Genomic DNA, 70,810 nt, shown 5'->3' on the forward strand with positions numbered 1-70,810 from the left:
AATGAGTTTCCGTATTGTTATTTTACACTGGGTCCCACAAATTATGTCACCAGTTCTGAGCACAGAATCCTGGTCCCCTGCCGTTTGATCTTGGGCTGCTCTTCTCTGGGCCTTAGTCTCTGCATTTGTGAAACAGGATCATGGGTGGGGAGAGGAGGGAGGACTTTGACTTTGATCTTTGCTTTTTCATGCTCTATGATGTAGAACCAACAGTCTGATTGGAGGTCTTTAGAATTGCATAACTTCCCTGATTTCTTTTCAACAGAAAAATAGATGGAATCCCAGTGTTTTTTCAGTTTCTCAGAGCACCCCTGCCCTCTCTGATGTATGGGATCTGCACAGCTGTCCAGCCACCGAAATAGGACACACAAAAATGACTCACCATTGGTCAGCTGAAGCCAGGTCTCATCTGTATGGTGACAATATTACCTGGGGCTGCGTGGTGAGGAGGAAGATGGTATTTGCCTACCAAGTCCAAGGAACCTGTGTCCAGTAAGGGGCAGCTGTATAGTTAGCAGAATGCAAGGAAATGCGTGGGAGCCTGCCTGTGCCATGGTGACAAACTGTGCCTCAGCTGTCTGCCTGTCCCCGAAACTCAGCTGACGTGTGCTGAAGGCCTATTCTATGTTCGGTACCCAGAGCGAAGATCTTTTGTGTTAGAGTATTGTCCTGCAACTCTACGGTCCAAAACCTTTGTGATGTTCTTCAGTCCCGAGTCATTTTTCAAAATAGGAGTCAAAGACTACCTGCTTCTGTGGTCTATTTCCTAGTTCTGTTTTCAGTGAAGCCGGGAACAAGCATTTACTTGTGCCGGGCACTGGGCTTGATTCTTTACAGACGTTGCTTCATTTACTCATACAATCCTGTGGAGGGAGATATTTCCATCCCCCTTCTCCAGGTTCAGAGAGGTCAAGTGATGTGGCCAAAGTCTCACAGCCGGTTCTTTATGGACCCAAGATTTTAATGAATGCTTTCCTGTGAACTCAAAAACGCGATCTTTGCACTCATCTCTATAATTCTGTAAGGTTCTAATGTCCTCATTCTCGGCCCCAGGACCCCAGGAGGGCAGCCTGTAACAGCATGAAGGCAGCGTGCCTAGTGGGATGAGCTGCTGGCCCTGCGAACTGCGCAAGTCTGCCTTGGCCTCCGGGTGCGGCCCCCGGAACCCGGAACTTCGGACAGGGTGTGTCTAGCCACATGCGGCCACATGGTGGCGCTGCGGGCTGGGAGCCTCTGGAGGGGCGCGTGGATGCTGGGTTCGGTAAGGGCAGCTGACCAGAGAGGCTTCTCCTCTCCCCCAGGGTTTGCAGGAGGCCAGCGCCGTGGAATGTGCGGGGTAATGCCCCACAGAAGGCACAGTATGACGGTCCCACCCTCACTCGTGGAGCTTCAGTCCCCCCGCTTTTGCAGATGTGACGCTGCAACCCAGGGCAGAGGTGACCTGCCCCAGAACTCAGGTATCTTCTGCAGGAGGCCTAGCCTCCCCACAGTGCCTTCAGCACTGCTTTGCACCTTTTATTTTTGTAATTTAGTACTTTTTGTCCCCATTTGAAAGATAACTACATTCCATGTGCCCCCTCCTCCCACCCTTCAAGGACTTAGGGAGGGCCAAGCCTCACTGGGTTAAAGTCCCTAGGATCCTTCCCCCTGCCCCTGCATTTGAAGGCTCTTTTGTCCCAGGGGATGAGGGAGGGATAGAGAACCAATCTGAGGACCATGAGTGTTGAGGTCTCACACAGATACCTACTCCCATATTGACTGATGGGTGCTAGCCTCCCACCTGGGGGTGGGGGAGGAGGGGTTAAGTGACATGATGGGCAAGCATCCCAGCCATACTTGTAGCCTGAATATTCTGGGTCCTGTGCCATTGTTCACCCATGACCCCCTCCTTGTGTCATCCCCCTCAGTCCAGGCTCACTTGTCCTCAGCTCTGTGGACCTGCCTCCTCCAGAAAGACTTCCTAGCCCCACCACAGGGCTCTTACAGCTCTCTATGCAGCTCTTATGGTCAGGTATCTTTTGTGTGTCCTTCCCACTCACACCCGAAGAACATGAGTCCCCGGGCACAGAGTAGGTAGCAGAAAAAAGCTTGTCATTGTCATTGATGATGGTGATGGATGTTCCCGCAGACCTTGGCCAGTTAGAAGGAACAACTTAGAGACAGCAGAGGCATTCTGATAAGCTGGAAGCAAGCTCCAGGGACTGGAAGTATGCAAACAGGAGTCAGGGTCCTGCAGCAGTCAAAATGCCAAGCAGAAACCAAGTACTGCTGGAGCTCAGGAAGGGGGAAGGGGGACCACAGGGAAAGCTCTGAGGAGGTGAGGGAGGAACCAAGTTTATTAGAGTGGGAAGGAGCTGAGCGGCGGGGATGACGGAAGGACAAGGCCCCAGAGGAAGAGCCTGAGCAAAGGCAAGAGGCGTGCCAGGGCCTGACACATCACGGAGCTGGGGCAGTGGGGAGAGGGGAGATGGCTAGACAGGGCAGCAGCCACAGTGAAAGGAACAGCCCATTCCTGACTGGCTCCCTCGTGTCAGCTCACTGTCCCAATCCTGCGAAGCTCCTGGGCTTTTCTGGGAGAACAGGCTGCCCAAGACCTGGCCGTGGATGCAGGTTGAAGGATGGAAAGAGGGACACTTTATAGTGTTTATTCAATCAAGGACCAGTTAGGTGCAGGATAGGGCTGGTGGGAGAGGACAGAGCTCTCATTGTTCTGTGGGCATCTCTGTGAGACCAGCCCCCCGAGGCCCAATGGGCCAATACTCTTGGCTACCACCAAACACCTCCTCCCTCAAAGCATCCCCAGGACACAGTATTACAAAAGTGAACAAATGCAGTGCTTTTCTTCTTTTTACAAATGACACATTTCCATCCCCTGCCGGCAGGGGTGGGGAGGTTGGGGGGTTGAAGTGACAGGCCATTACAAAGACAACAACTTTTATAAAATAAAGACTAAGGACAGAGCCCAGGGCTGGGGAGCTCAGACGCCACCTGGGGTGGACAGCATGAACTCTGATGGGGGTACCTGCCTCCTGATGGATGGGGGAAACAGGCCATGGGGCTCAGGGTCAGTGGGGGCTGAATCCGGGAGGCTCCTGGGGGTTTCCGGGACTGCATGGACTCCTTGCCGAGTCCATTAGAGGTGGTATGCGTCAGGGCTCAATGGATGAATTTCCAGTTGCTGCGGGACCCCATGCCAGAGTGGGACACTGGTAGGGTTGGGACTGGCATGTCTCATGTTTCCAGAGGCTCCGCGGAGAGCTGACTGAACCTGTGCCACATGGCTGGTTACAGGGCCCAGAGGCCCACTTCTGAGGCCCTTGCCTGTCCTGGGAATGACAGGGAAAGGGCACACATGGCTGGATGGCGGAGCCCAGGAAGGGGACAGAGGGCATGATTTAGAGAAGACAGAAAAGTGCAAAGGGCCTCGCTGGGAGGCAGGGCTCTGGGGCCAGCCATGCCTTTGTCGTAGTACCTCTGATTAGCCATGTTCCTTCTCCAGACCTCATCTGTCACCTTGAGGAGGTGCACTTGATTTTTTCTCTAGTCCCTTCCATGACTAAGGTTCTACCCAGGGTCCTAGAGGAAAAGAAAAGGATCAGATGGGCCTCATGTGCCCAGAGCGAAGAGGGGGGCTATCTCGTAAAAGCAGCCCATGCCCCTGAGTGACTGAACCGGGGGCCCCAGGGGATGCTCAGCCATGGGCCTGACCTCCACCCTGCAGAAGGAGCTCCCTTCCACCCTCCTCTTGTCACGGATCAGGTTGGCCCAGGCCTGAGGGAAGGCACTTTGGTGACAAGTGGGGAAGGACAGCAAGGGACTGCTGTCTGGTTTGGCATCGAAGACCTAGTTATGGTTTGGAGGACAACATGGAAAGAGTGACCAGACTTTGCTTCTGGGTGCTGGGCCCACTCCAAAGCCTCTCCCTCGGCCCACAGCTCTCTTCCGATGCTGCTGCCCCAGAGGCCGGCAGGGTCCCCCCACTCCCTGGCATTGGCACACAAAATTATAAGTTACCCAGGACCCTAGGGAGCCCAGAGCGGCAGTCTGTTATGTGTCCCCAGGCAACACCATTTGTCACAAAGCGTCGGGGCCCTTAGCAGCCGGTTCCTGGGTGTCTACGCAGTGCAGGGCCACCTTGGGGCTGGAGCCTGGCTGCCGGGGGTAGGCGCCCTCGCGCACCAGCCGCCGGCACCGCATGGCCTGGCCCACGCTGATGCTCTGCAGGGCGGGCAGGTGGAGTAGCAGTGGCTCCGGCAGAGGCACCAGGCCCGTGCCTGACAGGTCCAGCTCCTGCAGGGAGCCCAGGCCCGAGAAGACCTCAGCTCCCGCCCATGTGAGCTTCGGGTTGCCCGAAAGGTCCAAGACCTGCAAACTCTGCAGCTCCTGGAAGCCATAGGGTGCCAGCTGCGGGAGACCCTGTAGGCTGCCCAGTGACAGGTGCGTCAGGCCTGCCAGCCCCCGGAAGGCGCCTGGGCCAACAACAGCCAGTGGGTTCCCATCCAGGCTCAGGTAGCGGAGGGGCAGGTCCCGGAGGTCTGGAACGGAGTGGAGCCGGTTCCAGGCCAGGTTCAGGCTCTGGATGGTGGGCGCGGGAGGGCCGGCCCCTGCAGAGTGGGGTGTCAGGCGGTGGAGGAGGTTGTGCGAGAGGTCCACGTGCAGTGCCCGGCCCTGACTGTGGGTCGTGAAGGCGGACACCGAGACCTCCCGGAGCCGGTTGTGGCTGAGATTCACGTCGCTCAGGGGTGAGCTGGTGAAGCTCTCTGTCGGCAGGGCTGCCAAGCCATTGTGGCTGATGTCAAGCGATTCCAGGTAGCGAAGGCGGGAGAAGGCAGTGGGCGAGATGCTGGTGAGCAGGTTGTGGCTGAGGTCCAGACCTGCCAGAGTGGTGTAGCCTGGCCCGGCCAGCACCGACTCATTCACAGTTTCCAGTCGGTTGGAGGACAGGTCCAGGTGGGCTGTGTCCAGGGGGATGGGCACGGGCATGATGTGGGGGCCCAGGCCACTGCAATCCACGCGGGTCAGGCTGAAGCTGTCGAAGAGGCCAAAGGTCTCCACGTCGCATTGGCATCCAGGGAAGCACGGCCGGGTTGTTTGGGCCCCACTCACAGCTAGCAACAGCAGCAGGGGCCACGGCATGGTGGGGGCTGGAAAGAGAGCCACAGGTGAGGGATGGCGGCAGGCTTCCCATACCAGACGGTTCTCGCCCAACCACGGAAGCCATAAGCCAGTGTATCTAGGCATGGCTGACCACTGCCACCACCAGTTCTGTCCTCCCAGAACGCTTCCCCTGAACGCTCTTCCTCATACAGTTCCTGGTCCCCACTCCTCTTTGGCCTTGGTCTCTCCATCTGTACAGAGAAGGGGTTAGGCCAGATCGCTGAAGCAGTGGAACACTTTCTTTAAAAAAGATTGGCAGGTAAAAGCAGCCAAGCTCTGGTTGACATGAGGGTGGGGCCTTGGAACCTTCCAGGCCTGCTTACCACCCTGCTGGAAACCTCCTGAACTGGATGGGTCTTTGGCTGGCCTCTCCAGCTCTGATGGGCTAGGGTGCTCCATCCACCTCTGCTGAGCCAGTGCTGGGGGCCATGCTATCTGGTCCCCCTTAACCCTCACAGTGACACCAACTAAGATGTAGAAGGTTTGGAAAATCATGCTCGGCCACATGTATGGGGCGGGGGTGGGGGTGAGGGTGGGGAAGGACCTGGATGGAGTACAGAGGAAGCATGACTCACTGTCGTGGTTTGGCCATGTCTGAGCCATGTCTGAGACCCACACTCCATCCCCCGAGACTGAAGTCTTTCCCTGCAAGGGGACCTGCAATATCCATCCCCACCCTACCCCTTTTGTGGGTACAATAGCCGAGTCCCTAGTCCCGAGTCCCCTCCTTGGCCTGTCCTCCAGAGGCAGAATCCTTGTTCCCACTTGGGACCCTGTGTCTCAACTTCAGATGGGCTCTGGGGACACCCGTCCCAAGCCCCTTCCCCCTTGCCCTATCCCTCCCCACATCTAATACAGCTTGCCCTTCCTTTAACCCAGGGAGGGCAGCTGGGCTGGTTCCTTCATTATCCAGATGAAGAACTAGAGGCTCAGAGAGGACCCGGGTTTTTTCCCAAACTAGTGAAAGCAGGGCAGGATTAGAACCCAGGCCTTCCCAGTTCTAGTTCCCTCTTTTCATCTGCTTCCCCCAGCAGGGCTGGTGAGGTGGCCAGCAGAGACATGCCCAAGAGGGGTTTTTTTCCCCTGACACATGCCGTGCCTCAGTTTCCCTCCCTGTACAATCATAACAGTAGCTGTCAGCCATGCCAGGCACTCCACGTAGGCTGTCACACTCATTCCTCACACCCACACACACCTGTGTGACCCGAGTCTGAGTTCACACCTACTGCAGCTCTGCGGACAGAGGTGCCGAGGGAGAGGCTTGCAGGGGACTAAGAGAGGGTTGAGTAGGGAAGGCCTCTCACTGCCCAGTCTGGTGTTACCCCCTCTTGCCACATAGTGGCCACTCTGCCTGGGGGGACAGAGGGCACCCAGGGTCACCCCAGCAGGTCTCTTCTCCTGGGGTGGCCCTGCCCTGCCCCACTGCCCAGTCTCCCCCACAAACCCTCCTACTGGCCCTCAAGGTGGGGTGGGTGGGGAGGAGCTGCGGGATAGCATTACCAGCCACACATGAAACTGAAGGGGGCAGCCATCCGATCCGGACTCTGGCTCGGGCAGAGGCGGTGAGAAGTGGGGCTCTTCTGTCTCCCCCTATGTGGGCCTCCTCTCTCCCCACCCCTTTCTTTTGTAGAGTCCAATTTGAGGATTAAACCCGGCCCAGGTGCATCCTGGGCTTGGTCCCAACTGAGGCGGGACAGAGTGTTCCAATGTCTGGGACCAAAAGGAAAATATTGAGTTGCTCTAGGCCCCCTTTGTTCTGCTGGGTTAGCTTCTCACCCCAGGGGTTCATTACCACTCAGAGCCCCACCTTCCCTGCCAAGCTGATCTGCCCATACGCACCCTTCCTGGGGTTTAAACAACCCCCCCACCCCCCACCACAGGCCCCTGCGGTTACCCTCTGGTTCCCAAAGGTGATTATACAATGTGCCTATTAAATGCCAGATGGCCCCTCGTGAGCTCCTGCTTATGTAACCCGCGGCCTGAACACAGCCCAAACCCTCTCCCCAGAGCAGGGGCCTCTCACCGCGCTCTCCAGGCCTCCGCCTCTCCTCCCCACCGCAAGGCGGTCATCCCCGCCCTGCCCTCTTCACACGAGGTGATTCAACTCAACTCCCACCGAAGTGCAATGCAAACTAGGAAGGGCTGGGCACAAAGGCAAGGTGGTCATTACCAGCCACTGGAGGCAGGACAGCTGACTAAAGGGAGCAAGAGCACAGACCAAGACCCACCTGTGTAACTGTACTTGTGGGTGCTCCCTCAGCACCCCAGACAAGGTCCTCCCCAGCCCTGCGCAGCGGCCGCCTCTGCCGGGGGCCCAGTTCTGTGCTAGGCCTGGACATTCCCAGTGGCAAGTGCTGACGGGGGCAGTCTGAGCCGGTCCCCAAGACGGGCCAGTGCTGGACTGGCATTTGCTCCCACATCTGCGGTCACAACAGAAGGTCAGCCATCTTGGATCCATTTTAGAGGACATGGAGGATGAGAACTGAACTCTGGCCTTGGTAATCTCCAAACTGGTTCGGTTTAAGTGGAACTCGCACTTCTGTACTTTGCTGGGAAAGGAGAAGGGCAGCGGCCAGAGTGCTCGGGCCAGGCTCCACGGTCTTTAATACTCAGTGGCCCTGGGCTTTCATGAGCTCACAGCAGAGCTCAGAGGCCTCTCTGGGGTGTCCCAGGCAGTGGAGAGAAAGGAGAAGCCCCCGAGATGCCTTTGCCTTAAGACTTTGGATGTGTGGGCTGGTGTCTAAGAGTCCATGACCCTGTCCTGCCCAGAGGAGATCCCCTCTGGGGTAACATAAGGAGGGGTGACTTTGCACACGAGTGTCTCAGAGATGCTAGGGCCCGGCACTGTGGCTCCAAGCCCTTAGCAAAAGCCTCAGGAGCCAAGGGGAAGGCAGAACTTTCTCAGAGGGGAGACTGAGGGAAAATAAGGAATATTCTGGCCAGGGGCGTGGGCTGTTTATAGTTTACAAAAGGCCTTTTTGCTCTTTAGATGCTGTGAGGGCCGCAGAATGGGGTGTGCCACCCTACCCTGGAGTGATAAGGAGCCTGTGACCTATCGTGCAGTGACTTGTCCACAGCACCCCCGTGAGGTGATGGTGGCCCATATTCAGCCTCCTGTCTTCTGATTCCAGGCTAGGGCTTCCCAGCCCACTCAGGATGGCTGGTGAAGTCTCCTAGGGATCTTACAGAGGCCACAGAAATCAAGCTCAAAAAAGTCTGTGGCTTCACAGAGGGGGCCGATGCCATAATGCTAGGTATCATAAGGATAGACTGCATGTCTAGGAAAATCTTAACTATGCACTAAAAACAAAAACAAAAACAAACACAACCAACCCAAATCCTAATTTTGGAAGTCCAGAAGAAAATATATCCATGCCACAGTAGTTTTTCATTAGGTGGTAGAACTTTAAGCAATTTCAACACTTCTTAGTCTCCTTTTCTCCCCCTATTTCCTCTCTTACAGGAGAAATATACATGAAACACACTGATAAACACACTAACAGAACCTCCTAAAAGACCATGGCCACCTCTGCATTCTCTGATCTTGGCTAGCCACAATCTCTGAGCCTTACTCTCCCCATCTGTAAAATGGACACGTGAATAGCCAGCTCACAGGACTGTGGAAGACATGAACTAGAAAGGTGGCAATGAGGCCCCTGGCAGGCTTCCTAGCACATGGGAAGACTGCAGTGTGGGCTACCCTGTCTTTCCCCACAAGACAGGGAGCAGGTGGGTGGGAGCCAGCAGGCGGGCCTGACCCATCTCTCTTCCTCCTTCCTTCAGCACATGCATGAAACATGTCCAAGCTCTTATCAGCACCCCCTGGAAGAGCAGTTCTTTTCTGGGAGGCATGCTGTTTCTCCACAGGGCTGCTGGATGGAAGAAGGGATGAATAATGTTGAGTTCATTGAGTTTCCTTGACAGAAACCACCAGCTTCCACTTTGTGGAGAGGAAAGGCCTTCACAGAGAGCCAGAAACCTTGGACACTGACTTGCAGTGTGAACCGGGCAAGTCACTTTACCTCTTCAGACGGGTTCCTTAGACTATGAATCTGGGATGGTAATGATGGTCCCATGGACCTCAGAGGGGGACAGGTGTGAAGATGAGACTGGGAAGCAGAATATTCCCATAGAGAAATGAGGGCCCAGGGGGTGGAGGCCACGTGATGGAAAGATGGCACCTTTCCAGCTGACCTACAGCCATATCCACTATGGAGGTCACCGCTCAATCCCAGCACTGCAGCCTGGGGGTACCTGCACAGGGCCCCAGAGCTTTTCCTGACATGGTGCTCTGGGAGGCCTCTACCTACTGGTGAGCATTGGCCCTCCAGATGAGAACTGTCATTCTGGGATCCATTCCTGGCTCTGAAGGAGCTACAAGCCTGGGAGCTGTTGATGTGCTAACCTGGGCGACCTGCGGAAGTGACTTCCACTCTCAGCCCATCTTCTCACCTAAAATGGAGACAACAACCCCTCCCTCAAGGGGTCACTGTGACTACCAGAGACCACAGTGCCAGGACATGACTGATGGGCAGATGACGAGTGCTTGTGCTTCCTCCCTCCGAGGGCCCTCCCCCATCCTCTTCACCTCTCTCTGGGGGCTGAAGGGGAGGCAACAGATGACCGTACATGGTGACAATACAGACCCTGGAGGACAGCCAGGAGCCCCGGCCTGGTCTGCTCACTCTTGTGGAGGAGTCCCCTCTCCTCCTTGAGCCTCAGTTCCTGTGGCTTCACAGTGAGAGGTACAGCCCAGCAGCCCCAGCATCTCGGGAGGTCATCATGTACCAGAGGCATTTACTAAATCTCTACTAAGTGCAGGACACTGAGCAAGACCATGAGAGGTGCATGCTGGGTGGAAGTCGGGGGAACCAGGTCCCTGTCCTCACAAGGCTTACAGACCAGCAGCGGAGACAGGAGAACAAGTCGGAACAAGATCGCTACCATCTGTCCTGCACCCAGGAAAACAGGATTCTCGTGCCCAGTGTGCTGCTAGCTGTGTGACCTTCATGGTTTTTTCTTTCTTTCTTTGAGTCTCAGTTTTCCCATCTGAGTAAAACAGTACAGACTCTGCCTCCCTCTGGGACCTGTGACTGACCCTGGGAAGAAAGGGAAAGGCAGACAGGTGGACCCCATTGAAAGCAATGGAGGGAAAGGATCTTTGGCCTGAGATGCATCACTTCTTTTCCAAACCCTGACCTGCAGATAAAAGACACTGGTCAGCCAGCCTACAGAACACAAGGGCTTAGAAACTACCCACCTTGGGCTGGGGGTACACAGCATAATGTCCTCTGGGCAAGGCCACTGTGCCTCTAAGGAAAGTTGGCCCATGGCCCTGTGAGGTCAGACGACAAAGCCGTGTGACTATTTACTAACAGACTCCAGGCAGCTCTCCCTACTGTGACAGCGAGGGCCTGCTCAGACAACCCCCAGGACAGGTGTGGCCACATCACTCCCCTTCCCCAAACCCTCCCAACCTCTCCTTTTGCCTACAGATATCAAGTTCACCCTGGCATGGAGGCACGCTGTCCCCACAGTCTCCCCTCCCCCAGCTGAGTCCCCATCTTGATCTGAACCTACAGTAAGGAGCTCTGAACCACTCTTGGCCCTTGCACAGCTCTTCCTCAAACTTGGATACTTCAGGGTGGGAAACTGGAAAGTCCCCCAGAGATCCTGGGTAACTGGTAATGATGACAAGGAAATGGCAAAGCAGGGCCCAGGACCCAGTGCCTGACTGCGGCCAGCGGCCCCCGCATCCACCTGGCCTGCTGTGGCCCTGCCTGCGGAACAAAGCCTGTTCTGTCTACTCGGGCCCCAGAGTCGTATCCCGCAGCTGGGGCCTCTCCCACCATCCGTGTGCCTCCCTAGGGTGCACACTACATTCTCTCCTGTGATTACCTGCCTGGCTCCTGACTTCAAGCATGGGTGGCTTGGGGCAGCAACTCACCTTCTTCACCTGTTCGTCCCTTCCCCCTCCTGGGGTCGGAGCCAGGCCTGGAGGCCACGGCAGACACTGTCGGGGGGAGGAACAGGCCAGCAATTCAGGCTCAATGGCTGGACTCAGACCCAGGTGTAAGGCCAGCCCCATGCCTGTGTGCCTTGGGCAAGTATCAACCTTGTTGGGTCTCAGTGTCTTCAATAGGAATGAAGACAGTTAGTCAAAGCATTATGGGAGAGTGTGGGAAACACTCAGTTCCACATCTGTCACATCCTAAGAGCTCCATGCTTGGTAGTCGATGATGGCGATAATTTATGAAGCTTCCAAAAGGCAATGACCATGTTACTCCATCCAAGGAGCCAGTGCAGCGCCAGGCACCCAGCAGGTCTGTGACTGCTTGTACTAACATTCTCTGGACAGTGTGCTGGCCCCGGCTGGCCAGGCTCCAAACTCCTTCCTCCTTCTCTGAAACTGATCCAGAGCTTAGGGTTCCGGCTTAGGCCTTCCTGGCTCCAGGTGCCTGCCTCTGGAGCCGCACTGCAGCATCTCTGGGCCAAAGATTTGCCAGCTCCTCACCACAACTCCAAGAGGGAGCCCCTGGCACAGGAATGGGGTGGGCGGAAGGCTAGCCTTGGCCTGGACAAGGGTCCCAGCACCCATCTGAGACAGGCTGCTCTCTGCCAGGAGCTCACTTGAGCTAATGTCAGTGAAATCCCCAGGTGGAAATTCCATGAACATCCTGTCCCCCTACCCCCACTTAGTCAGCTCTGGAAACGCAAGGCAGAAAGAATTTTAGGTCCTAGAGGGCTGACTCTCCCAACAGAATCGCTAATGCCACACATCTGTACAAACACATCAGTTTACCCTGCACCTTCTACATCACTGTCTTGACCATGGACCAAAGACCACAGTCCTTGACCATGAAGGTCACTGTCCCTATTTTGCAGACGAGGCTCTCATGCTTCAGCTGGGTAGTAGAGGAACCAGGTCTCTCACCCAGATATCTGAGCTCGAAATCCCTCCTTATGCCACTGAGACTCAACTTACAAAAGGGCCCGTGAAGGCAATGGCTAGAGCTGGTCATGCTGGACTGTAATTACATTTATCAGTCTGTCCTGTGAGCAGGGATGGAGTCAGATGGATTTTTATGTCCTGACAGAGCACTGGGGCTGGCACAGAGCACTGGACACTGTACTAGGCATTCAGAATACTACCACTGCACGAGAGGACACCTCTTGACCTTTCGGATTTCTCAACTATGATCCGTTTGGTCACCTTGCAAGCTCGGCAGGTTAGATGGCACGTGTCTCTCTTACAGTCACGTGAAGAGACCCAGAGAGGTTCAGTGATCTGTGTGGAGTCACACAGCCAGTGAGGATCAGGGCTGGACTCAGGATCCAAATACTCTCCCAGGCTCCTCTATGACATTATCCCTGGTACAGCTGGGCCCAGCAACCTTGCTGGAGGAGGATGATCTACAGGGGAATGGGCAAGGCTCCCAAGACTTTTTTCTGTCCAGCGTGTCTTCTTTCTGAAGCTTGCCAAGTCCCCTTTGGTGAGAGACAGCACGTGTAGACTCACAGGGAGGCAGTCTGGGGCAGAGGAATGGGTTTTCCAGCCTGGCAGACTGTGCTCCAACCCCACAGTGCCTCTCCTGTGAGGGGGCTCGCATGTGCCCTCACCCCTGAGTCAGAGGCTTCCTCGGTAACAAAACATGGTGAGAATTCTCATATTGCTCCCAGCAAGTCACTGGAAGGATTACACAAAGTAAAATGAAGAAGACTCAGTCCCAGGCCAGGCACGCACTGGTGCTCACAGTAGGTGGGTTTTTGCCCCCTAATGTTCCTGCTTTCAGGGGCCAGGAAAGAAAAAGGAGCTGCAACACCAGCAGATCTAAAGGTGAAGCAGGGGCAGAGTTTAAAGAATCCCATCCAGGGCCCAGCCTGGGCTACAAATGCTGACCAGACCTGTCAGGGACTTGGGAAGTGGGTTTGGAAAGGTTGCAGAGGCCGAAGCAGGCTGAAACAGGTGTGTCACCTGTGACAGAATGAGGACAGAACGAGAATTGGCGTCTATCCCTGGGTAGGTAGGTTCCCATCTTCCCCTCTCTCACCCCCAAGCCAGGCAGTGAGCTTGCCCTGCCCAGGTTCAGCTCAGGAGGCCTCCTGGCCTGGACTGCTACAATGGCCTTGTTCCTAGCCTCCTGCCTCCAATTGTCAGCCTTACTGGTCACTGGAGTACAATCCCAACAGAAGACTAGGACCTCACCATTGCTTCCACTTAAAAGCCAACACACAAAGATGGCTTGCCAGACCAGAAGCCTATTTTGCCTCTAGGGCCCCACACCTTTGCACAGGTTGTTTCCTCTGATGAAGATGATGAGATGACAGAGATGCCCTCCTTTTCTTTGTCTACCATGCACTGTCCCCCTAGGCTCCTATGGCCTCTGGGCTGCTTGCTTATAGCAAAGTATGATACACTTTGTGGTCTTGACTGTCTTCGGATCTGTGTCCTGCCCATCTCCTATGTGGGGCCTGGCCACGTGAAAGGGGATAAACCAGATGAATGAAATGTCCTGGACGAAAAGCTTCCCGCTGCTAGTGAGGACAAATCTGGCCCAAGCTTGCAGGAAACATCAGGCTTTGGCAGGTGGTGAAATCAGGTTTAGGACCACAGCTGAAGCTGTCTATGCCTTCCGTTGTCAGTGCAATGCCCCAGGGGAAGGCATACCACAAACCTCTTCTCATTTTGTTAGCACATGTCATTCCTCATCCTATCTGGCATTCACAACAGATCAGTTAGACAGGAATTACTACTACTCACATCTTAAGGATGAGGAGACTGAGAATCAGAGGTAAAGTTACTTGCCCAAGGTCACAGAGCCAGGAAGAAACAAAGCCAGGAAGAAATCTAAGTTCTTGACTCTAACTCTGCCTGCAGACTGGCCTGCCAGTCTCCAGCATTGCCCTCGAGCCAGAGGAATTTTTCTTGGAATTACCAAGCCCATCCTATTATGCCTGCTTAAACCCTCCAGCAGCTCTCCACCACCTGCAGGTACAAATCCCAGCTCCTAGGCCCAGCATTCAAGGCCCTCATATGGGGTCCCTCCCTTCCCTCCCAGCAGAATTCTGGTCCCCAGCCCACACCAACACATACCTCCAATCTGATAGTCTGCAATGCTGACCACCTCTCTGCTGTTTTCAGAATACACAGCCACAAAGTGCTGTTCCCTCAGTGGAAGACACTTCCTGCCTGCCAGGAACAGTCCCCTGGCCTCCCTCCGTTGCTGCATCCCAGCCTTCCCTTTCCCAGGCTGCAGGGGCTCCAGGCCCACCTCACTTCATCCCTCCCTAACTTCAAAGCCACCTTCCCTCCCCCCCATTCAATACAGCACTGCCTGGAGACAGAATGGAGGTGTGCACCAAAAAATCAAAGTGTTGGGGCCCCTGGGTGGCTCAGTGGGTTAAGCCTCTGCTTCAGCTCAGATCATGATCTCAGGGTCCAGGGATCCAGCTGGACATCAGGCTCTCTGCTCAGCCGGGAGCCTGTGTCCTCTCTCTCTCTCTGCCTCTCTGCCTACTTGTGATCTGTCTGCCAAATAAATTTAAAAAAAAATCTTAAAAAAAAAAAATCAAAGTGTTTCCAGTTTCTGGGGTCTCAACCAGTCAGCCACAACAGAAAGGGAGGGGAGTTGTCAACACCTTCCTTTCCAGAAGGGAAACTGAGACACGGAAAGGGGAAAAAAAGCGCCAGCAGTTGCCTCCTTCCTAGGTGAGTGGCTTGTGGCCCTCCTTCACATCTGCAGCATCCCCAAAACTCCGCGTTAAAGACGAGGGTAGGGGATGAGAGGACGGGGAGGGATAGTGTTAGAGCTATCTCTGCGACTCCACATCAAAGGCCCAGCAGGCTCCCACCGCTGAGGACTCCCTCTTGGTCAGACCTAGGCTCCACAAGTCTGGACTAATCTTAAGGGTAGAGCAGGCAGAAGGATCGGAGAAGTTCCTGAGTCACCTCCTCCTCCCGGCCAAGTGTGGGCGGCACGGCTCAGTCCGAATTCCGCAGCGCGGGTAATCCCGACTGCACGATCGGCGCCCAGAGGGGAGTTCTCTGGCTCCCACCGACGGCAGGGTGACTGCGACCCCGAGAGGCTGAGCAACTCGCCCAGAGCCGTATTGTGGGCTCATAGCTGTCCCACTGGGAACCAGTAGGTGCCGGGATCCCAGAGGCCGTCGCCTCCTCACCTACCAGATCCGAGGGCTGGTCCCCCCACCCGGCGGGGGCGGGACGCTGACGGAGAGCGGATCTCAAAGCGGAGCCGGGGGCTGGGGCCGGCCTCTCGCCAAACAGACACGTCTCTCTCGGTCACATACACTCTCTCCGAGAAGAGCGGGGCTGGCAACACCGCCTGCCATCTCCTCTTCCGTTTCCAGTACACACACACACACACACACACACACACCCGGCCGCCCCCGGCCGCCGGAGCCCAGGACTGACCGCTTACTTCTCTTCTCCCAGCTGGGTCGGCTGGGGTGTCCAGCGCGCTCCGCCCAGCCCCGGCCAGGGCGAGTCCCCTAGCGCGGCTGAACCCCCGCCCCGGCTGACCCCCCGCCCCATCTTATCCCACCCCCTCGCGGCTCTAAGGACCCCAGGAGGAGAAAGAGGGGATGGCTGCAACCCCCCCTGCCCCGGCTGCCGCGGGAGGAGGGCGGGGGCTGTTGCCGGAGGAACCAGTTGAAAAGTTTGAAGTCAAGTCGGGGGCCCGGGTGGACAGCAGGGGAGCAAGGAGTTGGGTGGTGTCTGGCTCTCGGCGCGCACACACTCCACGGACATCCAACCCAGACACGTCGACAGGCACAGACCACGTACGCGGACACACGACGATGAGCCCACCCACACCCACAACCAAACGCGGGCCCACAAAACGTGGACATAGGCACTAAACAGCCACACAAAGCCACGGACACACAAAGGCGCACGCAGATGCACATCCCCGGACCCAAATCTACAAAGACCCGCAAACGCGGGATGCACGTGTCCGCACAAAGACCCCAGAGGCGCCAGCCCCCGGCCCGCGCCCAGAGCCTTTGTCTCCTGGAAGCCCTCTCCCCTTGGTACGGGTTCCCTATCCCGGCCGAGCCCCGGGCGCCCCGCAGCCACTGCCGACGCCCTGGATCCAGGAAAAGTTGAGGGGCCCGGGGCCCGCCCCCAGAGTCCAGCGCCGCCTGCCCGCCGGATGGGGAGGCGAGGTTGGGGTCGGGGTTCCGGACCTTTGTCCGCAGCGCGCACTCCCGCTCCGCCGGGACCCACACCCACCTGGAAGCCTGCACCGCAGCCGCCTCGGCGCGCTCACCCAGGCGGCCCAGACGCGGGCCCTCCGGCCGGCGCTTTTCTCGGCTCGGCGCGGCCCGCCCCCCGGCCCCCGCCCGCCGAAGGGAGTCCCCCCACCCGCCCGGCGCCCAGTGGCGGCTCGGGCCCGCCGCCCGACGACCTAGGGAGTGTCGCCAAAGTGCTGGCTTTCCCGGCGCGCGCCCGCCCCGCCCCCCCGGCTGCCTGCGGAGCCCTAGCCGAGCCCGGGTTCCACCCTAGGGAGCGTCTCAAAAGTGCTCACGCAGCTCCCGCCCACTCCAGTCGGCCTGGCTCCCAGCTTCCTGCAAACGGGATCCCTGCCCCCTCCCCCGGAGCGCCTGAGCAACCTCAGCAGATGGCCGCACGGTCGGGAACATCTGGAGGTCGCAGGAGTGTGTGTGTGTGTGTGTGTGTGTGTGTGTGTGTGTGCACGCGTCCTCGCGCGCGAGTGAAAGAGAGAGGGTGGGGGGACGTTGGTAAGAAAGAGATTGGGTGGGTGAGGGTTCCCTCTTCTCCAGCTCATACCCTCGTTTTCTTTAAATGAGTGAAAGAGGTCCAGAGACATTAGTGAGAAGTAGACAAGGAATCTGAAACCGAGAAAGACTGGCTGAAAGACGAACCCGCAGAGGGGAGAGAGAGAGAGACAGGCTTAGGCAGAAAAACTAGCAGGAGAGGAGAGGGAAAGCAGCAGACTTATTTTCTCACCGTGGACTTGTGGTTGGATTTCTAAGAAGGGAAACTGCTTGTGTGACTAGGCACCATTTATTCCTCCCTCTGCAGCTCATCCTTTCTTCACTTCTCTCTGTTTATAAGGTCAGGAAGACAGCCAATAAATAAATAAATAAATAAATAAATAAAAACTTTTAAAAATGGGGATTGGGAGAGAAATAGCCTGGTGGATGCATTCCCAGTGTGGGGCTGGGGAGAGGGGTGAGTTTGGATTTTCCAGTCTACACACCTGGACAGGGGTCACGGGCGGGGGGGCGGGGGGGGAGTTGTCAGGCACCCAGAGGTGGCCCAGGGGTGGAGGGAGGCTTTGGTCTTGAGCCCTGGACCTCCCAGGAACCCCCCTGCTGTGGAGAGGGCCCCTGGGGGCAGAGATTGGACAATGTTCCCCCTTCAGTGGCCCAGTCTTGCACTCCCAGTCTTTTTGCTTCTTACTTCTGTTTTACTTTTCTTCTTTTTTAATGACAAAAGTTGCTTGGGCTTGTAGTGTCTATGTCTGCCCCTCTGCCTGGGAAAGGGGGGAGAGATGGGGAGAAGGAGTGGAGGCCTCTACCTCCGGCTCAGGGGAGTAAAATTGGATCTGCTACAAGGAGCACAAGTGTTCTGGCAAATCCTCCCCTGGGCTCAGTGACTGTGTAGGTCCTGTGGATGGGGCTTACCTGAGCTGAGACCCCGAGACCCTGAAGGTTAGGGAGGTGAGGGGAGAAGGCTAGAAGCCTGGTCTTATCAGTGTGGGAACCGGAAGAGCTCTCCTCTCTCCTCTGCCTCTGCCCATTGTCCTCCCCCAATTAGAAACCCAGCTGCCAGAACTGGGAGGCCAGAGGGCCAAGCAGCCAGACTTCTCATCAGTCTTTGAAAGAGTACCACAGACTTCTTGCATCCACTCACAGCCGAGATCATAATAAATGAGCCGCTGAGTTTCAACTCTGCACCCCCTAAACATTCTCTGTGCAGCCTGGTGCCCTCAGGAGGAAGTCGGGCCCTTCCCAGGCCTTTCACCCTGCCTGGGGGAGGAGACCCCAAAAAAAGCATTTGGTGCGGGCCCTGAGCTTGGCCGGAGTTTGGGTTCCAGGCCTGCCACTTCCCAGCTTTGGGTAATCTTAGGCAAGTCACCTATCCTCTCTGAGGTTCTGCCACCTCCAAAGAGACTGTCATGAGAAGTAAACACAGTAACTTAGCAAAGAGATAAAACTTCTCACAAGAAGCGCCACCCTGCAGTGTTCATTGCCATTATTATCCTTAGATCTCTCCCAGAAAGGATGATGTAGAGGCTGGAAAGCCCAGCAGGCTTGGGAGGGGAGGGGACCACGGGGAAGGGGAATGGCCATCTGACTCTCTGGCCCCCTTCCCTATGGGGGAGGGGGATTTCTTTCAGAGCAATCCCCCTGGGGCCTGGCCTGGAGACTTTCTTCCTCCCCTCCCTTGATGTGGATGGAGTTGCAGAGTGAGGATCCTGCTGGGTAGTGGAGAAATGGAGATAAATACTCAATCAACTCCCAGGGAACTCAGAGGGTGGGGGGGAATGGGGGGGCTGCTAACTTCCACTGCCCTTTGTATGGGGGGGGCGGTGTCTAGCCAGCTGGGCTGGAGGATCCAGGCTCCTCCAAAGGGCTTCTCAACTAACATAACACATATATAACATAAACATGAGGACCAGCCCTTTACACCCTGGTTGGGGGCTGCACACAATTTGCGGTTCCCGAGTCCTACTGCCTACATCATTTCTCTGATCTTCTCTAACTTGGGCTTTGGATAGCCCAGTGTCCTTCAGCCCTACTCACCTCCCTTGTCTGCTATCTACACTACAGCAAGAATAACCTTCCTAAACTGCAAATCTGCAAAACTGATCATGACACATGTCTACTTAAAGCCTTTCAGAGGCAAAAGCCAAACTCCTTGGCTTGGCATTCAAGGCCCATGGATATGTACACCCCCCCCCCCTTACCTCTACCTCTTCAGTCTCATTTCTGGCCACCCCCTCTTTACACATTCAAAGCTATAACCCTGTAGTCACCTGGAACTGGGGAAGGGAGATTGGAGGGGAACATCTCTACATTCTTCAAGTCTCTGTCCAGATTCCCCTCTGGCAGGAAGCCGTCCGCCTGTTGAAGTTGGTCCTTCATTCTATTATGTTACCACTCTCTTTGTACATAGGCACTATGACTTTCCCATTCTCTTCACCCTCCTGTGGTCATCTTGACCATTATCACATGCCAGGGACTGTGCTGGATACTTCAAATGTCATTACATCATTGAATCCCTGATTGATAGTGGTGAGGCTGAGAGAAGGCAAGAGATCTGTCCAATGTCACACAACCTGTTTTCTGCAGAGCTAGAACAATAGTTAGGGCACCAGTGCTCCTTGTACAATCCACCCAAAAGCAAAATGTGGTATCATAAGAGAGACCTCGGGACCAAAGTGTTGCAGATGCAAACCATTGCTCTATCCTCATCTGCCGATGGACTTTGGGCTAGTCCCTTCCTTCCCCTGAGGCTCAGTTTCCTTACTTGTAAAATGCGAATAAATAAGAAGCCCTACCTCACAGAGATGTGGCAAGGATCAAATGAATTAACAGAGATGCAAAAATGTTGTACCATATGCTGAAGGATGCTGTGTGCCTTTTTTTTTTTTTTTAAGATTTCATTTCTTTATTTGAGAGAGAGACAGTGAGAGAGAGCATGAGAGGGGAGGTCAGAGGGAGAAGCAGACTCCCCATGGAGCTGGGAGCCTGATGCAGTACTCCATCCCGAGACTCCAGGATCATGATCCCAGCCGAAGGCAGTTGCTTAACTGAGGCACCCAGGCGACCTGGTGATTTCCTCGACCAGTCCTACTACAACTGAGTTCTTTTTTCTCAGGACTTTCCAGACTGGAGGTCACAGACTGGAGGTCAAAGGCACCAGTTGTCCCCTTGGTTGCCTGCTCATTTCCTATGTTTTGGGAAAGCTAAAAGGTCTTTTTCTCTCCCTTATCACAGCTTTCAAGCCCTGACCAGAAAATCGCCAAATCCAGTGTATTTCCATGAACCTCCCGAATCTCTAACTATTTTTCTTGAGGCATTTTCTTCTTTCCAGCTGTCAGAAGCAGGTAGATCTAAAGTTAACGGAGCCTTGGGACCCCGTGAGGCAGTAATAGAAAAGAGGAGCTGGAAGGCAAAGACTGCCTGTCCAAGCCCCTTTCTGAGTCCACAGGGCTGAGCTGGCTTGTGCTCTGCTGTGTTTGTAAAAGCTCGCATGGTGATTCTGATGTCAGTACGGGGACTAGGGGACACGGCCGAACTCCTCAGGGTTTGCGAAGTCCTTCCACACGTGGTTTCTTTTTGGGCCTCTGAGCACACTTCTTAGGTCATCTCTTATCTCCATTTTACAGATGAAGGGACCCATCCAGCGGCACACAGCTAGGACTTACAACCGTCTCTTACAGAGCTCCAGCCTGTCCTCGGCAGGGCAGAATTCTGTGCCTGGCCTTTGCCGGTGTCTCAGCCGTCTCTGTGGGATGAACACTCTTCTCCTGCCAAATCAAATGCTTCCCTAAATATTTCTCTCCCACTCTCCCACCTCCGTGCTTTTTCCCCTGCCTGGAATGACTTTCTCAGTTCAGTCTGCCAGCTGCAGTCCTTGTGTCTTCCAAGCTGAGCTGCCTCCTCCACAAAGACATTTTCATTTCCCCCAGTTTCTCTTCCTTTGAGCCTGGAAGCCCTTGGTCCAGGCTTCGGTGCTGCCCCCTCTCCAGCCCCAACCCCTGCTGCCACTGCACGCCCCAGCATCCCTAGTGTCAGAGTTCCCTGCAGGTTCTGGCCATTCCTCACTGCCTCCCTGTCTCCGTTCCTGCTCTGCCCCCTACAGAAGTGCCCTTCACTCCATCCTATCTCCCACAGATTCAGAATCCAGCTGAGTCTCACCTTCTCCAGGAAGCCTCACCTGACTTTCCCAATCCTCGGCTTGTCCCTTGGAAGAGGCCCTCCTCGGTGCGTCATTTGGATAGCGAGGAGACCTCTGTCTTGAACAAGGATGTTCATTCATGCATTCGTTCATTCATTATGGCAAGGTGGAAAATTTTGGGGCGAACCATGGAGGTACGAACCCCAGTTTCAGAGTAGGGAAGTTCTAAAACTTCTCTCTCTGCCTTACGTTTCTTCTTTTCTTCAAAGAAGATTTTATTTTTAGGTAATCTCTACACCCAATGTGAGGCTCCGATCTACAAGCCCAAGATGGAGAGTTGAAGGCTTCATCGACTGAGTCACCGGAGAGCCCCCGCCTTCCATTTCTTTCTTTCTTTCTTTTTTATTTAAGATTTTTATTTATTTATTTGACAGACATATCACAAGTAGGCAGAGAGGCAGGCAGAGAGAGAGAGAGGAGGAAGCAGGCTCCCCACTGAGCAGAGAGCCCGATGCGGGGCTTGATCCCAGGACCCTGGAATCATGACTTGAGCCAAAGGCAGAGGCTTTAACCCACTGAGCCACCCAGGTGCCCCGCTGCCTTCCATTTCTTATCCGTAAAGTGAGGAAAATAGTCTCTCCCTCAAAGGTTATTGTAAGAATTAAATGAATTAATCCATGTAGACTGTGGAGAACAGTGTCTGGAATATAGCGAGCCCCTGATGAATGTTGGTGTCTAGTATTATGATTAATTCATTCATTCTATAGCAAACATTTGTAAAACTAGACAGGGAGACTGAAGCAGGAACCCGATTGTATGGCCGGGGAGAACACAGTGCGGAGTGTGGGAAGTTTGGCAGGCACAAAGATTTGTTTTCCTCCTGCAGAGAAAAGAAAGAAAAAAGGAAGGTGGCTTTGCCCTTGGGAGTGGGGAATGGACCCAGCAGAGATGGAGGCTCCCTTCCTCCGGTGGGCCGTCTCAGCAGGAGACCCTGGTTTGCACAGCAGCCCAAGACTGTTCATCCAATCTGCCAGGGCCTCAGCCTCTAGGGTCCCAGTCCGCTGTTGGTGGTAGGGGGTCAGGAACAAATTGTCTCCTGAGCAGCTGTCAGAGTTGTTCTTCTGCCAGGAGGCCCAGCCCACATCTCAAGTGCTGCCTTTCCCTACCATGGCTTCCAAGCTTCCTGTGACCCTAGAACCTATACTCCTGTCCCTGCTTGCAGGAGCTAAGCTGACCTGTATGTTCAGACAGAAAGTGATACACCTGTCACCACTGAGTCAGGATGGAAGCTGAAGGGCCCTTGGTGATCAGATATCATGCATTCTACCCTATTGCCTCCCTCATTTTACAGGTAGGAGACTGAGGTCCAAGGAAGGGGGATGACTTGTCTAAGATCACAGAGGGAATGAACAGGAAAGCTTCTAGACTCCCAGTCAGAATTCTTTTAATTTCTTTACATTGACGCTATAACTACGTAATTTTCCATTGCCCTTGCCATCTATCCATTGCTCTATCCTACTGTCTTTACTCTCTGTCCACCTGTCCATCCACTGTCCGTCTGTCCATCCATCCATCCATCCATTCAACAAGTGTTTACCTATCGAACTGACATGTCAGGTCTGGTACTGGGCTCTGGGAATCCACAGCTTGGGTGGGGGACACTGACATAGACATAGACATATCGTGGGTCCCAAAGAGTTTTGGATTGTCTGATAGAAATCTGTGCAGAACATTTACAGCAGAGGGGGCCAGATTCTAGCTGGAGCTATGAAGAAAGATGTCATCAGGGAGGAGATGGTTGAGAGAGCCCTGCTGGGCAAAAAAAGGTTGGGAATATGGGGTAAGGGAGGACGTTAAGGGCATTCCAGAAGAGCATGGCCAGAGGGGAGAGTGTGAAGCAACAGTGCTTCAGTGTGGCTGGGAACCAGGCATGAAGGGGTCTGGTCCGAAGTCTGGGAGAAAGCGAGCGAATCACAGAACATGGGACCCTATGTTCCGGCCCTGATGTCAGCCCTTGGTGCCTCATGCATGGGAACCTCAGATGCTCTACTCCTTTGTCAGGTGCTAACCTGAGAGAGACCCCATGAAGGGTGCTCAGGGAGGAGGGAAGGCTCAGGGGACTTTGTCCCCTTCCCGTTAGCCTATCCGTCTCCTCCCTAAGACCTGACAATTCTCTCTTGTCCTGCCCTGCCCCCCACACTCATTTCTGCCTCCTCTTCTACCCTCCTCTGTCCTTCTCTCTCTCCTTCTAGCTTATTAGTCCTTATCAGTGACCCGGACCCTCCCCCCTTTCCTCTCTGTCTTCCTGACAAGAAACATGTTGCATCCCACCATCACACTGAGCAGGCAGAGGGCCCCTGCCTGGAGGTCAGGACATGGGATTCCAGCCTTGGTTTTGTCATCATCCATCCTCGGCTAGAGCAGCTTCTTAATAACAACATATTTGCAGGGCCATTACCAGCTGACAGTCTGTCCCACCAGTGTCTCCTGGGCCCCTGGCTACAGCGCCCTCTATAGGGAAGATGTCTTATTCAGGACTGGGTCCTGTCCCTGAGGGCCAGTGAACTCTGGAGAACTTTGTTATCAGGCTTGGGTTACATGATTACATTATTGCGTGCAAAGGGTTGTGTGCACAGCTTATTACCTTCTGTCCCAGGACAAACAGAACTGCAGAATGCTACCCCCACAAGTTGACTCTCAGACAACATCAGAATCTTTCCTATCCATAAGCAAACAAGTTTTCTGTCAAAGGGTTTTTGTTTTGTTTTGTTTTTTAAATGAAAGCCTATCATAAGAAATGCATAGTATCACACCAGCAGGGACATGGGTACGTATATGTATATACAAAGCAGAAGCAAACGTTTGGCAGAACAATACTTACCCTTACCACATTTAATACACTCTGATATTTTCTTTTCTGTTTTGTTCTATTCCATTAGCTGTAACAATGGTGGTTACAACCCTGTAAATTGATTTCACATCCTACTAACAAGTTAAAATGGGAAGTCTGAGAACCTCTGTTTTAGTATCTCTGGTGTTTAAGCCAAAGAAGCCAAGAGAACAAAAGAACATCCCCCCAGCCTCGCTGCTCTGCACCCCTGCCCTCTTTTCCCTACTGATACATTCACTTGGGAATATTTGCTGAGCATTTACCGATGATCCTGCCTTGCATCCGTTAAATTTCTTGAATGATGGTCTTAGACTCATTGTTTCCACATTCTCGCTCCCATTCATCCCCTCTAGAAAACCATAACCCAGCCTTTGCCGCTGCTAAGCTGCCAACAGTGGCTCATCAACCCTCACCGAGTGACATCTAGTCATAGTGGACTCAGTCTTTCTCTTTGGCTTTCCCCTCTATGTTGTCCCATACCATGCCCCGCCCCCCCACACCTTGGTCCCCAGCCCTGTGGTTCCCCAGGCTCTGTTCTGCATCTTCTCTGCCTCTCGCTCTGCAGGATTCCTGGGGGTGGCTCACCCCTGCCCTGCCCCGTGCCTCCCGTTGTTGCCGGATGGTGAAGAATGTGTCGTCTGGTGGCGTCGCTCATGCCAGCCTCCCAGCCACCTGCATGCTCGTCGTCTCAATGAGGGAGTCCTAAATGCTTTATACTCCATTTCCTGGAGTCAAAGCTTTGGCTCCCACCCAAACCTGCCCCTCCCAAGTCCCCATCTTAGGGAAAGGTGTCACCACCCACCCAGATGTATAAACCTGGATCTTGGGATCCATCCCAGACTCCGCACTCTTCCTCATCCCCATGGCTGGTGCATCCCTGAGCTTCTCAAATCTGTCCCCTTCTCTCTGTTCTTCTCACCTGAGCCGAGGCCAGGTGACAGCATTTCTTGCCTAGATTGTGGAAATCACCTCCTTGAGGCCTTCTGCTTGCACGTACATCATCTCTGTCAGACCAAGTTCTTTGGAACTGTGAGAGGGTTTCTTTCATTTATTTATATATTTTAAATTAAAAAAAATTTTTTATTCAATTAATTAACATACGGTAGATTATTAGTTTCAGAGGTGGAGGTCAGTAATTCACCAGTGTTATATAATACCCAGTGCTCATTACGTCACATGGCCTCTTTAATGTCCCTCACCATCCCCCCGGCTACCCTCCCCTCCAGCAACTCTCAGTTTGTTTCCTCTGGTTAAGAGTCTCTTATGGGGATGCCTAGGTGGCTTAGTTTTTAGCATCTGCCTTTGGCTCAGGTCATGGGTCCTGGGATGCAGCCCCACCTTGGGCTCCCTGCTCAGCAGGGAGCCTGCTTCTCCCTCTCCCACTCCTCCTGCTTGTGTTCCTGCTCTCACTGTCTCTCCCTCTGTCAAATAAATAAATAAAATCTTAAAATCGTAAAAAAAAAATCTTAAAATCTTAAAAAAAAAAAAGAGTCTCTTATGGTTTGTCTTCCTCTCCAATTTCATCTTTATTTTTTCCTCTCTTCCCCTATGATCCTCTGTTTTGTTCCTTAAATTTCACACAAGTGAGATCCTATGATAATTGCCTTTCTCTGACTGACTTACTTCGTTTAGCATAATACAGGAGGTTTTCTTTTAAATTGCAGTAATGACCTTGCCTCTACTTGGTTTTAAAATCTTCCCACAACTGTTGCTTTTATGATGAAGTTGTAATTATTGACCATGACATAAAAACAGTGCATAATCTCACCCCAGCCTACCTCTTCTGCCTCACCTTTCACCTGTATCTCTGAGTTCTGGGACATACACAGCTATCTTCAGTTCCCTGGACAAGGTGCCCTCCCTGATCCCAGCCTCTGTCCCTCCTGTTCTCTCTAACTGGAATGTCCACCGAAGCCCATTGCTTCCTCCAGTCACTGCTTAGCGGACCACTGTTCAGGATGTCGCCTCTAGCCCACCACGTGTGTATCCTGTGTCCTGCCTCATGCTTCTGCAGTGCCTTCTGCTTCTTCTGTCGTGGTCTTTACCACATTTTGTCGTCATTGACTCACACTTGTTCTCTCTGCCTCCTGACTGTAAGCTCTGAGAATCTGGGGACGCCGTTGTGCCATTGTTCTCGCTGCAGTGTCCCAAGCCCTGAGCTCAGGACCTAGCACATTGTAGGCACTCAGTGAGTATCAGTAAAAAAGTGGGCTTTCAGGGGCGCTTGTATAGTCAGTTAGGTGTCTGCCTTTGGTTCGGGGTCATGATCCAAGGGTCCTGGGATTGAGTCCTGCATTGGGCTCCTTGCTCAGTGGGGAGCCTGCTTCTCCCTCTGTGTGCTGCTCCCCTTTCTTGTGTGTGTGCTCTCTCTCTCTGACAAATAAATAACTAACATCTTTAAAAAAAAAAAAAGAAGAAGAAGAAGAAGAATGGGCTTTTAGACTTAATGTTGGAAACAAAACAGAACCACCACGGTGGTAAGAAGGGACAGTAACCAGATGTTTGGAACATTGACTGTGACAATCAGAGTCACAGGCCATCAGAATCATGGAAATATACTGAATGGATTCACAGAATGTAGATGCATGGGACCAAAGACTATTTCAGTCCCACCGCTTGCCAGCTGTAATCTCAAGCAAGCTGACGAAGCCCTTTCTCTGACTTTCCATTTGATTTTTTTATAAAGTGTTGATAAGAGGCCTTTCCCACCCTGTCTGAGTGTGTGAGCAATGAGACTATGGAGTCTGACCGTGAACGCATACAACTTGCTCCCTCCGATGGAGGTGTTGGTGATGGTGATGGTGATTGACGTTGTGTTGTCTGATCTGTGTCTTTTTGTAACTAGACAGCTGTCCTGGGGTTCTGACTGGGAGACCTTGGTCGGGTTATTTTACCTAAACTGACCATGCTGTGGGGGCCTATATTTTCCTCAGGGCCCAGAGGACAGAGCTCCCATGCCCTGGCCTGACATACGTCCGTGCTCAGGATTAGGGCCTGGGAGAGAGGACAAGCACCCTTCAGGAAGAATTCCCTACTTTTAAGATAGGCTGAACTGTCTCAGAAACCTGGATTTTACAGATGGGGAAACTGAGGCTCAGAGAAGGTAGGGGCTTGTTCAGGGTCACAGAGCATGTCGGGGCAGAGCCACAGCTCAAATCCATCCACACCCTTGGGCTTTGATTCTTCAGGCTTCTTAAATCCCCAGCCTCAGATAGTCTACATCTATTTGATCTAGATCTATCTGAAGGTCTTTTTTGGTCTTGAACAACAGGAATGATACTTGGGATTTCTGAAGACGGTGATAGTCAAGGTCTTCAGATGGTGCCAGATTATATTTTGGGTCTAGCAGGCAAGAAGAAAGTTCTAGGTAATTCTTCCCAACATGCCCATGGCAAGGTCAGGTGCGCAATGCGGTTCTCACATCCCTCTGTGAGATGAAGAGAAGGAAAGAGGTATTCAGGTCTGGGTCTGGGCTGAGTGCTCCCATCCGTTACTTCATACGATCTTTGTTGTTTAGATGAAGAAACTGAGTCTTAGACAGGCAGAACAACTTGCCCCCAGTCACTCAGCTCACAAGTGGGAGAGCCTGGGCTCGAACCCGGGTCTCTGATTCTGAGGCCCACTCCGTTTCTGCCGCACAATATAGCTATCATTAGGCACTCACTGCTTCATGCCCTGGGAAGTGGACAGAGCAGGGAGGCTGCTGGGAAAACGGGCAGACCAAAAACTATGGTGGGACTAGCAACCAAAAGAGAGAGGTCCCAGCTTTTAGGAGCTGAGGATCCCTGGAGCGCCCGACCATGCCCCTCTGTGCTCACACCTACCCAGAGCTTCTCAGAACTGCTTCAGTTTTTGCTCACCCGCTGAGCGGTGCCTTGTGCCATGCTCCAGGCTTGACTGCCCGAGACCCTCAGAGGGGCCTCTTGTCCCAGGGAGCACAAGACCATCAGGGCTTTGCCCCGTTGCTTCTGCTACTCTGAACCTCTCAGTGTTCTGGAGGGACCATGGGGTGAGGTCCTCCTGCCCATCCAGCTCAGATCCTGCCACCCATCTGCCAGTCCCACACACAGTTGATGACCCCTGTACTAGGCCACAGACCCCTAGACACTTTGATGCTTTCCATCCTCTAAACCTTCGCTCTGGCTCTTTCTGTGATTCACCGTAACCATCCCAACCCCAAAGAGTGAAATCCAGAGTATCTCTAATTAAAGGTCTAGGAGCTGGGAGGTCAAGGTCTGTCCTTACAACCAGGGCCTGAGGGGAGGAAATAGGACAGTCTGAGTTTGGGGAGGTAGAGAGTAGAGAATAAGAGCTGAAGGAGAGGACGGAGGGGAAGGAGAGAGGGAGTAGAGAGTGAAAGAGCAGGGCAGGACCTAGGGTGCATTTCCATAAGGGTTTCTGTAAGTGTGAGGGCCCAAGGCCAATGTAGGATGGAACTCAGGTGCCCTGCCAGTCAGGTGAAAAAAGTTCATCAGCTCCCAGCTTGGTGTCATCAGAAGAGATAACCTGAAAATGATTACACAGAGGAGGGATGCTTCAGTCCACAGAGACTTCTGTGAGTCAAGTGTCAGTGACCTGCCGTGGCTGAGGCAGTGGCCTCCCTCTCACCCCAGCCAGCTCCAAGTCCTACCATTTCAAGCTGCAGGGCAGGCCCCATGCCACAAAGAGAGAGAGGACACTTGTCTGGCCACGTGCTTTCATTTTAATTTTCTGGTGGCAGTCATAGGAATTAAACACATGTAGAGGATCTTTCAGTGGTCATGCTGTGGCCACCTGGATGCTCCCAGCCCCATGACCCTGGGAGGCAGAGCTCGTGCCCCCATTTCACCAATGGAGGCTCCGAGATGGGAAGCCGTTGTCCAAGTTTGCACAGTGAGAAAGAGGCAGCAGTGGGACTGAAAGTTCATTTTTTGGGCTCTTGGCCCGTGAGAGGAGCTCCAGTAAATAAAACTTTAAGTGAACAACTTAGCTGAAGCTTACAATGGGCTTGGCTATGGCAGCCCTTAGCAAACTAATATTCTCATTATGAATCATCGAGCCTAGCCCCTTAACCTTTCTGTGCTTCAATAGTAGATTAAATGAGGTCATGCCTAAAAAAGACCCAGCAGCACCCAGTAGGTCCTTAGCAAATGCTGGTGTTGCATCCCCTCTTAGCCTGGGAACAGCAGCTGGCTCTCCTTGGGGTAGGGGAATTGGATGTTGCTGAGTCATCATGCCTCAGCATGAACCTGCACGACCTCTGACCCTTGACCCTGTACTCATCTCTCCCCACACCTACAATCCTACTTTCAGCCTCGCCCTTGGCTTTGACACAGGCTTTCTGTCTGCCAGGCTGTGAGGTCATAAGGGTTCACAGAGGCTTTCACCTTTGCCAAAGCTCGGCAGCAAACCTGTTGTGAGTTAGTGGCTAGCTTGGCTTAGGTCCCAACACCATGGTAGGGTTGGAATGCTAGAGAGGGTGGTTTGGGGGTGGGGGAGCCTTCGGGGTGGAGGGTTTGATTGCTGCCTTGTAGTGGTATTTCCTTAAATGCTTGCATACTGGAGCTCATCTGATGTGCACAGCAACCCTTTCAGGTGAGCTGGGCTAGTGGGCTCCTTTGAATATGAAGAGAAACTGAGTCCCAAAAGAGTTAAGAGGCTCCTCCTAACTCAACAACCCCAGGCTGAGACTAGGACCTTGGAATCCAGACTTTTCATCAGGGAGGCCACTTGCTTGGGGGGCTATGGGGTGTGGTGGTAAGTACACAGACCCAGGTGTCACCAGACGGAGTTCCAGATCCCAGCCAAGTCAGGGACTAGCGGTGTGACCCTGGACAGGTCCCCCCACCTCATCAGGCTGTTGAGAGGCTCTAGGAGAAAGGGAGGCCATCTCTGTCCCTGGAAGTTTCCAGGCTCACAACAAATGGCAGCTATTGTGACTGTTTCATAACTAACTGCTCAGTAACTGTTGCTGAATCGAATTCCTGGAGAGCCAGGAAGTGTGTCTGTGGGTGGGAGAGACGTCTGGCATTTCCAGGGGGCCCCCAAGGCTTCCTTCCTACATGCCTGCTTCCAGCAGCGCCTGTGAGAGGGAAGGTAGCCTCCAGGGACCTGCAGGTGAGCAGGTCTGGAATTCACCTCCCTCCAGCCCACTGTGCTGGAACCTGCCGTCCTTTCTGCAGCTCCTGGTTCAAGAAGCACTGTTTCACCTTCTTCATAGAGCCTGTCACCATCCAAACTTACTTGGACTATGACATTTTCACTGCTGTTTACCTCCCATCACCTCTCCCCCACCCCCACACCCCGAATGACGATCCTGCAGCAGGAATTTTGTCTGTTTCATTCCTGTTCTGTCCCCAGCACATGGAAACTTCCTGGCACATGGTCAGACTTTAGTCATTATTTGTGGAATGAGTGAATGAATGAGTTGATCCTTCGTGGTCAGATCTTTGCTGGATCTAAAGATGTTGCCTAAATCAGAGCCCAATCCTGTTTTCTAGAGGCTTCTGTTCCAGAACAGTCTGTTGGGGGTGGCAGAAACAGGCAGTGACCATGGTGTGACCAGCACTGTGACAGAGGGAAGAAGCCACAGGGGTTGGGAGGAGCTAGAGCAGGGGGCATCTGATCTGCTTCAGAGAGCTGGAGGGGCTGGGTGGAAGGGCCAGGGAAGCCTCAGCTGAAGGAGTAAAAGATGAGTGAGGCTTAGAGGGGCAAGGGAGGGAATAGCTTGCCAGGCAGGGAACAGCATGCAGAAAGCACGGAGTCATGAGAGATCATGTCGAGTTAGGGTTGTTTGATGCCGTAGAAACAGGGTAGGGCCAATGAATGCAGCAACTGGGAAGATGGGTGTTGGGGTCGGGAGGAGGTCCCTGAGGGGACAGTGGGGGTCAGCTGAGGGACGTGCAAATCTCAGCTATTTCCTCTCCCACCTGTTGAGAGGCAAGCCTGTCCCCCGCACCCCCATCTGACTTTCCCAGGTCAGCACAATCTCCCCTCTGTCTCTGCTTCTCTTCTGAGAGAGACCAGGCTTGGGCTTGAGGCCCACCTGGCCAGACTCCTGTGGTGGGTGGAGCAGCCAGTCTCCATTCTGAGCCCGTTTCCTCCTCAGACTCTCTGTGGATGGGTAATGAGTGCCTTGCAGGCCTCCCCTCCTGGAGTTTTGGTGTTTGGGCCAATGGAGTTAGGCTAAGAATATGCGGTGGCTTTTGTAACCAGAAGACACAGCCCCATGTCCCAGGAGCTATTTCTTATTCCAGTCTTGCTAAGGGTAGGGATCTGCCTTCTGGCTCCTTCTCCTCCAGTCAAAACCCTTTCAGCCCAGACAGCCATGGCAGAGCCCTGAAGCCAGAGAAATGGATGCGGTCTACCACACTCTCTCCTGGTAACCTCAGCAAATTTTTGCCCCTTTCTGGGCCTTACTCTCCTCTTTTGTAAAGCAGATGTAACCATTCCCACCCTCTCTATGAAGACCCAGGAGACCAGCTTCTCAGCCTGGATGTAGCATTGGCTCCCCTTGAGGACCTCAGTTTCTCCACCTGTATTTTGAGGAGGTTGGGCTCGAGGGCCTCTGAGTGGCCTTCCAATTCAGACATTCTCCCAGGCTCATAGATTCTATAGGTCTTCTTGGTCCTTAGTGATCATGCCACTGCCCAATACCCACCCAGGTTCTGCTTGAATGCTCCCAGGAAACTCACCACATCTGCAACTCCCTGCTGCATATGGAAAGTTCTAGCAGAAAGGCCATCTTCACATTGTATCTGCTTTCCTCCATCCCCCAATCACTGTTGTCAGTATCTCCTTGGAGGCTACAAAACTCCACTTCAATCAACCCTTGGCATTGGCATCATGGTAAGCTCTTGTGCTAGATTCCGAGGACACAGAAGAGCCAGAATGGTCATGGTCCTCTAGGGGATCACTGCCAAGTTGGGGAGATAGACCAGAAAGCAAATACGTACTTTCAGTAAAAGCTTATGATATCGCAGAAAATGCCAGAGCTGCTGGAGTAAAGCATGAGTGAGGAGAGGTGAAAAGGCAGGATAGGTGTTCTAGACACCAGGCCAAGAAGTTTCTGTGTTGTCTGTGTTGTTTAGCCAGGACTGGAGAAACGTGGACAAACTACTGGCTCTGTCCGACGCCAGATTCAGTTATAATCCAATGGCCACCTACGTCTCCTTCAGGGCACCAGGACTGTTGCCTCATCAAATGTCTTCAATAACTGTCTCATCGAATCCCCACAACAACCTTGCTGATAGGAATTCGAATTCCCATTTTGTAGACGAGAAGACTGAGGCCCACAGCAATCAGGCATCCTCCCAGAGTTCACATGGTCAGTACACTTGGAGCCTGATTAAAACCAGTCTGGCTAAAACCTCTCACTAGGTTGTTTTGCCTTTTGTTTGTCCATCTGTCTTTGTCCCGACCATGCCTGGGGTTTCCTCACCCCCAGAGCCTCCTCAGAGTCAGTCCCTGGGCTCTTGTGTATCTCTGGAGCTGAGGAAGCCTGGCAGAGGGCTTCCAGCTGGGGTGGAGACTTTGGGCCTGAGTCAAGGGTCAGGAGGGTCATCACCCTGGACAGATTCCAGGTATCTCAGAAGCCTGCGGAGGTAGGCCTTTGTGTGAGTAAGGAGGGGCTCTTCCCTATACCCTCAAATTCCTCCCCCACCCCCCCGCCTTTTTAAAGATTTTATTTATTTATTTATTTGACACAGAGAGAGAGAGAGAGAGCACAAGTAGATAGACCTGCTGGCAGAGGGAGAGGGAGAAGCCGACTCCCCGCCAAGCAGAGAGCCCGATGTGGGACTTGATCCCAGGACCCAGGGATCATGACCAGAGCCGAAGGCAGATGCTTAACCCACTGAGCCACCCAGAAGCCCCTCCTTAAGTTCCCCCTTAAAGGTGGTCTTTGTTGCTGTAGCCTGGCAGGGGGCAGGGCCCTGGTCTGGGACCCCAGAGTCTAGGCTGTAACCCTGGCTGGCTCCTGACTCACAGTGTGACCCTCAATGGGGCTCTTTCCCTTAGAGCTTCAGATTCCCTTTTCGCAGACAAGAGAAGGGGACCAGCTCTCCAAGCAGCCCTGGCAGCCGTAGCGAAAGCAAACACCATCTTGGTCTGATGGAGAAAGGCAGATGGGATTCTGAGTGTGCTCCCTCACCCTCTCCCAGGATCCCACCCCAGTCTCTTGGGGCTGCAGCTGGGCCCACCCTACATCTCCTTAGCGGGCTGTCTTCTCATTTAGGAAAGAAGTTCCCGCAGACGGTGACGGGGACAGGGATGGGAGGGGCAGGAAGGGATGAGATCAGTGTGGCCCAGCTGCCTGCTGGTGAAGTGAATAGTCCTGGAGCCAGACAGACCATTAACCAGCTGTTTGACCTCTCGCAGAGCTCTTAACCTTCCTGAACTTAATAATAGTACCTACTGTTGGGGGTTATTAATAGCGAGGATAAAATCGGGTTAAAGGGAGGGTGCCTGCAAAATACTTGGCCCAGAGCCTGGTATGTAGTAAGCACTCGACAGTGTGGCCTTGCTGACATCATGCTGATGGTGATGATGGCGGCTGGGGGAGGATGACCAGGACAGTCATGCTGGACAGTATGAGGTACCGTGAAGCCCTCCCCTCTGCGTGCCCCTGGTCTCTTCACTTTCTGTTTCTTCTCTCTGCCTGCGCTTCCTGAGACTCCCCTACTCTGGCTCCGTGGTATGTCTTGGGCTGCTGAGGGCCCTCAAGACCCCAGGGCCTGTGGATCTGAGCCTGGCTGAAGTTCTCAGTGCCCTTGGACATGGTGGAAGCAGCACATGTAGAGGAAGGAGTAGAAGGTTTCCCGAGAGGAGGTAGAGCTTGGCCAGAGTCTCACTGGAGGAGTGGGGAGGAGCTGGAAGGAGAGAGGAGGATTTCTTCTTCCATTTAAAGGCATTGCAGGCAGATGAAATAACGTGTGTGAAAGCAGAGGTGTGAAATGGCATGTGGGGCTTGGGAAACTGCGAGAAGCACAATATGGGAAGAGAGTGGAGAGCAAGTGGGGGGTGGGGGGTTGGGGGGGAGTTGAAAGCCGAATGGAGGGGATGTCTGGGGCAGATTTGAGGAGCTTCGTGTGCTGATTAAGACATTCAAAATTCATCTTGAAGGCAATGGAGGTTTATTCTTTTCATAATGCAACAAATGTTCCTGAGCATCTACTCCACCCAGAGCGCTGTTCGTGGGCACCGTGTGCGCTCCTGGGATGCCCGGGTCTCCCTCCTCAGACCGGAGCACCCACCCTTCTGGAGGCTGACAGCTCACAGCCCAAGACTCTCCTCTCTGCCGTTGCCTTAGGCTGAAAAGACCCTCCTCATCTAATGTCACTCCCCTTCCTGGGACTGGCCCGCCTCTACTGGGTCTGGTCCATAGTGGGGTCTACTGCCCAGCCCCCATGCCTCAATTTGGTCCCACTGTGAAAAATTTTTCCAACTGCACAGCTTCCAAGAGGGGAAGACCCCCCCCTCCCTGTGGTGGGGTCTGTCTCACAGCCCAACTTGTTCCTTTGCCCAGTCCTGCTTCTGTTATTCCCCCACAGATGTTGAGCTTGAGATGGATCCCCAATAAGCCTCCTGTCAGCCCATTTTCATCACAGAATCTCCTGCCCCAGGAGCCTGACCTGTGACAGTCATCACCAAGGGACGTCACTGTGTGAGAATGAAATGCCAGGAGAGGTCCGAGGGCAGAGACCAGTGAGGAGGTTGTTCTGATTGAGCCGAGGACCGAGGACCGCTGGAGGTGGGTGGGGGCGGGAAGAAGGGATGGACCTCGGGACTGAGGGGACACAGAATCGCAGACTGGCACAGACTGGGTACAGAAGCGATGCGGAGCAGCTGGGCTGAGGTAAAGCCAACTCCTGTGCTGAGTTTAGTGGGACGCGGTTCATTCTGGGAGTAAAGAGCACGCCACGCCCACGGGGCATCCAGATGGGGGTCCAGGAGGCAGGGCGGACTACGCATGATCGGGAAGCGTATCTAAAATGAAGGTGTAGATCTCAGAGTTACCCAGCGCCTCGCAGTTTATAAAGTTTTTCTCACACCCCTTAGTTTAATATGGGGACCAACCCATCAGAAGTGTTGCCAGGATCCTGGAGATCCTCTATGGAGCTGGAAGTTAACCCTTCCGTTGCTGAATCGTGGTGGGGTGCTGTGTTTTGGGTGGGAGGGAAACTCAGGGGACTCTAAGCACCCAGGGACTTACAAAGCAGTAAGTTAGAATCTTTGCATACCGGCTGGATATCTGGTTCCTCATATAATCCTCAGAGGAATCTGCTGAGGCAGATACTATAATCCCTTCTTAAAAAGAGGAAACCGGGGCTCAGCGAGAGGAATGACTTGCCAGAAATCTGGAGCGCGCTGAAGCAGCAGAGCCGGAGTTGAACCCGGAGCAATCCGCTCCTGAATCCTATGCCTGTAGTTGCTGGAGTGGGCATCAGAGCCTGAAGGTCTTGGCTCTTCAGTCAGGGATCTTTTCCCATTGTTCAGAGGGCCACTTCCGGTAGTGAATTCCAGAACTTCTGATCCTGAGCCAGTATCTCCTTCCAAGAAATGGTGCTGAGAACGTCCAGGCCTGTGGGGGAGGCGGGGTAGAATGGGAAAGCCTCCCAGCCAGACATGAGGGATTTTCCAGACCTGGGGATCCCCCAGCTCCTGGTTGGAAGCCCAGGCATGTGTGGGAAGGTTTGTGGTCTCTCCAGTGGATAGCGCCTCCCCGGGGGTGGAAGGAGCCTCCATGGCCAGCTCTGCCAGCTTCTGCCTGGGCCACCCCTTTCAACCTGTTCCCTTCAGGGAAATGGGCTACCTGGGAAGCAGTGATCCTCATTCCCAAAAATGTTCCTATAGAGCCTGGCTGTTCACTATTTGTTCATCCATGCATGTAATACTCCTCAGCTGTTTAGGGAGAGCTTGCCTTATGCTCTGTGTCACCTGGGTCCTGCCTCGCCCCAGGGTCTAGCCTTGACCTGTGTCCAGCTCGTAGCGAAGTTGTGTGCTTGACTAGTGACACAGACTGGGGAGTGGACAGAGGCTGTTCCATTGGTCCCTGTGTCCCCTGGGCCAACACATGGAGATGTGATCAGGGGCTTTTGATTGATGCATAAAGGAAGGAAGGGCTGAGGCTGGATCAAAGGGAGGCTTCCTGACTGCCATGAGGGAAAGCCCTCCAGGGATGAAAGTTTGGGTGGCATCTCCATCCTTGAAGGGGGCTGGCCTCTGCCCCTGGGGTCTTACAGTACGCACCCCCCCCCCCCCCAATTTAAAGGCAGGAGGCTGGACTCAGAGACAAGGGGCCTTCCCAGATCTGGAATCTACAATTCTGCTATGGCTCCAGGAGGCCGCCAGCGGCCCAAAGGACACTCTGGCAATTTGCTCAGCTATGATCCAGAACACACCACATTGACTGTCTTGCTAAATCCCGCTCAGGGAGGAGGCGGGAGTGGAGGCGGGAGTTTCTCTGCTCAGTGCTCTGGTCTCCTGCCCCTGACACCTGAAGTCCCAGGCATGGCTTGATGCGGTCGCGCCATGTCAGGTTTTTGAAAACATGACCTGGTAAGTTTTTTTCTTTTGAATTTTCACATTTCCCTGAGAATATAATTTTAGAAGCCAGTCCTTCCTTTTTCCCCTTCTTTAGTCACAGTCTCATCTTCACGGGGCTGTGGTACTCAGCAAGGAAGCAAAGGAGGTCCCACTGTGACCTCCCACAGAGGAAGTGACTGCCTGGGAGGGGAAGGTGCTGCGGAGACCAAGCTCCAGGGAGCACCTACTATGTGCCAGGTCCTCTGCAGTGTGCTTTGCACATCAGCACAATTACGCTAAGACTAATAAATATGGTAATTGTGAGGTGAAACCATCATTTGAAAAACTGATGGTCTCTTACGTTCAACGTTCTTCTTGGCATTGGCAACTCTCCGCAAGGAGGGGGGTCATTCTTCTGATTTCAAACCTGAGGGAATTGAGGTTAAGAGAGATCAGGTGACTTGCCAACATCTCCCAGGGAGCCAGCCGTGGGGCCAGGCCTTGAACTCAGGTTACGTTCTTCCCCACGGGAGGGGCCCGGGGGGTGGAGGGCTGGCCCCCTGGTGACAGGGCCATTCCTCCCTGCCCAGGCCTCTAAAGAGGAAGATTCTGGAGACTCCTCTCAGCTTCACTGGGGGGCTCATAGCCAGAAAGTCCTGTGGCTCTTGAACTTCATGGGGCCTCCTGGAAGGCAAAAGGTAGGAAGCTTGCTAGGGGGCTGCAGGGATTAGAGCTGAATTGCTACAGTCACGGATGTCCCGAGTTTTCAGCCATGCCCCCCACTCCCAATCTAGAGAAAGCAGAGCAAGACCATGGGCGTGCCTAGTAGGAGACAGAGCTGTCTGTGTGCCCATCTCAGATACCCGCCCACCCTGCTCAGGGAGAAGAGTGAGAACAACACCAGTGCTTTCCATAGCCAGTCTCAGGGGAGGGAGGGAAGTCTGGCAGCCCCCCTGGGAAAGAACACACAGATGTTTTACACACAACCTGGATTGACCTCATTCAGGTGGCTCAAGCTGGGGGAGGCAGTGTGGGCCTTCGTCTTCCCACCTGCTTGGCCAGCCATAGTCACAGAGGGGTGATCATTTATTGAGCACTTACTGCGTGCCAAGCAAGATGCTTAATTCCTTGCATTTATTATCACATTTGATCCTCACGACAGCTCTCTAAGTTACTATTTTTATTCCCATATTACAGCTGAGAAAACAAAATCTTAGAGACATTATATAACTTGTTCAAGTTCACACATCTAATAAGTAGTAGAGCTAGTATACAAATCCAGGCTGTGAGACTTGGGCTCTAACTTCTGCATTATGCTGCTTCTAGCCACACATCCTTCTGTCCACCCATCCATCCATCCATCCATCCACTTCTCCATCCATCCCTTAATCTGCCCATTCGTCTATCCATCCACCCATCTATCCCCCCCTTCCTACCTCCATCCATCCACTTATCCATCCCTCCATCTGCCCATCCATCCATCCATCCATCCATCCAATTACCCATTTGTAACAGACTGAGTCCCAGGAGAAAACAGATTTACACTTAAAGTAGGAAAGTTCAAGGTGGGTTTAATAAAAGGACTATTTATTAAGATGAGAAGGTGTGGTGTGATGGGAAGCCACACAGGACTCTTCAGTGTCCTAGAGTTAGGAACAGCGAGGTTGGTAGTACCTAGAACCTGAAGGAATGAGGAGAGGGAGACATTAATGGAACGTGGGGAGAAAGGACCTGACAGGAGCAGTTCCTTTTGTCAAGAGATATGTCAGTCTGAGACACCACACAGACAGGGGGGCCAGAGGAATAAGTACCTCACCTTCTTCCCTACTTCTCTCTTCCTTTCTGTCTCCTGCTGGGCTTCCCTTCAGCTGACCCAACCAGAAACCAAAGGGCATGGTGGCCAGTTGATGCAATCCTTCAGGTCAGCCTCCGGGGCAGAGTAGACGGGGGAAGGTGGTGAACAGAGCTGGTGGAACAAAGGGAAGACACACAGCACACCGTCTGTTTACCCACCAGACACATCTCTCCTGGCACTATGTCATGTCACATGTGTCCTGCTATTGGTATGAGATATTATTCCAGGCAAAACAGACATGGTTCATTAGTTCATTCATTCATTCATTTATTCATTCATCAGGTACCCTTGAGGCCTCTGTGAGAAGTTCTGTTCTGGGTGCTGCAGACCCAGGGAGGGGTGGGATTGAATCCTGAACTCAAATTGCTCACAAACCACTAACAGATCAAACTGAGACATGCTCTGGGCTGGCTGCTTCCTTGTGGGGGTCTGGAGAGTTGTGGTGGGGGAGTCAGATGAGATGGAAGCAGTCCAACCATCAGAAAATCTATCTGCTGAATTTGACCAATTATTGTTAAGACTGTGTCTGTCTTTTGGGGATAGGAGCTATAGTCAGGGGAGGAGAGCCCAGGCTAGGGACAAGGCTCGGGGCCTTAGTCTCATTAACATCATTATACTGTGGTGAAGAAACAAAGCCCTAGCCACGTGGTAGCAAGTCAAGAGCCTGGACCTTCCATGGCTCCTGCAGGGTAGAGAGGATAGTCTTCTTACCAAAAGACCTGGCTTCTACTCCAGCTTAACTCTGTGCTTTTGAAGGGATCCTGCCTCCACCCTGCATCCTCCTCCTCAGCTGTCCAGAGGCCGCCAGGATCCATAGTGCTGTGGTGTGGGGAGTCTGGGAGAAGCCCCCAGCTGTGGCCTTCCCTGTGCTATCCCCAGAGCTCTGACTGGGGAGATTCCAGATGAGTACCTCTGGGCTTCTGTTTTCCTTCCGGACCTTGCAGTTGCTGCCTCACTTTCCTGCACTCAATTCCCACCCCTCCTCCGGGCCCTGATTTAATTAATTACTGTGCCAAACCCGTTGGAGGGGTGCTCCGACGCGCTGTGAGGCTAATGGTGCCAGCCCTGTGGATCCAAGGCTGTCCAGGCCTGCTGGGGGCAGCCGAGAGTCCCCCTGGGTGTGAGGGGTGAGGGGTCCGTCTCTCCCATGCCCTCTTACCTCCTAACACCTCAGTGTGTCTGATGCAGGGACCCTTGGCGTTACACAGGGATGGATTCTCAGCCCAGCACCGATGGGGACAAGCTGTCTCTGACTTCCATCTCCGGTCTTCTTGTTTGCTCAGTCAGTTAATGGGCTTCCAAAATAATTTCTCACAAGACTAAATCCACATATCTGCATCTCTAGACCTGCATTTTCAGTCTTTGTGTTGCACACGATACTCTAGATAGAGTGTAGGCCCAGGTAGGGGCCTCTTTTGCCCAGATCTAAGATGGGTTTGCGCAGATGGGAATGTGTGCCCTTCAGCAGATGCCAGTGGGGATGGATGCTGGTGACCAGGGACACCAGTGGGTACTAGGGGACAGTAGAGGTGTCGTCATCATGGAATGTGGGGGACCCAGGATGGGTGGCCTTTGCCATTGCCCTAGCACTCTGCACCCTACCCACCTCCAGAACTCTAGCACGCCAGGGCCCTGAATCATCAGGGACACCCTTCACCTGACCAGAGTCAAGTCCAGCAGCAGGAGAAGTGAAGCATGGAGGTCACACCCCCGCATCCAGGAGCACGGCTGAGGCAGCCTGTCCCTCTCTCCAATCTGAGCCTTGTGTCACAGCTCTCCAAGGTGAGTGCCTCCTGTATTGTAAGGAGCATCAAAGCCCCTCTCACCTGAAAGCATCACTCCTTTTTTGGAGTGGGGGTGCTTACACAGAACCCGCTATGGGCAGATTCACTGAATTAAAGGAGTCAGAGAACACTGAATGAAGACTCATCAAGTGTTACTGGCTCATCAGCCTTTGAGTCAAGGTGTGCATTTCAAATGAGGACCCCAGAAGTTAGCCTGGTGGGTCTAGCCAGTGGCTCTGAGCCAACACTCCAGCCCACATTTTTGTTGTTGTTGTTTTTTTGGAAGGTCTGTCAGTGTCTTGGGCAAGGGACCCCTCAGGCAGAAAGGTTTTGGAGGTTGTTAATATCAGGGTCCATGGAGATATTCTGGGTCATCCAAAGCAAACATGAGCCCTTGTTCAGATCTCACAGCAAAGAACATCCCTGGAGCCATCCATACAAAGGATCAGGCCTCTGATGGGAAAGGGAGGAGGTAGGTCCAGACATGGAAACCAGAGGAAAGAGTGACCAGAACCCGATGGGCTGTTGACTCTTAGATGTCTGTACTCGGTCCTTGTACAACTCAAGTTTCTCCTCACCACCACCCTGGCAGGTTAGATTATTATCCCCACTTTAAAGAGAAAACAGATTTTCCAAGAGGCCAAATGACTTAACCAAGGTCATGCAGCCAGTAAAAACTCTACCCTATCGCGAGTGGTCCTTTTGTTGCCTAACATGAACAGAACTCCTACTTCAGGAAGTGGAGAGGAAAAGGGTAGGTCTAGGACTTTCCAGAGAAGATGGGGGCAGCCGTCAACATGACTCCGAAATTCAAAGAACCTGGGTAGAGAATGACTGGGTGGGGGTTAGGATACCCAGAGGCTTTGGAGTCAGTGTCTGCTGCCTCCTGGCCGGTATTCTTGGGCAGGTGATTTCACTTCCCTGGGTCTCAGTTTTCTTGCCTGTAAACTGGGGGTAATGATATGCTCCACTCTCTTCAGTAGATTCTTTTGAAATTGAAAGAGAGGCTGTGAGGGAAGCACTTAGCACCGTCTGGCTCAGGGCTCATTTGGGGCTGTCATCATTAGCGCTGGGAGGGAGGTCCCTTGGGGTTGGCACGAGTGCTGCACCTGGGGAAGGAAGGAGAGGACCTGAACAGGGACCCAGGTTGCTTTGTGTCAGGAACAATGCATGGGGAATTCTTTGTTCTCATTCTTATCTCAAGAAGTAATTTCCATTTCTACAGTCTCTGGTAACCTTAAAGCTTCAGATAAACAATGGAGCTGATGAGAGATTTACCTGGCCCTTCAGGCTTAACCCCTTGGCATCACCACCTTCTCCTCCTCAGTGTGGGTCCTGAGGACAGCTCCTACTGAAGCCCGTGAGGGTGCTGGGGAGAGGGGAGACAGAGGGAGGAGTAGACTGCACCTGTTCCTTGCAGGAGGGGGCACCCAGCCTCCAGGGAGGATGATTTCAGTAGGACAGATGTCGAGTTTTCAGCTGCAGTGCTGAGCCCTTTAAGCCTGTTGCCTATTTCTCCTGCTTTATTGTGTGGCCGCCTAGTGCACAGACTGGCATGCACACCAGCCCCGCTGACTGTGCTCTCCACCAGTCTCCCACACACTCTGGTCAAATTCAGTGGACACCTCTCGTTTGGTCACAAGCGGTGGCCCTCTTAGGGTCTCCTGGGCTCTAGACCTGCCCTCCTTCCTCAGACACTCCCCTTAGTCCCCCCTACCCTAGCTAGCTCTTCCCTCTTTCCTAGGTTGTGGCTTCTCAGCAGCCTGTAGACTCCTCTGTCTCCATGGCTCCCTCATGTCACAGTCCTTCTCGACATCACACATTCTCTGTCCTCCCTGCTGTGACCACTCCCTGACCCCCGCCTCTGGCCGAGGTGGCAATCTCCCCCAGCTTCACACCCACCATCCGTCAGCCTCAACGCAGCTCCCATGCCGTGTCCCTGCACCCCAAACACTCTGCCTTTTCAGAGGCCTGCTGCCTCACCCTGTCTTCTCTTTGCTTAAAACTTTTCACCTAAAAATACTTTAGAAAACTATTTGGCACCCCATATTAAAGCTGAGCCGGCAATTCCACTCTTTGAAATATTCTCCCAGATGTGTACATATAAGCTCTAAAAGATAAGCACAGGACTGCCTACAGCACTGCGCGGAAGCGCCCAGACCCGAGACTGCGCATGCGCCCATCGGCAGGGCCGTGAGCGCGCAGAGAGGGTAGCGTTCGCTCATGCTACTGCTCAGCGCGTTTCAACGACTGTCACAGATACCACAGAGTTCATATTGTGCAATTCTTCTTTCCTCAAGTTCAAAACCGGTGAGATGAAACTACGGTGCTGGAAGACAAGACGAGTGGAGGGGGTGCTGTACATAGTGACTGGAAGGGGCTTGGGGAGTACCTCTGGGTAGTGAAAAATGTTCTATATTTGGCTTGGGATGCCGGTTACCTGGGGGTACTTCCTGTAAAAATTCATTGACATGTATACTTACGATATGTGAATTTCTCTGTGTGTCAATAAAAATTCGAAATAAAGAAAGAAAATCCTCTGCGGGCTCTTGATTGCCATCAGGATAAAACCCACAAGCTCCTTTATCGCCTGGTAAATGCCAGGCCCTTCCTGACCTGGCCCCTGTCTTGCTTCTGTTCCCCAGAAGCACGATGCTGTCTCTGGCCTCAGGGCTTTTGCACAGCTGTTGGTCTGTGTGAATGCCCTTGACCACCTATTCCATATGGCTACAGCTGGAGGTCCTTTGAGACATTTCTCTCTGCCTCAGGCCATTAGTTAACCGCATTGCAGGCTCTCAAGGGCTTGGGTCAAACCTCTGTTCCAGCATTTATTTTCTGTAGGATATAGCTGTTGCCCACCTCCCTCCCTTGTGGCCATAAGCTTCATCTCGGTGAATTAATACACTGTCTCTGTGTTTGTATCCCTAGCTCTAGCTCGGGGCCTGGGACAGGGTTAAGTGTGAATAACCGACAAAAATCAAGCTGTAGGTAGTCACACACTTAATAATTTCACTGAAAAAAATAAACTGACATAAAGGGAGTACAAACTTTGCTTATGCAGATATCAATTAATATGGTATCTTAGTATTTAGATTAGGATGTCCCTGGAAAATCTGGCTGTCTGGTTGTCATAGTCTTTCTTGTCACATGGGGACCCAATAGTAATCTAATTCATCCTAAAGCATAAGGAGGGGAATATGTTTGCATTTAAAGAAAGCTCCCCGAAAAGACATTTTACACAAAGGAATGACATTGTGACATACACATGGTGACATTTCAGACACAGCGGCTGATGGTGCTACTCTGAATGTCTATAGGTACCTTAGTGGTCACCCAAGAATTCAGATGGGCAGGGGGCTCAGGAGAACTGTCCTGTAAGGAACAAAGTTATATTACCTTTAATGAGAGAAGCTCTAGGCAGAAAATGACCTTGGAATTCCTGAGTGTGGCCTTTTTTAGAATGTTGCTGCAGGGGAGGCCCCCAGATGTCCTACAAGAATGAGGAGTCCTCAGGGGGTGGGGGCAGTGGACTTTGAAAAGGGGAAAGGGGACCCCGAAAAGCTGTCCAGCATGGGCTCAGCCTGTCAGGGTGCGAGGGGCTACGAGGGAAGAAGGAGGCAGTTGCCAGATCATGTATATCTTCTGCCTGGCTCTGGGGAACGCAGCAACCCCTGGGTGGGGCCGGCAGTGTGGTAAGGGACAGGGAGTGTAACTAGAGTGTAATTAGAGTGTTTTGAGAGCTGAAAAGGAAAAGCTGCCAGATCCCAGAGGAGAAAAAGAGACCAAAGTCTTAGCCACAAGAAGATGGAGGTTAAACCCTGCCCCACAAGGACTGCTCATGGCCTTGGGCCAAGCAGGTAGACCTGCCAGGCAAAGAACCTGGGTGCTGTGCACCCTTATCTGAGCTTGGAGTGGAGACGGTGGGATGGCCCCTCCGAGGAACATGGGGCCTGGCAGAGGGCCCTGCTTTGGCTGTTGGATCAGCGGGGTGTCGGGTAGTGCCGGGTGGCAGGCAGGAGGGATGGTGGCACTGGCTGCTTGGGCACAGGGAGTTCTCTCGAAGAGAGAAAGTTGGACTAAATCCTTTGTGGGTCAGTCACAAAGTCCCTGTGTGGGAGACCATTCAGGAGACCTGAGCAACTTTTAACTTTAACTTAGAAAACATAAAATATAAAATAAAAGACAATAGCTCTGAAGGATAAGTTTGCTACATTTGACCGCTTATCAGATAGGAATTTCTTTATAAAAGGAAACAGCATGATGTCGAACTCGAATGCCAAATCAATAAATATTTGCGACATACAGAGAAAGAGATCAATGTCTGGAAAATAGGACTTCTAAAAATCAGCAAGAAAAGATAGGCAACCTGATAAGAAAAGATAGGCAAAGTGCTGGAACATAAAAGTCATAAGAGAAATAAAATGGATTTATGCCTGCAAAGATGCCTGCCTTGCTCCTCCTCATGGAAATGGAAGGTAAAGGGGAATATAGCTTAGGAAATTCATTTGCCAAGTAAGAAATTTTGAAAAGTTTCAAAAATTTGACAAATTTTGCTAAGTATTGATGATAAAGTTGATGAGCGGCAATGTAAGTTGGTGTAGACTTTTTGGAGGCCAACCCATAGACTCAGTTCAGAATTTAGAATACTCACACCTTGGTGTATTTGACCCAGTGATTCCCCTTGGTATTTACCTCAAAGAAACATTTGCATATGTGCACAAAGAGAAAGATTCAAAGACGTGTATTACGGGATTATTCCTGATAGGGGATGGTGCATTCATTCTCTGCCATATTATGTAGCAATGGGGGCATGCAGCCTGAAACTGTGGTAGGAGGGAGGGAACCCGGAGCGCTTGGTTTCCTGGGCTGTCCTGCATTCCAAGAAACCCAGAGGCTGAATTGAGAACAAGTAAGCAAATAGGCCCGTGAGGGTAAAGGATCTGGGCAGCAGAGGCTGAGGGGAGACCACTGGGCAGGGGGTCAGATGGAGAACAAGCAAGAGACTGTGGATTTGTAAGCACGGGCAGCCAAGGTACAGCTAGACCAGATAGAGCCACCGTGGGCCTGGGCGGGAGACCTGCTGTGAGGACCCCCTCATCACCCTGGAGAGGGAGACGGTAGGGATCCCATCCGCTCTCAGGGCAACCTGGCATCTGCCTAGTTGCTCACATTAGGGCCCCCTCCACACACTCCACACACACACACACCCGTGGGGAGGCAGGTGGAGATGGAAGCGACCTGAAGGATGGAAAATTTTCTTTTAAGACTGACTGAACATTACCTAAAGAGATCATTTTCAGCTGATCAGACCCAGCTTTAAAGCACATTAGATGACATTATGTCATATTTTCCGGCTAACCAAGGCGGGTGTGGTTTGGGAGGAAAGTCAGATTAGTAACAAACAAAATAACTGAGCTTCCCCGTGCATGGGGAGACGCAGTGAGCCAAATTTGTGACCCCGATGAAAGGCACGTCGTTCGTTCTGTTGCCTCTGCTGGGCACTCCCCCCCGCCACCTTCCCCCACCTTCCTATGTGGCTCCCACTCAACCTCTCAATCTACCCCTGTTATTCCTCCTTGGGCAGCCCTCCTTGAACCCCCAGACTGGTTCCCCACCGCAGAGCTCCCCTTCACAGCATTTAGCGTACTGCGTTGTCATGCTTGTCTCCCTCCGGGGAGGGGAAGCCGTTTACTACTCATCAGTGTCCCCCTAGTCCCTAGCAGAGTACTTAGCCCATGGCAGTGGCTCAGCCAGTGCTTGTGGCATAACTGAGTTAATCAGTGAATGAGTGATTGAGAGGGGCCGCGGTTCTAGAAAACCTGGAAACTGGGTGAGCTTGGGCTATTTCCTTCCTTGGGTCTCTGTTTTCCATCTGCAAAGGAGTGGTGTTGAGGGAGCCGGGCTTCCTTCTCAGACAACTTTGGCCCCCACCCCCACCACGAGTCCTTCTCCTGTGGAATCTGGGACTGCCCGGGGGCTCTGCCCCTTCTGCCCACTGCAAATTATCAGACCAGAGGACCCAGGTCGTCTGCCTAACCTCCCTGCCCAGAGCCAGTTCAGGCCTTTGCAAAATCCTGCCGTTTTCAGACGTGGCTCATGTCTGGCATCCTCCCCACGCCCTCCTCCTTGAGGGACCCTGACTGCTTCCAGATGGGTGTGGTCCCCGCCTCTTTCCTGGAGTCCAGCAGGCTGTGGCCGAACCCCAGCTGAGGAGCTGCCCGAGGCCTCTCCCTGTCCTGGAGGTGGGGAAAGTCCCTCTTCCCTTCTCTCAGACTCTGCCTCTCCTCTCTGTGTTTCTATCTTTTGGTTTCTGTGCTCTTTTTTTCTCTCTACTTACTCTTTGCATCTGGGTTTCCTTCTCTGCCCCTCTCTCTTTGTCTTCGTTTTTCTGAGTTCCCCTCTCCAGACCTCCTTCCCACCGTAGTGGCGCCCTTGATCTTCCCAGCCCAGTGGAGGAGTGGTTTTAGTTTCTCCCTAAAACGTTTCCTGGCTCCTGACTCAACCCAGCCTGGGCCTGCCAAGCTTGAATTCCCACCCCACCCCTCTGCCAGGCAGGTGCTCCGGGATGATGAAGGGTACCAGCACAGCCAGGGGGAGCCTGCTGGATCCATGACATCCTGGGGGAAGGAGGGAGTGGCTGTGACCTCTGGTCTGGATTGACTGGGCCTTTTCAGGCCTGCAGATACCCCACCCCTGTCCTGCGCAGAGCGAAGAGGCCTGGCCCCCTCCCTGTCCCTGACTGTTCCAGTGCCCTGGACACAGAGAGGTCCCCCAAATAAGGGCTGCACTCATGGGCCCCCCAAGAAGGCTGCTTCCCTCTGCTGCCTTCCTCCCACAGAGCCATTAGATATCAGGCCTGCTTGTGTTGACCCAGCCGGAGTGGCACGAGGGAACACAAGAGCAAGTGTGAGACTGGAATGTGAAACCTGAGGTGGGCATTGAGCACGTGGGGTCTGTTGGGTCCCGGGCTCTGCCCCCTACACATGGGGTAGTCTTAGGTCAGCCACTTCTTTCTGAGCCTCAGTTTTCCTGCCTGTAAAATGGGAGAGCAGATCCCCTCCTGGTGCACTGCTGCAAGAATTAAGTGTTAAGATATGGATCAAACACCCGACCCAGCAGGCTCCCAATGAATGTTACGTGAGACGGAGTGTGCGTTCAATCCCGCCTGTGCCCTCTCAGGCCCGCACGGGTTGAGCAAGGGAGTATGCTCAGAAAGCCTCCATGTGTAAGTAAAGGAAGGGAGAGGGAGGGGATGAATGCCTGAATCTCAGTCACTGACCCGCGGTGGCCTTCCGTAAACCGCAGGTCCTCGGTAAAATGGAGAGGTCATCTTTACTTTGCAAGGTTGTTATAAGGATGAAATTAGGGGCGCCTAGGCGGCTTAGTCGGTTAAGTGTCTGCCTTCAGCTCAGGTCAGGATCCCAGAGTCTTGCTGGTTCTGTTCAGGGGGGAGTCTGCTTCTCCCTCTCCCTGCCCCCCTCAACGAACCTGTGCATTCTCTCTCACTCTCTCTCTCTCAAACTAATAAATAAAATCTTTAAAAAAGAGAATGCAATTAAGTAGGGAATGCAAAAGTACAGTCAGTGTTCAATAACTCTCAATTCTTATAAATTATGACAATCATGGCACGAAGATTACAAGAAAGGATCTCGTATGTAAGGGTCAGTCCTTAGCCTCATGCACGGGCCCAGTTGCTCCCATTGGAAACACACTGCTAAGGAGTACGGGGAGGGGTCTGGTTTGCTTTTTAGTGTCCTTCTGGCTCACGGCAGACTGAGTGAAGGGGCCTGGGAGTTGTTCCTGTAGGCTGTTGACTGGGGCAGCTGGTGAGGACCCAGAGCTCTAAACCCAAGGAAGCTACAGGCTGGAGCAGACCCAAGTAGGCCAAGGTCAAGGGACCATTCCTGCCAGTGAAGGTGGAGGCCGGGGTGAGGCTATTTCTGTGACTGCAAGCTTCATCTGGTCTTGGTAGTGAGCCTGGTGGGCACACCCTGTCTCCAGGCTAGGCCCGACCCCTGCCCACTGAGTGGGGGCCACCATGGCAAGCCAGATAGACCTGCCCTTACCTGATTCTGGCTGCCCTTGAACACATCCCACATGCAATCGTATCTGTGCCTTGGGGCCTGCTGTCCTTGACACCTGGGATGTGCCATCCAGCCTTCTCTTTTTGTGACTCTCCCACTAACCCTTCAGCAGCCAGCTCTACTGCAACCATCCCAAGATCTCCTCGAGTCAGAAGGGGTCACTCTTTAACTTGACCTTGGGCAGTTTACCTGACTCAGTGAGTTTAGTTTACTCACTTGTAAGATGGGACTGTTCGTACCTACCTGTGGATATCATGAGCACTTAGTGAGAAAACTCACGAGAAAGTGGGAAATCCTCGAGGACAGGATTTTCCCATCCCCAGTGCCTAACACAGGACCCGACCCAATACAATGCTTGCGAAGGGGAAGAGGCCCCTGGCCCCCGACAGCCATGTTCTCCGAGCACTTACTCTGCTCCAGGCTAGGTGGGAGCCTTCTGTGAGCATCATTCAACCACCTAACAAACACCTGGTGAGCTTCTACTCTGTGTCAGGTCCGTCGGCAGCACTTACGTAATATTGGTGAACTAAGGGCACAAATCCTATCCTGGGAGAACTTGCCTTCTAGCAGGGGAGCAGACAACAAAGAGCAAACATGAGTGTTAGAAGGTGATAAATGCTATGAATAAAAATAGAGCAGTGCCGGGGGAGTGTGGGGGGAAGGGAGTGGGTTACAATCTTAAATAGGGTGGTTGGTGTATGACTCCTTTGAAGAGGAACTTGGAGCCAAAGCTTGAAGGGGGTGAGGGACTTGGACAGTCATACCTGTGGGGGCAGTGTGTGTGGGGGGGTGCTTGACCAGGGGAACAGCCAGAGCAAAGGCCTTAAGGTGGAGCTGACCTGGTTTGTTGGGGCGGAGAGAGGAACGGGAGAACATTAGAGCAAGAGGCCAGGGTGGTCACTGGGCTGGTTCACCCGTCCTTACAGGCTCTCAGAAGGATTTTGATTTTTGCCTTGAATGAGTTAAGGAGTCATGGGAGGTTTTGAATATAGAAATGACATGGTTTGATCTGATCTGATTTTTCTAATACTTATTTTTGTAGAGATATACTTGGCATATGATATTGTAGTTTTAGGTGTATAATCTCATAATTTGATACATTTGATACATTATGCCAGATGATTATCACAATAAATTTAATTAACATCCATTTACACACATAGTTACAAAAACTTTTTTTTTATGATGAGAACTGCTTTTTAAAAAAAAAAATTATTTATTTATTTGAGAGACAGAGATAGTGAGAGAGAGCCAGAGTGGGGAAAAGAGGGAGGAGCAGGCTCCCTGCTGAGTAGGGAGTTCAATGCTGGACTTGATCCCAGGACCCTAAGCCAAAGGCAGATGCTTAACCACCTGAGCCACCCAGGCACTCACTCTGTGATAAGAACTTTTAAGATCTACCCCCTTAGCGACTTTCAAATATACAACATAGTATTACCAGCTGTAGTCACCATGCTGTACACTACATCCCCAGGACTCGTTTATCTTATAATAAGAAGTTCATGACTTTTGACCCCCTTCACTCATGACCCACTCCACATGGCCGTTCTGTGGGTTCAAGGCCCAGCTCTGTCTCTTAGCTCTGTCACTGGGCAAGACATTTTACCACCCAGTTTCATTTTTCTGCTCTCTGTAAAAAAGCAGATTAAGAATACGCATCTAACAGAGCCTTGGCAGAAATTCCTGTCTGCTTTCTGGCCTAAGAATAGCAGCCCTTCTGAGCAGTTGGTCTGTTTCACTCCCATGAACTATGCCTGCTGGGAAGCTGGTCACAAAGCACGTGTCCAGCCAGAGCAAATGCATGGACTTTTAGGTCATCGCAGCCTTGTTTCTGTGCTTCCTCCTTTCCTACTTGCTTGAGAACTGTTTTCGAGTGTCAGTCCACTTCAATAATTTCTTTACAGTAACAATTTTTCCTTGATTACAAAAATAATACATGTTCATGCTATGGATTGGGAGAAATGGACACATAGATGGACAGGTGAGGAAAACATATGTGACTCAAGGGTAACTACTATTAGTCTTGTTTCTGGTAGAATTTCCATTTGATGATATGTATGTACATATATAGACGAAGTATATATAGACCTATGTATGTTACATATATGTGGCATATATGTAATATATGTGTAACATTGAGCTACTAAACGTTTATTTTCCTTCTCCCATAGTTCCTTTAATCCCTTGCCCTTTCCCTCACCCAGGCTCTCATGGGACTGAACCTTCATGCCACAGAGGAAAACAAATAATAAAGGAAGGAAATATTTGGCTTTTGAGGTTTGAGGATAAGCAAAACATTTGGAAGAATTAAGGGAGAGTCCAGACCAGACAGGAATACTCTAGCAGAGTTGGGGGACAGCGTTGGAGGGAAGGTGAGGGAGTATGGGTGCTGGAAAGGGCCTCTGTCTGTCTCCGACCTGGTCTGTCCCATCTGTGTCCCACCTCTGCTTTGTCCCTGGAAGTGGGGGTGTGGGGACTTGCCCCAGCGTGGCAGAAAGGTGCTGTAGGGCCCTGTGAGCAGGTAGGACCTGTGCCCTCCCCGTCAGCACACCCTGAGGAGGCCAGGGCACCTGCCCTGAGTTCCTGCATCCTGCTGAGGTGCTGGACAGCAGAGTAGAACAGAGGTGACTGGCAAGTCCAAGCAGGTGGGCCACAAGAATTCTGCAGAATGTTCCCCAGCCTAGGAGAGGCTAGGAGAGGGAGAGGGAAGTCTCAGGGCCTTGGGATGTTGTGGGGCATGATGGAGCTCTCCCGGGGTTCCCTTTGGCTCATACATTACCACACACTTGCTGGTTTAGAAAAACAGACATTTATTCTGTCACAGTTCTGGAAGTCAGAGGCCCAAAGTCATTTTACTGGACTGAAACCAAAGTGCTGGCAGGGCCACACTCCCTCTAGAGGTTCTGAGGGGAGAATCTTCTTGCCCCCTCCAGCCCCTGGTGGCTGTTGGCATTCGTTGGCTTGTGGCTACCCCTCTGTCCTGTTTTCATGACTGTCTAATCTCCCTCTGCCTCTCGCTTACAAGGCTACTTGTGACTGTAGTTAAAATCCATCTGGATAATCCAGGATAAGCTCCATCCCTCAAGAGTCTCATCCTAAACAGAAGGAAAAATAAGCAAGTGCAACTACATCAAAGTAAAAGCCTTCTGCACAGTGACGGAAACCACCAACAATGTGAAGAGGACACCTACTGAATGGGAGAAAACATTTGAAAGTCATATATAGGAGAAGGGGGTAATATCCAAAATACATTACACCTACAACAACGAAATATGTAACTCCCACAACTCAGTGACAAAACGAGAGAAAACAAAAAACAATCTGATTAAATAATGAGCGGAGGATCTGGACAGAAAGTTTCCAGAGAAGACCTGCAGATGGCCAACAGACACATGAGATGATATTCTATATCACTCACCATCAAGGACATGAAAATCCAAGCCTAGGATTAATGAAATATCACCTCACACCCGTCAGAATGACTATCATCAAAAAGACAAGAAATAACAAGTGTTGTGAGGATGTGGAGAAAGGAGTTTCCTTGTGCCCTCGTTGTGGGAATGCAAACTGGGACAGCCACTCTGGAAAATAGCATGGAGGCTCCTCAAAAAATTAAAAATAGAGCTATCCTATGACCCAACAATTCTACTTCTGGAGATTTAACAGATGAAAAGGAAACCACTAACTTTGAAAGATATATACATTCCCATGCTCGTTGCAGCTTTATTTTACAATAGCAAAAATATGGAAGCAACATGAATACCCTGATGGATGGATGGATGGATGGATGGATAAAGATGTGGTGGACCTAGAAAAACTGGCATATTTTTTGGCCATAAAAAAGAAGGAAATCTTGCCATCTGTGACAACATGGAGGGACTTTGAGGGCATTATGCTAAGTAAGTCAGACGTAGAAAGACAAATACTGCATGATCTCGTTTATATGTGAAATCGAAACCCTTTCCCCTAAACTGAACTCACAGATTCGGGGAACAGATCCATGGTTGCGAGCAGTGGGGGCAGAAGGTGGGTGGAATGGGTGGAGGTCCTCAAAAGATACAAAACTCCGTTTACAAAGTCCTGGAGATAATAATGTACAGCATGGTGACTACAGGTAGTAATACTGTATTGTATATTTGAAAGTTGCTAAGAGAGTAGATCTTAGAAGTTCTCATCACAAGAAAGAATTTTTGTAACTTGTATAAGACAAGGATGCTAATGACCTATTGTGGTGATCATTGCACAGTATATATAAATACCAAACCATTATGATATACACCCAAAACTAATACAATGTTATATGTCAACTATGTCCCAAGAAAAAAACTCACCTTATAAATAATAAGATAAAAATCCTTAAGGGGTGCCTGGATGGCTCAGTCTCTTAAGCATCTGCCTTCTGCTCAGGGTCTTGGGATTGAGCCCCTTGTTGGGGTGGGGTTGGAGGGGGCTCTGCCCATTGGGGATCCTATCTCTCCCTCTCTCCTTTTGCCTCTCCTCCCTCCTTGCTCTCCGCCCTCTCTCGGTCTCTCTTTCCCAAATTAGTAAGTAAAATCTAAAAAAATAACTAAACACAATTTTCAAAATAAGTAAAATCAGAATTGTAAACAAATACGTAATAATAAATTTAAAATAGGCAAATCATTAAAAGTCGGGACTAAGTAAAAATTTAAATACACCAGTAAATTTCTTTCCTAGTTGAGAATGAAACAAAAAATCGGTCTCGCGCGCTTCTCCATCTCTATCCACGTGCGCATGCGTGTGCATCATCCTTATGGGTCTCTCGCACAGGAACCAAAGAAGAGGTGCGTGAGGCGGGGCTCCAGCCGTTGCTATTCTTTTGGTTTGTCTTTGCGTCAGTGAAGGCACCCAAATGAATGCTTGAAATACACACAGAATAAAAGACAGAGAATGTTTTATTGGCCTCTGATGGGTCAGACGGGCACCTGTAGGGTTTTTGGATAAAAGAGACCAACGGACAAAGGTGAGGAAGATTCCTTTTCTGCATAGGACCTAAGCTCAGTAAGGGCTGGCGTCCATGAACCCCAGCTTCAGAACTTGTGGTATATAGGTTCTTAGTCAATGCAGAAATCATCAGTGAATTCAGTTTGCCCACTGGTGGCACTTGTCTACATGAGCATGCCACATTACATTTTATTCTGATGTGAAAAAGAGAAGGGGAAAAATCGGGAGCCTCTAGGGGTGATCTGCCCTTAGGGGAACACATTTCTTTGGACCTCAGTTTCCTTCTTGAAATTATGGGATGGGATTTTTTAAAAAAAGATCTTTATCTTAATCGCATATTTTTCCATTTATGGCAATATTCCTCTTTTGCCATATAAGGTAATATCCACAGGCCCTGGGGATTAGGAAGTGAATTTGTGGGTGGGAGGGTGCATTTTCTGCCAACACAGGGGCCAAGAAAGCTGCCTGGACTGAAGGGTCAGGTGGACAGGAACAGGCCTGACCCCACAACACCGCCTGTGAGAATGGACAGCCGGGCTCGGCCAGGCTCATGGGATGTTGTCTGAGGGGACATTCCACCATTGTGGGCAGATGGCACCTGAGAACAGGGAAAAGGAGGTGGAGTTGATTGTGTGTGGGGGGACCCAGAAATGACTGAGGTCAAGTTTCCATCTCACAGAGTGGGGGTTTGTAATACAAATCAAGTTTAGATTAAAAAATGCAGTTATCACTTTTTTGTGTATATCTGAATGGTCTGCATTTGGAACCCATTCCATACACCCATGTATATACTCCCCCAGGCAGGGCTCCTCTGTTCTCCTGTAGACTTATTTTTCTTAACTTAATAAAATGTTATAAAGAACTTTTCATGTCATTAAATATTCTTCTGTATCATCATTTTCATAACCACCTTTAACACGCCACTGATTGATACACAATTCTATATATACCTATCCTGTATTGTTACACAATCTTTGTAAGATTTTTTTATAAGCCACTTTAAATCCCTTTTTTGGACATTGTGAGAAATCAATATACTTATGAATGTCTCACAAGGTTGTTATGAGGATTATCTACAATATATGTAAAATTTGAAACTGTAATCCACTCAAACCCGGTCATATTTTTTTTGCCAAATTTATTTTACTCTTTCCTTAGTTTACTCCTTCCTTCCTTCCTTCCTTTCTTTTCTAAAAGATTTTATTTATTTATGTGAGAGAGGGGGGCATGGAGAGGAGGGACAGAGGGAGAGGAAGAAGCAGGCTCCCTGCTGAGCAGAAAGCCCAATGTGGGGCTCAATTCGAGAACCCTGGGATCATGACCAGAGCCCAAGGCAAACGCTTAACTGACTGAACCACCCAGGTGCTCTTCTTTCTTTCTTTAAAAAAGATTTTATTCATCTGTGTATCTGAGAGAGTACATGCACATATAATGCTGAGTGAGTGAGCGAGTGTGGGGGGAGGGGCAGAAGGGGAGGGAGGGAGACAAGCAGACCCTTTAGGCTGAGCTCAGAACCCCACTTGGCACTCCAGATCACAACCCTGAGACCACAACCTGAGCCAAAACCAAGAGTCAAACACGCAAAGAACTGAGACACCCAGGTGCCCTCTACTTTACTACTTCTTATGGCAGTAAAGGAGTTGCTCAAATTAGAAACCTGGGTGTCACTGTGCCCCCCCACATCCCTACATCTAGCCGGATCATGCCCTGTTCTACCTTTTAGTGGGATCAGCGGGCTCTTGGCATCCTCACAGCTCCCCTCTGCATCAGGCCCCATCACCCCTCCCAGCACTGCTGTATGAACCTCCTTCTTGGCTGTCTTAGTTCGGGTTCCCCCAAAAGCAGGCCCTGAGACAAGGTGGGAGCACATAGGTTATTTGGGGGAGGGGTCTCCATTCTGCCTCCAGAGGGGTCATCCAGAAACACGTGCCCCGGGCCGAACTATACGAGTGAGGGGTGGTGAGATAGATTGGCTGCCCCCGTGGGGCTCACTGAGGGGCTGACCTTTGTTCAGTCCCAGCTGAGCTAAGCTGAGCCATTCTGGACGGGACAGGTCACAGGTGTGGGTGAGCAAGCCTCAGGACTAAAAATTTATTTGGTTCAGAGGAAACTGGAAAGGTCGAGTCTTCTGCATCGGGTGAGATGAAGAGGTGACCCAGGAGGCCCAGGAAAGCCAGCTGGGAGTACACACGGGCCACAGACAAGCCACGTGCAGATAACGGAATGTTTGCCCTGGGCCGTTAGACCGTGGCACGAAAGGTATGAAGATGTATTTAAAGCAGCACTAATGACAATTAATATCCTTATATACATATATATTTCTCTGTAGATCTTAACCAGGAAACAAAAAAGTATGCCACCCTTGGAGTATTGCCACTATTGGAAAATAAATGAATAAATGAGACACTCATGTGTGTCATGGGATCAGCTGAGAAAGCAGCTGTCTGGAAGCCGGCGACCTTCCCCAGCAGCCCCGTGACTGGCCTCACTGACGGGAATCTCAAAGCAGCCGGGACTTGGTTCCCCATCTGACTGTTCTGTGGCCTGTTGCCAGAGCAGACCCTTCTGGGTCCTCTTAAATCAACAGCTTTCTTTATGTGCTAATTAAGTAATTAGTTCAGCAGCCTTTCCTGCCCTGGGTCTTGAGCCACAGAGGTGGTTCAGATCTGATTTCTGCTCTCAGAGGGCTCTCCGTGAGGAGCGGCTGAGACGGGAGACAGAGTTTAGTCCTGTGATGGAGGGAAGCACAGAGACCCCCAGGTGGCTGGATGAGTCAAGGGAGACTTACCACAGGTGAGGCATGAGATGGCTCTCGGCAAATGGGCAGAAGTTTCCTGGGTAGGAACAAAGTGGGGACAGTGTAAGAGAGCATTCCTTCAACTCCATGTACAGAACATCTGTTCCACGTATCAGACCCCCGTGCTAGGTATTAAATGTATGACAATGATGAACATAGGAACCCTGGTGTTAAGGAAGCTGAGACCCGGAGAGGCAAAGGGACATGCCCAGAGTCACACAGCATATGAGGGGCAGAGCAAGGACTGGGAACTCTCCAAGCCCCATCCTCTTCCCACCCTCACTGGGCATGACTCTGGTGGACAGCCCTTCCTGAACAGTGGGTGGGAACATGGCTCCTCATTCTCAGTGTACCCAGGCATACTTTCTCCAGGCCAGCCCTCTCTTCCCACCTCCTCAGCACTGATGGATATGCCTTTGATTTCTGTGCCTCTCTCCACCGCTTTGGTTGGAGACCGTGAAAATATATGTCCCAGGTAAGGCCAAGGCAGGTTTCCAGACCAGGAGGTCCTGGGGGAGGATCTTGTGGAGACAGCTGGAGGAGCCAAGCCCAAACCAGCATTAGCATATCAGATGTGGTGGAGACAGAGTTGGAGTGGAAAGCAGCTCTGTGTCCCCTGCAAAGTACAGATGGGGAGAGCGGGAGAAGGCCAGAAGCAGGGGAACAGAAGTTCACGGGGATGGCAGTTTTGTGACCTAGCCCCCGAAGTCAATGGCATCACTTTGGCTCTCCCTGTTTAGGCAGTTACAAGTGCCTGCCAGGTCCAGGGGAGAGGGTATAAACGCTACTCTTGATGGGGATTGGCAAGGTTCTAAAAGAGCATGTGGCATGGAAGAGACTATTGCAGGCTTCTGGGGAAAATAAAATCGGCCACACCCACTTTGAGGCTTGTGTTTTAACTTTATAGTATCTTTTGATGAACAGAAGTTCTAAAGTCTGTTAACAGTCAGCCTTGCTGCACTTTTTCCCTTTATGTTTGCATTTTTAAAAAAATTTTTTGTTCCATAAAGGAAATTAATAAAGGAATTTACCTCTGTTTTCTCCAAAAATCCACAGCAAAAAAGTTGGTTCTCGTATTTGAACTCTTAACCCATCTGGAACTGATCACTGCGTACGGTGTAAGGTGCAGATCGCATTTCATTTTTTGCAGAAGGATCGCCAGAAGTGTCAGTGCTATTCAGTGAATAGTCCTTTGTTCATCTGCCACGCAGCTGTCAGATATCAAGTTTCCCCAGAGCGGGGGCCTACTTCTAGGGTCCCTATTCTGTCCCATCGCTTTAGTTGTTTATCACCAGCGCCAACGCCAACTTTCTTAATTTCTATGGGTTTTTGATAAGTCTCAGTAGCTGGTAGGGCAGGACTTTCACCTTTTTTTTCTTTTTGGGGAGTATCTTGGCCTTTTTGCTTGTCAGTTAAAATTGGGGCACCTGGGTGGCTCAGTTGTTAAGTGTCTGCCTTTGGCTCAGGCCATGATTCCAGGGTCCTGGGATCGAGCCCCGCATCGGGCTTCCTGCTCATTGGGAAATCTGCTTCTCCCTCTCCCACTCCCCCTGCTTGTGTTCCCTCTCTTGCTGACTCTCTCTCTGTAAATTAATACATAAAATCTTTTTTTTTTTAAATGTTAAAATCAACTTGCAAAATTCTCCAAAGGATTGCTGAAATTTTTAGTGGGATGATATGGAATCTACAAATTGATTTGGAGATAGTTGACACTGATAATTGATCATTTTTTTATCCATGAATCTTACATATGTCCCCATTTTTTAAAGGTCTTCTTTAATGTTTTCAGTAGAGTTTGAAAACTTCCTCCATAAAAGGGCTTGTATGTCTTTGTTAAATTGATTTTAAGGTACATTTTAATTTTTTTTTGCTATTAAAGACACACTTTAAAAAAAAATTACATTTTTGAACTTTAGGTTGCCAGGATAAAAAAATGCTGCCTTTTAAAATGTATTTAATCTTATCTTCACCCATCTTGCTAAACTCTGTGATTTTAATTATTTGAGGGTTGTTTGTAGATTATACATAGATAATATCTGTAAACAATGAAAGTCTTATTTTTCCCTTTGCATCTTTGTACTCCTCATTTCTTTTCCTTATTTTATTGTGATGACTAGGGACTCCAGAACCCAATTCCACAGAAGCTGTGACAGCAGGGACCCTTATCTTGTTCCTGATTTTAAAGAGGATTAAAAACAACAACAACAACTCACTATTGAATATGGTTTGCCAGTGGAGGTTTTGTAGGTATTTGTGAGACTTAGGAAGTTTTTCCGCCCTCCAAGTCTAAGAGCTGTTGTGTTTGTGTAGTCATGAGTGAACATTGAATAGTACTGAATCCTTTGTTTTTCATCTGCAGGATGAAAATACAGCTTTTCTCCTTTAATCTGCTGTTGCTGAGTTTTAGGTAAGATAAGATTTGTCACTGAATGACAGAAAAGCCAAAATAATAGCAGCTTTAACATGAGAGGAGTTGATGTCTCCCAACATACAAGTCTGGAGTGGTTGTTTGGGTGTAGCTGGGCAACTGTACTCCAGGAAGGCCTCAATGCCCCACGCTCTCCCATTTTGCCCCCTGTCACCTGTCAACAAGGCTGACCCCCGTGACCCAAGATGGCGCCCCTGCTGCACAGGCTCCTGCTCAGCAGCCAGGGACGAGCCAATTGACTCCCAGGAGAGGCTCCTGGAGTATGGTGCCCTAGACTTTGCTTGTGTTTTGTTTGGGATTTTTAAAAAAGATTTATTTATTTATTTATTTGAGAGAAAGAGAGAGAATGCAGGGCAGGGGCAGAAAGAGAGGAAGAATCTTAAGCAGGTTCCACACCCAATGTGGAACCTGATGTGGGGCTCAATCTTAATGACCCTGAGATCATGACCTAAGCCTAAATCAGGAGTCTGACACTTAACTGACTCAGTTGCTGAGGCGCCCCCTATTGGGGATTTTTTACAAACGCGTTCATAGGTCTCATAGGCCTACAATTTTCCTTTACCACTGACTTGGATTTGGGTACAGAAATGTTGTATGAGGGTGCCTGGGTGGCTCAGTGGGTTAAGTCTCTGCCTTCAGCTCAGGTCATGATCTCAGGGTCCTGGGATTGAGGCCAACATCAGGCTCTCTGCTCAGCAGGGAACCTGTTCCACCTGCCCCCCACCCCCCGCCTCTCTGCCTACTTGTGATCTCTCTCTCTGTCAAATAAATAAAATCTTAAAAAAACAAAACAAAACCCAAGTGTTGTATGAATTCAGGCTATTAATTCCTTGAAGGTTTGGCATTGCTCATATGAAAAATTCTTTATCTTGAGTCTTTTTAAAATTTTTTATTAAAAAATTTAAAAAGATTTATTTGAGAGAGAAAGAGAGAGAATGAGCAGGGGAGCAGGGGAGAGAGAATCCCAAGCAGATTCCCTGATAAGTGCAGAGCCTGAAGCGGGGCTGGATCTCAGGACCCTTAACTGAGCCACCCAGGGGCCCCTTTATTAAAAATCTTTAAAACAGTTTTGCATTTACACATCACGTATTTTTTTACATAATATATTTTTTTCCCTGAGTGAATATTGTAGTCCATGTAAAGCATTTTTTTCCTGAGTGAATATTTTAGTGTTTCCTACAAACAAGGGCATCTTCTTACATAACCACACCAGGACCATCAAAGTCAGGAAATGAACGTGTGTACATTACCATAATCTACCCCTTCGGCCCCATTCGAGTTTCTCCAGTTGTCCCAGTCCTGTCCTTTATAGCTGAAGGATCCTGTTTTGTTTGTCTTTTAGTCTCCTTCAGACTGAAATAGTTTCCCAGTCCTTCCTTGACTTTCATGATCTTGATACTTTAGAAGATTATAAGCCAGTGATTCTTGCCTTGCCCTGGTAGAATGCCCTTCAATTTTGGTTTGTCTGATCTTCTCTCATGATTAGATTCAGGTTTCAAGTCTTTAGCAGGAATATCACAGAAGCGACGCTGTGTTCTCTGTGCACACTATCAGGCGGCCCATGATTTCAATTTGTCTCATTACTGGTGCTGTCTGATCACCTTGATTATGTTCACCAAGCTTCTGCGCAGGAACGTTACTCAGGAAATTATTCCTTTTCCATCTGCAGTAATAGAGTATTTTTATGGGGAGGTATTTTGAAATGATATAAATATCCTGTTCCCCATCAAATTCTCCCTTCCTCCTCCTTCCTTCCCTTCCTCCCTGTTTGGACTCATGATTTCTCCTTTTCTTCAATACACCATAATCTGTTACTATCCTTATTCATTTTGATGCTCAGAGTGTTCCAGGTCAGACACAGTGACTTCTGTGTCTCTTGGATATATCTCCATTTTTAAGTACTTCCTCACTTTCCAGAACAACAGGCTCATCTTATTCTTTCTGGGCCTCAGAAATAAGCTATTTCTACAATGAGCCCTGGATTCTTTTAGAAGCCAAGATCAAGGTATTTGAGGTGCTCATTGTTATTGGGGTGTTATGTCTTCCAGGTCTTTTCAGTGGAGAAAGCTAAAAGATATCTATCTGCAAAATTATTGAGATCACCCCACTCCCTCCAATGCCACTCCAACACCAAACAGCTCATTCTATATTTCTTTCCATATTTGTGACTTTCTTGTCCAATGATGAGCAACTTGGCTCCCATTATCCTGAATATATTTACGTATTTGATACATATTATCTCCAATATTCTGTCATGGCTCCTGTCCCCTTCTGTGTGTGGATGCCTTTTTCACCCTTTCTGTGCTCTCTTACCCCATGCTGGGCCAGTCCCCCACATGGTCAACATTTGTTGAATTGATCCCCTTAAAGCTCAGTCTTTCTTGAGTAACCTCACCAAGAAATTCAAGCTTTGTTCTACAAAAATCTCTTTTGTCAGTAAAAAGAGACCACTGGTTTTCATAACTGGGGAGATCATTTTTGTTTGTTTTTGTTTTTTCCTTTTTCTTTTAATTCCAGTAGAGTCAATATGCAGTTGTATTAGTTTCAGGTATACAATACAGTGATTCAACAATTCTATACATTATTCATTGCTCATCATGGTAAGTGTACTTTTGATCAACAGGGAGGAGAATTTTTAAAATAATACAAAATAAGGAAAATGCACAGTTAAAAATCTCATTAGAACTCTTATATCCTCAGGGTGGGGGGCGTGGGGGGCACAGTCTGTTAAGCATTCAACTCTTGCTTTCGGCTCGGGTCATGATCTCAGGGTTATGGAATTGAGCCCCGCATTGGGCTCCAAGTTCAGCATGGAGTCTGCTTTGGATTCTCTCTCTAAAAATAAATAAATAAAATCTTAAAAATAATAGATATTGTATCCTCAGAATACATTGCTGGACTCCTGGTTTGAGACCCTCTTCCTCACATGGGTACAATACTTCCACATCGCTCTTTGCTGAGGGGGGTTACCCATCCCTGATAGCCATGAATCACTGGGAATCACACTCCCTGTTACAGTTCTGATGCTCCTGCTCTGCATGGTCGCACCTCGAGAAACGTGGTAACTTCTGGCATCTGTTGCTTGGGATTATACCATCTCCTACTTGCCGTCAGCTGACATTACTTAGACCTGCCAGGGGCCCACCTCCACGTGCTCCCTTCCAATAAGTGTGTGAAAGTGGGTATCCTCATACTGGTGTTTCTTCAACCCAACCACACCCCCAGTTTCTCTGCATGTACCTGGGACCCAGGTCAGGCAGGAGGTCCTTGGCTCTGTGGGACCACTGCCAGAATGTCAACTGAGAGAGAGGTGGGTGTTCACTGTTGTGGGCACCCTGGGGGACCCTAACCCTGCCTTCCCATCTTTTCTTGTACTCTCCCCTTCGGGGCTTTCTTTCAGGCTCTCATCTTTCCTTCAGGTTTTCTCTTTTCACTGTCTTTGTCTCCTGTGTGCTAAGCTTGATTCTGCCACTGGTTTGTTGGGCCTCAGTTTTCTCATCCAGAAAATGGGGGGAGGGTTGAATGTAGACCCCTCCTGGCTCTGGCCTCTCCTCCCTCCCTTCTCTGCCACCTCTCTTCTTGCTTCCTGTCTACTTATCATATACTCGTTCCTCTCTGCCTCTGATTCTCTGGAAGTCTCTCTCTTTCCTGTTTCTGTGACTTCATTCTCTTCTCTAACTCTAAAATAGACTTTCTATCTTAATTTTTCTTTCTTGAATCTATTCTTTCTCCCTCTCCCATTCTGTGTTTCTATTGTTTCTGACTCTCTAGTCTCTGTGTCTCTCCGCCCTGCTCTCTGGCATTCTACCACGTCCCTGTCCACGACAACTTTGTTCTGAATTCTGTTTCTCCTTCTGATCACTGCCCTCCCTGTGCCCCCCAGCTCCTTGCCCCACATTGCTTTCTCAGCCTATTCCTGAACCAATGTTTCTGGGTCCCCACCTCTTCCTGGTCCCTGCCCAGAGTCCTCTTTCCCGTGCATGCCCTGGTCCAGGGCTAGGAGCTGGGGGGCCGCTGCCATGCAGCCCCTGCCAGAGCCAGGCTTCTCCCTGGAATGGAAGCAACAGCTGTAAGGCAGTCTCTGGTAGGCATGTTGGACCCTGCAGGCTGCTTCTGTCTCAGAGAAGCCTCAGGAAGTCACATGCAGCACTCAGAGAGGATGTGCAATCCTGTCACAGCCCAAACCCAGAGAGATGACCTTGGCTGCACAGCAATCCCAAACTCTGTATGTGTGTGTGTGTGTGTGTGTGTGTGTGTGTGTGTGTGTGTGTGTGTCTGCATGCACACACACACACAGGGCTGGGCATTAGCTCTGGCAGTCATTTCTCATCAGGAACTGCCGCTGGCACTCAGGTTCACGGAAACAGTTTTCTTCTCTTTGAAGTCTATTCTGTCCTTAACTGTAAGCTTCCAGCCTTTGGAATGTAAGCCACATAGACACGGATCAAGACTGAGTCAGGAGAGAGAACTGACCCATCCAAGGGTTAGGACTGGGCTTCATTCCCATCAGACCCACACGTTTTGCACCTTGCAGTCTGGACCCAGGCTTTCCAGAACCCAGGACTCACAGACATCTACTGGACATCTCCCAACCAGCACCAGGCATGCCTGTCACCCTCTGGAAGTCTCACAGCAGCCTTCGGAGGCCCGTGCAAATGTCCTCCATCTCACAGGTGAAGACGCTTAGGCTCCCCCAGTCACAGGCCCATCGGACAGAGTTCTCAGCCCCACAAAGTCTGACCTGGCTCTGTCCTCCTCTACCCCTCTGCCAAATGGGAAAGGCCAAGGAGGTGAATGTGGCAGTGGTGTGAGAAGCCAAGAGATCATGCCCCCAGCTCTGGGCAGTCCTACAAACACTGTGCCAGGCCTGCCCAGTCTGGGTACTGCCCTCCAGGGCACCAGCAGGGGCCCATGGGACAAGGGGGACTCACCTGCCCATCACGCTCTTGCTCTCAGTCTTCTCCCTTCTCCCATCTACTCCTCACCATCTGTTGTTCTTGCCTTCCGTTGCTTCTGCCCAGCTCAGTGTGCTGGAGATTGGGGCGAAGGAGCCATGGACAGGCTCCTTGACCTGTACACTCATGGGGGGAGGGGCGAGATTCACCAGACCGCAGGATTCCTTCCACAGCATCTTTTCCACCTCCTTCTGGGCTCTGCCCTCCACGGGTGCGACCTTCTGCATCCCTCGTGAGGTGAGATTTTCACAGGGGACTGGCTTTGTCACCCTGTCTCTTGATACCAAAGACAGAGCTGGCCCAGAGTAGGACATCGGAAAATGTTGGCGTCCCAGACAAATGAAGATGTGAAGCCCGACAGGCTGGATTCATGAATGGGATGCGCCCAGAGGAACTTTATCAAGAATGAACACAAAGATCCTGCTTGAGCTGGGGACAGGGAGTCCTGGGGCCAGGGAACAGACAGATGCTCCAGGTGGCGGAGGCGTGGGCTCATCCCTGCTGAGCAGAAGTGGGGGCTGCTGAAACCTGTGTTGGTCTGGTGGGGGTGGGGGGAGGCAGCAGGTTTAGACCAGGCTGGCCTAGATCCCACCCAACTCTACATTGTCCGCAGCACCTGACATGTTCTAGAGGAAAAAGGGCAAAACAAAGCATCATGGCTCCACTTTTGGGTCCTCTCCCAAAAGGGGGGAACGATCCTGTGCAAGCCACTTTCAGAAATAGGAGCATGGCAATATGGATGATATTCTTGCTCAGGGTCAGGGCCAAGATCCCGGCCGGGGGACCAGCTAAGCCCTGGGAGCCCGCTGGCTGTCTTGTTCTGGCCTGGACACTTTCTCAGCCTGGCAAGGCTGCTTGCTCCTCCAGGGAAACATGGCTGCAGGTTTCTGTTTATGCTTTTGAAGCCATCTAGAACAGGGCCTGGCCTTCTACAGGGGGCCGCTTGTCGTCAGTCTCACTCTGAGGCAGCTCAAGCCAGGACTGGTCCCTGCGGTAAATCCCTGGCACGGCTCAGGAGTGACAGCAACACGGAAAAATAAATGCCAACGGAAAAACTCCTGAAACACCCGCTAAGATGGCAAATTCACACCCCGCTGCCAGAGGACGTGTGAGTCAAGTTCCACGTTAAAATCGTAATTTCCCACACTAGCGAGATGCATCTGGAGCTCCTAGGCCGTGTGTGCGTCGTGTGTGCGTGGCAGGGAGCGGGGGTGGGTGTTGTTTGGTATCCAGTGCCCTGTGGGTGGGGGGGTGGGGAGGGGGACAGGATGGGAACTTTCTTAACTCACAGTCTCCAAGAAACTTCTCCAGCCTCTGAGCAGCTTTCCTCCCCCCAAACTGCCTCACTCACCTAGAGCTCACTTCATTCCCCAGAACCCCTTTTACCCCAATAAAACTCTATTCTCGTAGACATCGTCTTATAATCCTCGTGCTTGCTAGGTGGCCTCGGGTAGGTCGACACACCTCTCGGAGCGGAGAATGCGCACTCCCTGTATCTCATCTAATCCTCCTGATACTGAAAGGACACTTATTTTCCCCTTTTACAAAAGGGAACGGCGCTGGGTGTGAAGTACTCCCCAAGGTCCCCATTAGTGAAGGTGGACCCCCAGGGCTGTCTCTAGCCCTTTACCCCGTGGACTCTGGTGTGGTCCCCTACGTGTTCATTCCTTTTGTCTGCCAGAGCCCAGCACGCTATGGAGCAGGCCTCCTGAGGATTACAACGCCCTCCTGCCCGGCCAAGCAAAGCTCCTTTAGGCCAGTAATTGGAGTCTTGCTGCCCTCTGCTGGAGAAAGACTAAAATACTAGGCCGAGTCCACACTGCCACATTAATGTCTTCTTTAGAAGGACACTTATTTCTTCATCCATCCGTGTGTCCAGACTTCCATTCCCCCACCCACGTGCTCACCCGTCCATCCACCCATCCCAGATTTTCAAACGCCCTGTAGCATCACTCTCACTCTCTGGGGGCCCCCTGAAACCCCCAGGTCCTGCTCTACACCAGGGCTGCAGTGAGGAAGAGAAAGCAGCCAGAAAGCCCCACGGGTGTACCCCTTTCTTATTTGCAGAACACCTTCACACCCATTGTATCTTTTGTCCCCACCCCAACCCCGAGGAGGCTTAGAACCCCATTCCCATTCAACTGATGAGGAAACCGAGCCTCAGAGAGGCAGGGCAGCACGGTGCTGGAGAAAACAGTTTTTAGGGACAGAGACTGTTTCAAGACAGTGCTCAGTCACTTACTAATTCTGCCATCTCAGGCAAGCTTTTTTTTTTTTTTTAAAGATATTTATTTATGAGAGAGAGTGAGCAAGCAGTGACTGATGGAGGGGGGAGAGAGAGAAAATCTCTCTCTCTCTCTCTCTCTCTCTTTTTTTAAGATTTTATTCATCTGTCTGACAGGCAGAGATCACAAGTAGGCAGAGAGGCAGCCAGAGAGAGAGAGGGGGAAGCAGGCTCCCCACTGAGCAGAGAGCCCGATGTGGGGCTCAATTCCAGGACCCTGGGATCATGACCTGAGCCAAAGGCAGAGGCTTTAACCCACTGAGCCATCCAGGCGCCCCGGGAGAGAGAGAATCTCAAGCAACCTTCCTGCAGAGCACAGAGCCTGACTCGGAGCTCGATCTCACGACCCTGAGATCATGACCTGAGCTGGAACCAGGAGTTGGATGCTCAACCGACTGCCCCACCCAGGTGCCCCTGACCACCTCAGGCAAGGTTCTTAAGCTGTACGAACCTCAGTCCCTCATCTGTAAAATTCTCTCACGCAACTTCTATTTTTTTAGGCATATGCTACGTGCCAGGCATTGCTTTGGGGGAGACAGCCCTGAGCCCCTGTTCCTCTGAACCTCACTACACGAGGCTATAAAAAGGCTTCTAGGAGACGAGAACATATCACATGTCATCTAAGTGCCATCCATGTCACGTCATTGTCATTACCTCTATGAGGAAAGGATTTGGGGATGATTTGCTGGGAAGAGAAAAGGTGAGGGAATAGTTGACATGATTCACAAAAAAAAAAAAAAAGAAAAAAAAGACGGCACCCATGGGAATTGAGGGCACCCATGAAGTCTGAAGCTGGACCGCTAAACTGAAATCCCAGAATTGCCCTTAAAAGCTGTGTGACATGCTGTGAGTAATAACTTCTCTGGGCTTTGGTTTTCTCATCACCGAATACGGGTAATAATTCAACATACACTTATGATCTAGCTAGTAAGGGATGGACAGGGTCTTGGGGACCCAGAAATGAACAAGGCAGGGGATGTCTGTCCTCTCTCATAGGAGTATGACAATTAAATGAATATTGGATATGCCAAGCACGTAGAATAGCCCAAAATGTAATGGGCACTGTGTGTTTGCTATCATGATTATCCTGACTGGTGACTGTTTGGTGACGCTTCTTGACTACCTGGGGTTGACGAAGGTGACGGGGGGCAGGCTTGTTCTATTGGCAAAGTGTAGAACAGCACCTGAGTATTGAGGCCAGAGGGAGGCAGGACAGAAGCCCTAACAGCCCAGCAGCCCACAGCGGGGCAGCTGGCCAAGGGGGAGTGAGGGGTTCACAGTGGAGGTGTGCAAGCATGGGTAGAGATACTGCCTGAGAGGTGGCACAGGGGACATGTAAAACTTCTTCCTCAGCTATGGGTTTCCATTTCTCCACATGCCAGATGGCGTCTCAGGACTTGGGACACCAGTGGACACCTGACTGGCCCTCCCAGGACCCTCCTCCTGCTCCCAGACAGGCCTCCACCCTGGGACTTGCTTCGGGCAAGCCGCCCAGATGATGCTGTGTGACACAGAGACAAACTTTCCGTGCCAGCCTCTGCTTTAGTTTGCAGATCCATGGGCGAAAGAAATGGCTGTTTAATTTTGAGGCTGTTTCCTGGTATTAGACCACACTCTGCTGGTCTCCCCCAGAATTCAGAGACAATATGCTCCTAGAACGTATGCATGTGTCTTGCACAAGCCAAGTGACTTTGCACAAGTTACATATCTTCCCTGAGTGTCATTTTGTAAAATGGGGACAACAATAGAAACATCTTGAAAGTAAAAATGTATTTTCTTTAGGAAGGGCTTGAAAATGTAGTCTATGTGCCTCCCCTTGTACCTGCCTTTGTCTTCGGGATAAAATCTAAACTCCTGAGCCTGTACTTGAGGCCTTTTTTCATTTGGTCCCTCCAGGCTTGTTCCTTGCCTTGTCCCCAGCCACAGGAAGCCTACTGTTCTCCTTGCTCCCTTACTTCCAGACACGTGTCGCTGCTGGTCCCAACGCCTCACCTGCTTTCCTCTCCTTCCACGTGGAGAACTGCTTGCTACAGACACGTGGGGTCTGGTCGGGGGACACCTCCTCCCGGGGACTTCCCTGCCTCTGCCCAGGTAGGTTGCCCCCCCTCCCCTGGGCTCTGTGTGCACCTTGCACTTCCTTCTGTCAGGGCCGTGTTTGCCGCAGGACTTGCTCTCGGGAGGCAGACGCCAGGCTATGGCCCCATCGGGCAAGGAGGCCTTGTCTGATTGCAGCACCCGGTGTTTGGGGCAAATGGTTAAAAACTCAGTTGGTCAGATGAGCCCAGGTGAGATCAGGGCCGAAAGGCTGTGGATCTTGGGTGAGCAGAAGAGTCTCAGCCAGAGCCATCAGCTCTCGGCGGTCTCTGGATACCTAGTGCAGGAAGATGGACAGACTCCAGAATAGGGAGTCTTCCAAATGGTTGGAGACTAGGGTCCAGGTTTGAGTCCAGGCCTGCCCGTGAGTTGTGTGTCTTGCCCCCGACCCTCTTTCTAGATACACAGCCAACATCTGGATGTACCTGGCACTCTCTGGTCTCTGCATGTTGCTGGTGTTACCCCTTTCTTCCTAGGCGCCTTTCTGCAAGGTCTGGAAAGACCTCCCCTTCTACAAGGCCTGGATGGCTGGCCGGCCCCTGACTACCTCAGGGGGGAAAAAATGGCTATACCGCGGCCTCTTATTTGCCCACCCAGATCAACACTCTACCCTTCTCCATCCCTTCGAGTTGCTGGGGGCTGGCCTGTACGGATGACATCACCGGGCCTCTCACTCTGTGGATTCCTCCTTGCAGGGAGGCTGCAATCTAGCTGTGCCCTTCCGCCTTTCCCGACAGCCCGCTGTCTTCTGGGCTCCAGAAAACTCTTTCCTCTCATTTCTTTGGGCCTGGGAAAGCAGCCATTCTGCTACCACTAGCCTCAAGTTTTTGCAATATTTTTTATGGTACCCTCATCTCCTCCTTGATAAGAGACCCTTATGAAGGAGCCCTCCTAGATAATGAGTGTGCCTTTGGTTTCCTGCTGGGACCCTCACTGAGTACCGGGAGCTGCTTTAGGAGACAGACCCTTCCAACAGGACTTTGGAATTGGGTCGGTCTTGTTTTCGAGCAATGCGGGGATAATCTCCTCTCCGAGGCAAAGAGGGTGCAACTCACGGCGTCTGGTGGGATCGCCACGACTTCGGTGATCATTAGTGGTTGCACGGGAGGTTGTGCAACTGGAATGCCAGTCAGCTGGAACGGTGTATCAGGGGGCTGTGGCACATGCCCCTGTGGCAACAATACTCATTATAAAGAGTGGAGGCACCTGGCTTCTTCCTATAGCCCAAGAGAAAATGAAGAAATCAATGGGAAATTATGTCATAATTGAGAAGATGCATGAACTGTAGAAGGTTCCCCCCAAAGCTTGAAGGGTTCCTTTATGTCCTGGGCCTGAGGGCAAAGGGGTAGCAGGACCAAACCCAGGTTCTAATGGCAAAGTCTGCAGAGTCATGGCATCCCCAGCCCAGGTGCCTTACATTAAATGAGGGGTAGTAACAAGGAAAGAGGGGGCGTTGGGGAGACATAGTTTGGGGCTGAGAGCTGCTGCCTGCAAATTTCCCTGAACTTCCTTGGCCAGCAGAGGCAGCCCCTTCCTACCTGTCAGAATGCACCTCCTTTCTCTGCATAAAAGCTTTTCAGTGGTCTCACCAGCAGCAGTCCTTCCAGAAGCGAATCCCTACACTCCTCAGAACATACTCTCATCATTCTTCGCAGCCTCCAAGCCCACTACTGGAGCACGGAGGAGAAATATACAACCTCCACCACAACAAGATTGTCTACATGGTGAAATTCTTAGAAGACTTTGTTGGTCTATATTGGAAGGAGCCTGTGGGAGTGGATTTCAAGGATGTCAGAGAAAAGGGAAGAATTGTAAGACTCGACTGGACCAGATTCACTGGCAAATGCCCTAGCGTGGGATTTGGGGTTTAAATTTTTCATTTGACCACTTAAGAGTGGTTTTATTTATTTATTAAATTTATTTATTTATTTATTTATCAGAGAGCGAGAGAGCGCATGAGCGCCCAACAGGAGAGGGGCAGAAGCAGAGGGAGAAGCAGGCTGTCTGCTGAGCAGGAAGCCAGATGCTGGGCTCCATCCCAGGATTGATACGCTGGCCCCAGCCAGGAGTGGATGGCAGCTGTGTTACAACCCCCAGTGAAAGCTGGTTCTGAAACACAAAGGATGAAGGAAATAGTCCCAGGGAGCAGAACTTCAGGGGGTTCCCAATCATTGTCCACTTTGTGCAGTAGGAGAGATGGCCTGAGGGCCTAATTCGCCTTGACTCATGAGTGGTTGAAAATGGGTCATTGGGATGACCAAGGTCTTAGTATAAATGATAGGAAAATGGGAGCCGATGAGCTCTGTGGGTGGATCTCTCAGAACAGTCACAAGGTGTGCAGATCCCCACCGCACGTGAAGGCCCCACGAGAGAGCGTCTGCCGCAGAGGAAGCCCTCAACACTTCTGAGGACGAGATGAGCTGGGCTGTCCGTCATCTTCTTCTGTTATTCCTGGATTTACCACAGTGTCTTCCACAGCAGTGATCTGACTAGGGGAGCATCTGACCGCGAAGAAGCGGCAGCGTTGGGCTCCCTGGTTTAGCTTCATCTCACATCATCCCAAAGCATCTGGCTTGATGGGACCGTAGACCGGTCTGCTGGAGCTCAGTTATAGAATGAGCTGGAGACTCTAGCTCGTACTCACAAGATGCAATTTATGCTTGATACTAGTGCCCAAGTGTGCAGACAGAATGCACAGGCTGGAAACCAAAAAATGAAGAGCAGTGGCGTCTCTCACTCCTAACCCACAAACTCACTGGAAGAATGTTTGCTGCCACCTGTGTCTGATCTTGGACTTGGCAGTTTGGAGCACCTAGTTCCTAAGAGAGGAATAGTTTCACCAGAGGACACAGTAATTCATCTTAGGAACTGGAAGCTGAAACTGTCCCTTGACCATTTTGGGATCCTCATGACTTTGAATCAACAGGCAAAGAAGGGAAGCATGATTATATAAGCCAAAGGATGGGTCCTAATTGCTATGGGAGGTGTCATTGTTGCCTCACAATGGGGCAGGGAGGACTGTCACCCAGGACATTAACTGGGGAGCCTGCTGTTAACCTTCCTTTGTCACTGGGTCCTGGTTAATAGTTAATGGGGACCCCAGGAAAGAGCAGGCCACTGA

The 70,810-nt window shown here is 51.4% G+C and overlaps 1 protein-coding gene and 1 long non-coding RNA gene across 2 annotated transcripts; both read right to left on the reverse strand.

Annotated features, from left to right (window-relative positions):
* Positions 1 to 2,629: 2,629 nt before the first annotated feature.
* TSKU (tsukushi, small leucine rich proteoglycan) lies at positions 2,630 to 16,566 on the reverse strand. The gene is made up of 2 exons (XM_032359011.1): positions 16,409 to 16,566; positions 2,630 to 5,144 (listed from the first exon to the last, which is right to left on the reverse strand). The coding sequence occupies exon 2, from the start codon at positions 5,134 to 5,136 to the stop codon at positions 4,075 to 4,077; it is 1,062 nt and encodes a 353-aa protein (XP_032214902.1). The 5' UTR covers positions 5,137 to 5,144; positions 16,409 to 16,566; the 3' UTR covers positions 2,630 to 4,074.
* Positions 16,567 to 38,015: 21,449 nt separating this feature from the next.
* Positions 38,016 to 41,415, reverse strand: LOC116598126. The gene is made up of 3 exons (XR_004288961.1): positions 41,361 to 41,415; positions 38,260 to 38,409; positions 38,016 to 38,124 (listed from the first exon to the last, which is right to left on the reverse strand). It is a non-coding gene; the product is annotated as an uncharacterized LOC116598126 (long non-coding RNA).
* Positions 41,416 to 70,810: the final 29,395 nt, after the last annotated feature.

The sequence above is a fragment of the Mustela erminea genome, chromosome 9 (genome assembly GCF_009829155.1).
Source record: "Mustela erminea isolate mMusErm1 chromosome 9, mMusErm1.Pri, whole genome shotgun sequence".
Lineage (NCBI taxonomy): Eukaryota > Metazoa > Chordata > Mammalia > Carnivora > Mustelidae > Mustela > Mustela erminea.

Excerpts from the sequence above, each read along its gene's own strand:
- TSKU (XM_032359011.1), bottom strand. The coding sequence starts at position 5,136 with ATGCCGTGGCCCCTGCTGCTGTTGCTAGCTGTGAGTGGGGCCCAAACA.